The following is a 72,089-nucleotide window of genomic DNA, read 5'->3' on the forward strand; positions in this document are numbered from 1 at the left end:
TTTTGGTGAGGCAGAGTGCTCAGCATAAACCTGGCCATTTGAAATGGCTTTTCTCCAGTAAGACTCCTGGCAGCACCCATTCCTTCTTGTATAAATATTTTGTATAAACATCAATCCATTTCTTTATTTCATGCATAATACAAACTGTTGTCTATTGGATAAAATTGGGGAAGTGCCAAGATACAAGACTAATGTTACATGTTCTCAGGAATGATTTCTATGATGCATGCGTTATCATTAATGATGTTTAACACACAACAGATGCTCATCATGTGTACTGAGCCTTCTGCACACCTCTACCAGACCCCATGCAAAACAGTTCTGCCTCCCTACAGAGATGTGGCACAGAATATAAAGACTAGAGGCACGTGTCAAGAAATGGGCTCTTTGAAATATGAGACTAGACCCTCCCCCTAAGTTTACTATTTTCATCTTCCTTCATCATTAACAAGAAGAGGAGCAATCACTAAATACTTATTACATCCTATTTGTGAGCTTTCTATAATTAAAATCTTGTCTTCTGTTTCATTTTGCCTTACCATCACCTCAAAGCAGGGTAAAATGGGGAGGGAAGCCTATTTTATGGATAAGAAATGAGTCTCAGGAAATTCAATGATTTATTTAGACTGAATAAGTCTGCTCCCTCCAAATTTTGCAAATTTCCACTCTCTACGGTGTTTTAACATTCAAGTGACAATTTGTTCTTCACATGTGCATTGTACGTTCACTCTCTGATTAAAATTCATGCTGCCTTTTTCTTATAATATAATTCATGATCATCCATATTGTGTAATGGAAGGTTCTAGGCAACCAGATCTCCACTTAACTCCTTGGTTTCATCACAGAGACAGAGGATTTCCCTCAGCTTCCACCACCAGGTTTCTGAATGCTCCCTTCCCTGTGTTGGTAGCAACCCTCCCGCTCTATCCTTCAAATTAGCTTATATTTGTCTTTGGGTCTAAGTCATGATCTTCTAATAGTCCCAGTTCAATTAAAATTTAAAGCTGACTTTGGAGTTGGAAAATGGCTCTCTCCTTCTTTAAACTCAAGCATGTTGTTAAAAGGAAAATGAAAACTCCCTGTATCATGCCAGAATAAAAGAGCCATCTTCTGTTGTGGGACAGGACAAAAGTCAAATTAATTAAGGGACTATTCTTTTACTAATCTCAACTCTTTGATTCTATTTGGATTCTTTAAACTTTTCTTAAAGTACAAATTTTATATCAAAATTTACAAGATTAATATATATAGATATATATACATTTTAAACTTTGTTAAGATATGAATGGTCATATAGAGTACTAACTAATTCTAGAAAAAAGGCTTCAATTAGCTGCATATATATGTCTTTGTGTTCGAGTCTCTTATCAGTTTTCTGCAGGAAATCACGGCCAGGCCTAACATCAACTGAAGTCTCCAGAAAGAAGTTGTGGCCCACAACAACAACAATTCCACGTGGACAATAATAATATCATTAACCTGACAAACATCATCTACAGATCAGCTTTGAACTACAAGGTGCTCAGAGCAATTTTGAGATGACTAGTTGAGATGATCCAGTCTCAAAGACTACTTGAAAAAGGACTTGAGATAAACCCTGAACTTTGGCATTATACACAGACTGGATATTGAAGGATATAGTTACCTTTCCTAGAATTTGACAATTAACCTAAAATTTTTCTTTCAGGATAATGATAACTTCGCCCATACCCAGCAGGAAGCAATTTTAAGAATACGACGCCCACATTCCCAAAGAGGTGGTATGGGGCGGGTGGTTTTTTGGTCTTTTTAATGGGTTTTGGTTCTGGGATAATTTTCATTGTTTAGGGGGGTCTGTTACAAGTTGTTGTCAAGGGTTAGGAAAAAGGCTAAACAAAGGAGATTAGATTTAAGGTTCTTGTTTAAAAAAAGAAAGAAAAGAAAAAGACAATTACTAGATTTAAATACTTTACATTGGATTGGATTGTTTTATATTGTATACAAATTTGAAATTGATATTGTTAGAAAATGCTATATGTATATTTCTAATTGTATTTATACCATTCATTTAACAATGTAATGCAATTTTCTGATCCTTGAATGTTATTATTACCAACTATTAGGATATAAAGAAATGAAAGTTAGTAGTTAGACATTACAATAGAACTTGTAGTCATATTAGATATGTTTTAAAAATTGAGGAGATATATTTCAGACAGGTCATCTTCAAACCCTTCAGAGATCTACAGAATATGGCATTTAAAATGTTTTAATAACTTAGAATTTTTTTTTTTTGAGACATGTCGGCTCCTGGCAGTACCAATCTACTTCAGAAAAAATATGGGCATTGAAGAAACTGCATATGGAGTTAACTTTCATTGTGGTAAAAGTTAGCCACTGGACAACAAAGTATCCTCGACAAAATGGACAACAGGACACGAAACAAAGGACTACTGATTGTTGCCAAAACAAGTGTGGTTATGGCTTTATCAAAAGGCATCTTCTGAGGCCAGGACAATATGGCACCATCCCTGAAGTGGCCTTCAAAATCTGGAAAAGGTACAGTGCCCTTTTCTTCGAAGGGTCAATGGCTTCTGTTGTGCAATGGAACAGCAACTGAAAGCTCACGCCTCTCAATAGTAGACTGGCATTTAATAGAGGGATGTGGAGAAGAAGGGGATGCTGAGATGAAGCCATATATACACAGCCAAGAAGAATGGACAGCTGAATTCAAAAACCGTCAACAATTTCCAGAATTTAAAATCATGAATCATGACATGACACTAGTGGAATTCAGGTGTTTCTGGTACATGGACTGCTCTCACCCAATGTGAGGTTGAACTGTTGACCTTGTGTATATCCTACTTCACAAATGAGTCTGCCAGATACACTAAGCCTATAGGCTGAAGATGATGCCCCAACACTGCGGAGAAACCTCAGATGACTGTCCAGGCAGCTGGCTGTTTCTGTCAACTCACAAATTTTTTTGAAGTTGCTTGCATGCACTTCCTGTTTTTATTTTTGTTAGCTAATATTATTTCCTTCTTGGGTCTCTGAGGGAGTTGAAGGTTAGTTAGTTATAGTTGAAGATTAATTAGGATAGAAAGTGAATTAGATACATTTTGGACTTACCAAAATAGGATAGATAAGGGAATTATTTTCTCTGATTTGTCAAATACAAATGGACTAGACATCGTTTAGGTATTTGTTACTTGTATATATTGTATATAGTTATTGTACTTTTGTATATAGTTTTTCTTTTGTTAGTTATAACCTTTTGCCTTTTTTCTTTTTATTAAAATAGAAAAGGGGAAATATGGTGGTATTTTATTTGTACTGAAATGTGATTTTGATTGTATGTTAATAAATAAAGTTGCCCGGGGGTCAGAGCTATTAGAGCCATAGCAAGAGTGTGGTGGTGGTGGTACATGCCTTTAATCCCAGCACTTGGTAGAAGAGCTAGGTAGATCTCTGTGTGTTCAGGGATACAGCCAGCATTGGAGACATATGCCTTTAAGACCTGGAGGTCGGTACTTACAGGCAGTGACGAGGCAGTCATGTGTTTGGGTTTACAACCAATGAGAAGGCAGAACAGAAAGACTATTTAAAGACAGACACACAGGAAGTAGCTCTCTTTCAGGGAAGCTAGGAGCACTGCAGGAGGTAAGATTTTTAGCTCTGAGCTCTGACCTCTTGGCTTTCTCTTTTACATTGGTTCTGTGTTTCTTATTTTTAATAAGACGGTTGGTTACATCTACATAATATAATTCATGATCATCCATATTGTGTAATGGAAGGTTCTAGGCAACCAGATCTCCACTTAACTCCTTGGTTTCATCACAGAGACAGAGGATTTCCCTCAGCTTCCACCACCAGGTTTCTGAATGCTCCCTTCCCTGTGTTGGTAGCAACCTTCCCGCTCTATCCTTCAAATTAGCTTATATTTGTCTTTGGGTCTAAGTCATTTACTGATTAAAGGTTTTCCCAACTTCCCACATTGAATGCAGATCCTCAGCTAAACATTTGTTTGCTCTTCATATAAAGAACATCTGCCTTTGTCTTCTTGGCAGCTCAGCACACAAACTGTTGATCTGGCCAGTTTTCCACCGTTTAAGCCACACTGAGCCATGAAGCCAATCCTCGTTATGTAAAGTTTGAAAGCAGAGACTGTGTTCCTCATTTTGCTTACACCTGGACTAGAGGTGCATAAACCAGCTTTAGCAAGTTGGGTAAACTGACTTCTGGCTTTGAATAAGAACCCATAATTCGATGAAGCACAGATGTGGGAAGGATATATTTGCCAGGTGGTGGCAAGGGCTCCACAAACATCCAGTTAGGGAGACATGAGAGGCAAAGGGACTGTGTGGATGGTGGATCAAGAATGTAGGTATGACAAGAGTGGAAGTCACGGATTTTCGGGTTAGTGTAGAAGATAGTGTCCTAGCTAGTGTACTGGTTCACACTCACAATTCCAGCTCTGAGGAGGCTGAGGCAGGAGGATAAGCTTGAGTTTGAGGCCAGTCTGGTCTATCTACTGAGTTCTAGGCTAGCCTGGTCTATCCCTTGAGTTCTAGGCCAGCCTTGTCTATCTAGTGAGTTCTAGGTCAGCCTGGTCTACCCATTGAGTTCTAGGCCAGCCTTGTCTATCTAGTGAGTTCTAGGCCAGTCTGGTCTATCCATTGATTTCTAGGCCAACTTGAGCTACGCAGACTGACTTAAAAAAAAGAAAGAAAAGAGAAGGCAATGTCATCAGCACCGGACTACCCCTGGAGTTGCAGTTTGTGTGTGACTTTGTGACCACAGCTATGTATCTGATCTTTTTTCTGTAATTTTCTGCGTTTGGTTTTCCACTTTGCCTGCCAAGCCTGTGAATCCCTACAAGCCTTCTTAATAAAATGTGTTTCTAGTTAAACCACCTACATTCAACTTCTGTTGCTTGCCAATTTAGAACCCTGACCAACGCCCTTTATAACACTTCCATAATTTAAAGTAAATATTTGTTTCACTGATGTCTGCTCTCCTGCTAAACTAGAAGGTTGATGAAGAGTAGGCTTCTGTCAATCATATGTGCCAGTATCCCCAGTGCCTGGAGCAGATCGGTCACAAAACAAAATGAATCTGTGAAATAAAAGAACAACTTAAGCCAAACATGATGGTCCAGGCATATAATCTCAGCTACTAGAGAGGTCATGTCAGGAGAATTTCAGTTTTAAATGTGAGCAACAGAGTGAGTTCAAGTACAATCTTGAAAGTTAATGAGATCTTGTCTCAAAACAAAATGTAAAAGAAGGAGAAGGAGGAGGAGAAGAAGAAGTCATTGTTGTAATCACTGGTAATTAGCTCAGTTGTAAAATGCTTCCTAGTGTACATGCAGCCTTATGCTCAATACCCAAACACTACCAATCAACTAATAAATAAATACCCAAAAGAAACCAATAACATGCAAAACACTAGCGCACAAAGAGCAATAATGATCATTGGATGGCTCCTATATAAGACAGAATGTGGAAAGTGTTGGAAAGATGGAAAAGTTTAAACGGAGACATTGTGGTTGTCAAGCCGGAAGCTAAAGAAGAGATCAAATTTGTATATGCAAAAGCCGAAGGAGGAACTACTCAAGGGAGAGAACTAATGGAGAGATTAATACAGATGTTGGGACGTGGAGGAGGGATGAGCTAGTGCAACTGTCTTCTATTCACTGTTTGCATAGGATGTAATAGGCAGGCATCAGAAGCTAGTAAGAGAAAAACGAGGTGTCATGGCCAGTTACGATGAAGCCAGAGTCACAGAACTATCTAAAATTTACCAGAGAATAGAAAAAGTAGATGACGAAACATTGATATCTACAACTTTTAGTATACATAATTCAAAGGAGAGGCAATAGAGCTTTGTTCTAAATAATGGAAATGAATGAATGGGTTCTCTATGAGATACCAAAGGGGAGGGGTTGCAGTAACTTGAAAACTGCCTAGAAATAGGAAGTTCAATAGAACAAAGTGTTTTTGTTGTTTTATTTTTTAAGAGAAATTTGAAACCGAGTAACTGGGAATACAGTAATAGCAAGAGCAACAGAAGAAACCAAAGGAAAGGTGAAGAATTAGAAGGAAGTTTACTACAGAACATGCTGGGCTTCAGGTGCAAGGTCATTCCAAAGACAGAAGCCTACATTTGAGAGAGACATTAGAGTTTGAGGCATAATGAGGAAATGAAGGAACTGATGTCGTTGCACCCCCAGGTCAATCCTTTCATACACCACTTCTGTGTCCCTTTCTCAGCAGTACCCTAGGCTAGGTAATTGGAAAACAGCAAATGGTTTCATATGCAGAGGGCTGTGAGAGGTGGCAGTTCACCTTTTCTTTCTTTTTATTTGTTTTTTGGATTTAAAAAAGGTTTTATTCATTTTACATACCAACCACAGATCCCTCTCTCATCCCTCTTCCCGCTCCCCCACAGCTACCCCTTGACTCAACCCCCATCCCCTCCTCCAAAAGGGTAAGTCCTCCCATGGGGAGTCAGCAAATCCTGGTACATTCAGTTGAGGCCAGACCAAGCCCCGCCCCCCTGCATCAAGGCTGTGTAAGGTGTCCCACCATAGGGAATGAGCTCGGAAAGCCAGCTCATGAACCAGGGATAGATCCTGATCCCAGTGCCAGGGGGCTGTCAAACAAGGCAGTTCACCTTTTCAATGGCTGTCAGGTAAGGAGGTGTTAACCAATTCGGGGAGCATGACCTATGCTCCAAGTCAGGTCTAGCCACCTTCTCTCAAAAAGTCAAATTGATATGAAAAGAAGAGAAAGGAGATTTATCCAATTTGACAGCATTGCAAAAAGAAAGATCCACTGAACCCCTCAAGTCTTTTATTGGGGTCCTGAAGTGAAATTAGAGTTTAAATGGGGGGTCAGGGATAGGTACATCTAAGCAGCCCCGTCAAGGTGTGGTTTGGACAACCATCAGCCCATTCTTGTCTGGACTTCAGTCTTACCCTGGAAAGTGTTGGGGCTGTGTGAAATCCCTCCCTGGAAGACAAACTTCCCCTCTGGCTGATGCCTTTTCCTTCTCCCAGCATGGGATTCCTGGGGAAATTCCCATTTCTCTGGGATCCGTTGTTTCCAGTCTGATACTCAGAGAGGCACAGGGGTCTCTTTAGAATTCCACTCCAGCTTTTCAGCAGCATCTGCCTGACTTTGGCTGAAGGTCACACACCCTTCCCTGGCCTCCTCAGTTTCCCTGACTGCCCTTTACTCACTTCTATTCCAGGCTTCCCCAGTGCCAGTCATGTATGAATTATTTGCACAAAAATATACTTCTGCAGAGCCAGACATGTTGTTGGGTGGTGGTAATAAGTCTTCCATACTGTTTGTTGGTCTTTCTGTTTTACCAATTATTAAGAGAGCGATGAGAACCTTCACTCCAGTTGTGAATTTCTGTACTTCTGTCTACATTCATAAATACTATTTCTACATCATGTTCTTTATAAATTATTATAAGCAAATAAGAATTTGGAAATTTTAAGCCCTGTATAAATTTACCTTTTATTGTTATTCACTGACCCATTTTAATATTGATAGCTTTCATGGCATTAAAAAATATTTAGTCCAATAAAGGCATCACTGGAGTTTTTTAAAATTATCTTCTCATGGTATACTACTTTATACCCTTTTAATATATACATGGAAAAAGAAAATGTGGCACATATACACAATGGAGTACTACTGAGCAGTAAAAAAACCCAACAATGATATCATGAAATTTGCAAACAAGTGGATGGAACTAGAAAATGTGATCCTGAGTGAGGTAACCCAGACTCAGAAGGACAAACATGGTATGTACTCACTCATAAGTAGATACTAGATTTAAAGGGAAGGATAACCAGACTGCAACCCACAGCTCCAGAGAACCTAGCTAACAAGGAGAACCCTAGGAGGGATGCATGGATCGCCCTAGGAAGGAGAAATAGATGAGATCTCCATGAGCAAACTGGGGGTGAGGGGGGCAATGGAGGGTAGGGGATGGAAGATGAGAACATAAGGGAATGGGGTGGTTGAGCTGGAACAGGGACAGAGTGAGAGAGCAAGGAAAGAGATACCATGATAGAGGGAGACATCATGAGAATAGGGAGAAATAGGGTGCTAGGGAAGTTCCCAGGAATCCACAAGGATGACCTCACCTTAGACTACTAGCAATAGTAGCAATAGTGGAAAGGTTCTTGAACTGGCCTTCTCCTGTAATCAGATTGGTGAATACCCTAATTCTCATCATAGAGCCTTCATCCAGTAACTTATGGAAGCAGATGCAGAGATCCACAACCAAGCACCAGGCTGAGCTCCAGGAGTCCAGCCAAAGAGAGGGAAGAGGGATTCTATGAGCAAGGAGCATCAAAATCATGATGAGGAAACATATAGAGACAACCAAATCAAATTAGTGGGAACTCATAAACTGTGGACCAATAGCTGTGGAGCCTCCATGGGACTGGGCTAGGACCTCTGCATAGGTGAGGCAGTTGTTTAGCTTGATCTGCTTAAGGGGCTCCTGGGAGTGGGATCAGGATCCATCTCTGGTGCATGAGTGGGCTTTTGGAGCCTAGTGCCTATGGTGGGACACCTTGCATAGCCTTGGCACAGGGGAGAAGAGCTTGGACTTGCCTCAATTGAATGTACCAGGATGGGAGGCCTTGCCTTGGAGGAGGTGGGAATGAGGGGTGTGTTTGGGGGAAAGATGGGGGAACAGGAGGAGGGAGGAGAGGGGATCTGTGGTTGGTATGTAAAATTAATAGAAAATTTCTTAATAATAAAAAAGAAAAAACTGAAAGACAGAAGAAAAATATTTAGTCCAATAAAGGCATCACCTGAGCTTTTTAACAATATCTTCTCATGGCATACTACTTTATACCCTGTATATATATATAAGATTGGTTTGGTTTTTCAAAACAAGGCTTTTCTTTGTAGACCTGGCTGTCCTGGAACTCACTCTGTAGACCAGACTGGCTTCAAACTCAGAGATCCACCTGCTTCTGCCTGGGTACTGAGATTAAAGATGTGTACCACCACTACCCAGCTTTTTAATATTTTTTTAATCTTTGTGTTTAAAGTAAGATATTTATAGACAGTGAGTTTGTTGGTTTCTTCTTTGTCTTTGCGTGACTTCTTTTGGACTAATCAAACATCTTTTGTGAATTCTGTATGGTTCCTTTGCTTATCAGCTATAATTTCTTTCTTTTCTGTTATTCCTTTAAAGTTCAGTTAAAGATGATATCTTTAACTTTTCATAATCTAACTACATGTACTAGTCAATCAGTCTAAGTGAAACAGAAGGACTTTTGGACCATCCACATAAAAATATGGGACTCAAGCCTTATGTGGTGGCACACACCTTTAATTCCAGCACCCAGAAGGCAGAGGTAGGCAGATCTCTGTGAGCTTGAGATCACACTGGTCTTCATTGTGAGCTCCAGGCCAGACAGGGCTATAGTGAGAATCTGTCTCAAAACCCAATTAATAAAAATAAAAGCAAAAATCTGTATATAGTGATGTGTGTATATTAGCCGTGTTAGAAAAGTGGCAACAGGCTGATCACTGAATCTCATCTGCTGGACAGCCTAGACAAGTCAGTGAATCCCAAAAGAATGGGAAGGAGTACTGTGTGATGCTGTCTTCTGGATGTGATGTAGCACTTGTACTTATGAACTATAGAAGCTGTGGCTAGCTTGCTCAAGATTGGACCTATCAATAGTCCATCAAAATGGAAGAGAAGTTCGTGAGGCCCTATATCTTCCTGAGAAGCTGTTGACAGTCAGTGGCTGCTGTCTTCAGTAGTATAGCACTGGTAAGTTGCCCATGCGCCAGGAAGTAATTTCCTACCCATGATCATGCAAGAAGTCAGTGTTAAATTCAACTCAGTGGTCACAAATAATGAAGTTAAAAATGTAAATGGAAGAGTAGGAGGGGGAACTGTTGGGAAGACCAATGGGTATGAGAATGGAACAAGAGACAGTGTTGGGGGACTAGTATACACATGAATGAAACTATCAAAGAACACACTAAAGTATTTTTTTTTAATGTTGTCCAAGTTAATACAGAAAAAAAAAGTAGAAAGAAACTTTGGAAGACATCTGACATCAGACTTTGGCCTTCACAGGCATTTTTGCACATATACACATACACTTACACATGAATACACACACACATGTATGGTGATATTTTATTTGTACTGAAATGTGATTTTAATTGTATGTTAATAAATAAAGTTGCCCAGGGGTCAGAGCTATTAGAGCCATAGCAAAAGCTGGGCGTTGGTGGTGCACACTTTTAATCCCAGCACTTGGTAGGCAGAGCTAGGTAAATCTTTATGTGGTCAAGGATACATCCAGCATTGGAGACACACGCCTTTAATCTCAATACCAACCATAGAAGACCTGGAGGTCTGTATAAACAGGCAGTGATGAGGCGGTCATGTGGTTGGGTTTACAACCAATGAGAAGGCAGAACAGAAAGTCTATATAAAGACAAACACACAGGAAGTAGGTCTCTCTTGGCTGAAGAGGATCACTGAACCAGGAAGGGTAAGGCTCTTAGCTCTGATCTCTTGGCTTTCTTCTTTGCATTGGTTCTGTGTTTCTTATTTAATAAGATGGTTGGTTACATCTACACACATGCATACACACACACACACACACACACACACACACACACGCCCCACAAACACACACAATTCAAGGTATCCTGTTTTCCCTCATATGTGCATTCTTTCTAGACATTTCCTCTGTGTAGAATTAGACTTTCAGGTGGCCTCAACTTTTTTTATTTGCAAGATTGCATATACCCTTTTTTGTAGTGCATTCCTGCTCTTGATTATTTTCAATTGTTTCCATACATGAAAATAGCTTTGAAAACACTTTTGGTTTTAGTGTATAGACTTGTAGGGGAACAATGTTTAATGATGACATTCTGCTCTTTTCTTTTTCAAATTGCTACCTATGTACAATCTTTTGCTGTTCTTGACTTTGTTGCTTCTGGATGCAAGGAGATTTCTTTCCTGGTTACTTTAAAGATTTTTATCATTGCTTTAAGCAACTGGATTAGCATGTGACTTGGTTTAGATTTCTTCATGTTTCCAATTTCTCCAGTCTGTTGAGTTTGTAAGATCTGTGAGTATAAATTTGTTAAAAATTGGATATCTTTCAGCTATTGTTTCTTAAATATTCTCCTTTCCTCCCATCTTCTTTTGAGATGCTGATTACAAATATTTTAAAATGTTTCAACTATACCTTTCACAGAAATGTTGATCATTTTTTCAGTCACTTATTTACCATGTATATAACATTAGTTTCTGCTTCTACATTTTCAAGTCAAATGATCTCATCTTCTGCAATAGCTAGCCTGTTGTTAATCCTCTATAGAATAGTTTTCATCTGTCCAGTTATAGTCTTCATATATAATTCACTTTGGTTAAATCTTTCTCTTTGATGTGTTCCACTTTTCTTTTTAACATATGACATCCATTTATAATAACTATCCTAATGTTCTCCCAACTGAAAAAAATCATCTATGCTGATTTTTGACCTGTATATGATGGTTAATTATACCCTTATTATATCTCATTATTCCTGTTTCTTCATATGCTTGGCAATTTTGAAATGAATAACATTCATTGTGAACTTTATCTTGTTGTTTGCTGGGTATTTTTGCATTTCTATAAAACTCCTAAGTGTTGTTCTGTACCACATATGAGTAAGTTATCCCTTTCCAGGCATTTTTTAAAGGATTTGTGCCAGGTGTGTTGGCTCATACTTGAAATCCCTGTGCTTGGGAAACTGAGGTAGGGGGATCATGTCATGAGTTCAAGGCTAATCAGAGCTAGAAAACCTTATCTCAAAAAAGAAAAAAAGAAAAGGTAAGAAATGGTTAACAAAAATATTTGTGATGTTGGGCTACATCAAATATTGACCCAACTTAGAATCTGCTCTACTACTGAAGTAAAACTCTGGGTACCCCACCCAGCACTCAATTCATTGGCAATTTGCCCACTACAGAAGATGGAAACATGAACTTTTCTTGGCCCTGTATGAACTTTTGCTCCTTTGAAGTGTTTCTGCCCTGTTTTGAAGAGATATTTCATCTTCATGTGCTTTTATGATTAATCTGTACTCCCCTGGATACTTCAGGGACCCCTTTGGTGAGTCTCCAGTTTTGACTGGTATATAGCTTTTTATTTTTAACATCCCACGAACTCTAGCCCTGTTATTCCCTTAAGTGCCAAGCTTCCATCCCCTAAACTCAAGGAGACTGCAGGTCTTTACTAAGAACAGTTCCCTCCTGCACTCTGAAAATCCTTCAGCCTCAGAAAACCACAGGACTGACATCATTACTCTCCTATCTAATCACAACTGTGCGACACGCAAAGCCTAAAACCCACGGTTTCAAATAATTTTCTCTTTGATTTTAGTTGGTTCCTCGTTTTCAGCTTAGCAAATGTTGGTTCTCCTGTTTAGAGTAGAAATCAGATGTCACTGGCTTCTGTAATCAGAAATCTGGAAACAGAGGGAAAGCTTTCTACAGAAGATATTTATACAGATGACCGAGTGGAAAGTAGAAATTGGAAAGTCAAAAAAGAGAAAGGGAAAGTAAAAGGTTAATTTTCAGAAGGAAATGTAAAGAAAGAAATGAAAAACTTAGGTGGACTTCAAATTTGCCTATGAAAAGAAGCAGGAAGAAAGAAAGTAAAGACAAAGAAGCAGAGAGAGAGAAATCAGTGCAGAGTTCACTAGGTGGGCTGGCTGTGCTTGAACTGGCGTTATGCAAGGTGACTAAACGTTAACAACTTCCTGTAATTAGACAGAGAGAGTGGTGAAGAGAAAGGAAGCATGATCCTTCCACTTCTTCCCCAGATAGAGCTCTTTTCAAACCCTCTTACTCTTGAGATTGAAATATTCCTAGCAGAAGTGAGCAGTTCACAGATTGTCTAATGAGCTTGCCATCAATCCCGCTTTAAACCTCGGACAGTCTGATACACAGGTCACCTTGATACCTGATACTCATCACTTCCTGGTGCCCCCCACTGAACTTTTGAAATTAATATCCTGTTACACAACTCTAGTGAAGAGATAGGAGACAGTGAACAGCACCGTAGTTCAGCAGGTAATGGTAAGAGTAAGCCCAACAAGTTATGGGAACACACAGCAAGGGACAGGTCCTCTGAAACCTTGGGCAGGGGAAAACTGCCAGCAAGTGCTGCCCCTGTCGCCAAAGGGATCTTCTAGGAAAGAGTTTATAGAATGTAGAAGCTGGACAAAAGAAAAGATCTTCTACTGGAAGGAAGAATGTGTGGGAAGGCTAGGGACAGGGCAGTTACTACAAGCGTAAGTGGGTCGGTAGAGCTGGGAGCCGAGAATGTCCATCAGAAGCCTTGTCACAGAAATACTTGCATGCCACGGCATTTGGAATTGAACCAGAGAGAAACGTGGGGTTCTAGTGTGGTTATAAGTAGAGGTTTGACTGTGATCAGTTTTGTGTTTAGAAATCATTTGGATGGCCGAATGCAGTACACAGGTAAGAAGTTAAGATGGACAGGGTGTTCACTGTGAGGAGTAGTGTCCTGTGAGGCAGAAAGAAACAGTGAGAATGAAGAGACGTCGATACATCATCAGGAGTAAAATCCAGATCTGGTAGCCGTTGTCATTCAGGCCCACCCCTTGGGGACCCACCCAACATCTTGATGTCATCTTATGTAAAGCCTCCTTTAAGAGAAAAAAATCCCCTCCCCTTCTTCTTCCTCCTCTTTCCCTCTCTCCCTTCACAAGGCTGCATGCACCTCTCCTTTCCTTCCTCTCCTTTTCTATCTCTTTCTCTCTCTCTCTCTCTCTCTCTCTCTCTCTCTCTCTCTCTCTCTCTCTCTTCCCATCATTCTCTCTATTCCCTCTACCCTCCCCCTTTAATAATAAAACTTTCCACGTGGATGCTGTGCCTGCATGGTGTGAGTAACTTTCCACCATGTCCCCTTGGCTGTCACCTGCATGGCATGTCTCCTTGGCTCAAACCCACCAAGGCCCCTCACACGCCGTTTCACAACAGTAGCTGAATAAAACTTTGGCATGAGAAGGAACCGTGAAGAGAAATATCCAGTCCTGGATATAACTGGATCGACAGCAGTATTTTCAGTGTTCTAGATGTTCCCAAACTCCTTGAACAATAAGAGAAGTCAGAAAGTTCTGAATGGTCTTGATTTGCTTTCATCTATTCAACACTGTTTACTTGTTCTAGGCACAAGGACTAGACCAGGAAAGAAGCCGGAAGCTATGGAATAATAACCAAGAGAAATGGGGTGGGATAGAGGAATCGATAAGGCCCAACGAAGGCTAGCTACCAAAAAGTAGTCACGGTTCCAATGCCCTTTCAGTAACCCTGGGAAGTGTGATGCTAACAGAGAGGGCAGATGGAGAAGTTGGACTGGACACAGGCTGAGAAATATGGAACAATGAAGAGAAAAGAAAAGAAAGAGACAAGGTAGAGAGCAGGGTGTGTAACTAATGCAAGTGCTATCAAATTCCCTCCTAAAGGCGCAGGCTGGCTAGAGAAGCCAGAAATGCCAGAAGTGGGCCAATCAGAGAATAGAGGCAGGAGAAACTGCTGGAAACCAAGGAATTGGTAAGGAAGGAGACCTAGATGAATAGGAGAGTGCATCAGAAAGTGTGGTGCTCCCCAATTCCCGGTGGTAAAATGACTCCATGTGGAATGGCTCTTTATAAAGACAGCAGAGTGCTGAGAAGCAGGACCGGCACAGGCGTTACAGAGTGGACACTGAGTGGGGTGAGAAGGAGCATCCCTACAATTCCAGCTGTTCGAGCGGGTGAGGCGACAGCACATGGTTTGAGGCCAGCCTGGACAAGTGAAGCAAGACTCAGCCACAAAATATTAAAAGAGGGCTAATGGCAAATGATGAAAAGAAAAATAAATAAGTAAATAAACATTAACGGTCAAATAAGCAGGGGGTTCGGAGAGAATCTTCAAGCAAAGTAAGATGTGCTGGGGCGTCACAGAAATGGAAGAGAAGGGTGACACTCCTAAGAAATCAGGGTCAATTTTTATGGAAAAGGAACTGGGAGTGGGGGAGGGGAAGGATGCTAGAGGTATTGGCATCATGATGAGGAAACTCTTCTCAATATAGGTAGATATAGGTAGCAATCATGAGAAGGGAACCCATTCCAGAAAAGCATTCATTTTTTTTTTTTTTGAGCAGATGTGCTATAGCAGAAGAGAGGTGCACATCAGCCTCCCTCATCCTGCTCACCAAACTGGAAACCAAAGTAGATACGGGCAGGGAAAAACAACATGGCAAGGTATGTGCTGGAAAGGATGTAGTCGCAAACTTTCTCTTCATTAAAATAAACACATCTGAGACTTTAAATCACGAATGGGTCTGGAAACTTCAAGGTCATTTCAAGTTCATTCACCACAATACTTCCGATATCTTGTCACTGAGCATCTCCATAACGAAGTCTCTGAGGTGGCCTCACATTTGAACATAATCTAAGTGCTCCCTAGGCAGCAAATAAAAATTTCTTGCCAATCAGGGTCTGGGCACAGGCAAGTTCATTGGTCAAACAGACCAATGCAGAAAACTTGAGGTTTCCTATTCGACAAACAGCACACTCAAAATTCCAGAAAGTGGTGACTAACAGGTGTGGGTGACAGGAGATGCATATAAAAGGTTTCATCCACACCCTCTTTTGTGGCTTTTACCCTGGTGCCACCACCACACCTAGGAGTTTCGATCATTAAAATAATAAAGACATAGAGTAAAGCCTGCTGACAATCCATACAGGAAGCCATGCACCCTTTAAGAGCTAAACTTGGTAGCACAGAACAAGACTCAGTTTGGAGAATGTCAGATATCGGTGTGTGTGTGTGTGTGTGTGTGTGTGTGTGTGTGTGTGTGTGTACACGTACATATGTTTATAATAGACACATCTTACAGCTAGGTATGCATACATTTGATTGTTGTTCTTGATACTTGACAGGGACTTCCTGGGTATCCCTAAATGTCCTATTACTGGTATTGCAGCCTATGCTGGCTTCAAACTCAGGGCAATCCTCTGGCCTCATCCTATGATGGGCTGCTATACCAGGCATGTGCTGCCATGCCCGGGTTAGCTATTGTTTTTTCCCCCACTTGATCTACGTGTGTGCTGATGTATGTAATTTAACTTATCTTCAGATGATCTTTGAGAAATGTCCCTTCCTTTATCCCACTTACAGAACGTTGACACTGAAACCCATGAATACAGTGGGGATGCACGGAGGTAAATTGAGGCAGGGGACTTATACATAGCGTCCTGGGTTTTTTTTGTTTTGTTTTGTTTAATATCTGCGAAGTGTTAAAAGGCAGTGGCTCAAGTCCGTGTCTGATGGTGAAATGAAGTGTCTGTGTGGAAACACATTGTGAGTGACATCGTATGTAGTCAGAGCGATGATATAGATCTCAAAATTGGAAGAGTAGCTGCCCTCCTCTAAGCTGCCTACAGTTTAAAGAGTGCTTCCTGTGCACTGAACTTTTCTGTCCATCATTGGTGGACATCCTCATAGGGATTTTCTGGAACAGAGCAGGAAAAACTCAAAGCAGCCCTCCGGGGACCCACTGCCTTCGATTCCAACCTGATGGCATGTTTAAGATCCCATTAGGGTCCCCTTTAAGACAGGCACCCCACTTTCCAGGTGTGCCTGGCGACTTGGAGTTCGCCTTCTGAGTCACAGCCTCTGTCTTCCCGCCCAACTGGGGAAAGTGGGTGAGGACCGGCTGGGAGACTTGGGGTGGGATGGGCCGGTGGGACTCGTTGAAGCTTGAGCGCAGGGGCAGCAGGTGATCTGAAGGGCGGAGGAGAGCTGCTGCGGGGCTGGCACCGGAGCGCACCGCACCTGTCCGGGTGACCCTTGCGGGTGCCGGGGCGGAGGCGCGCTCACCTGCGCCCACGTGACGGGGCGGGGCTCTGTCGGCAGCTCCCCCGTGGCCACGCCTTCTCCGCGCTCGGCACGCCTGGGGCCCGCGGACCGGATCGGCGGCGGCGGCGGCGGCCAAGCCCGGGAGGCGGAGGCGGGACGCGCGCGGGAGGCGGTGGCGGCTGTGCGCGGAGACGTAGCAGCGGCAGCATGTCGGCCGGCGGAGCGGCAGTCCCGCCGCCCCCGAACCCCGCGGTGTCCTTCCCGGCGCCCCGGGTCACCCTGCCCGCCGGCCCCGATATCCTGCGGACCTACTCGGGAGCCTTCGTCTGCCTGGAGATTGTAAGTGGGGTAGCATAGAGCACGATCTAGCCCCGGGAGCAGGGACAGGCAGCATCCTTGCCCCCAGCCTGGTCTGGCCCCCTCGGCGCCCTCCTTCAGCCTCCTTCCTCTAGAAGTGGCCTTTTCCTGCCGACGGTCTCGGGGTGCTCTCCACGTTGTGCCGGGGCCTCTTGCCTGGCACCTGTTACGCGGACACCTGCTCGCCCGGCCTGGAATGGAAATGTCCCTTAGAGAGCGAGCAGGCAAAGGGCCCAAGATTAAGGACTTGGGCAGGAGATGGGTGGTCGCGCCTGGAGAAGTCTTGGGGACTCGGCTTTGGACAGGGTCTACGCTTGGCTAGAGGAGGAACCAGCGCCCTCGGCCCCCCTCCTGTCGCTAACCTGCCATTTTGTTGGGTGGTGCAAAGGTGGACTGATGCCTGGGTGGCCAGGAAACTGCTAGGATGTGGAAAGCCTGGGCGGGAGGCGCCAGGGAAGGGAGGAGAAGGAGGCTGAAACCTGGGTATGGTTTTCACCGGACTCACCCTTGCCAGTCGTCAATGCCCTTTGGATTGGGGAAGAACCGGGCAGGGAGAAAGGTGAGATGGTAAGTGCAGTTGGCAGTGTGTTATCAAGTGGGTGTGAGGACGGTAGGGGGAAGTGGAAATGCGGGGTGTCGGCTACAGCTCTCGCCTTTGCACCTTGCCCTTTTCCAGTTTACCTGAGAACCCCCAACCTTCCCAGAACACTTTCCTTGGCCCGAGTAAAGTTGGTGTCCCAGGCCTGCCCTGCAAACCGTGTTGAACTAGACACTTGAACTTAACGACGAAAGGAATGCTGTGGAGTTGGGAGCTTTTGAAGCTCCTTGTGGACCAGGGTGGGGGATGTGTAAATATAAATTGGGCAACTGAGGTTGCATCATGCCCGGAGAATGTCAAATAAAATGAAATGTTAGCAAGGCAGGGAGGGCCTTTCCTGCAGGCTGGTTTGTTTGCTCCGTTTAGGGTTTTCATGTCACTCATCCTCTCCTGTGAGTTTGCATAACCTGGATCTGGGTCACTCTGGCTTCCCTTTTGTGCTGTGGAGCTGAAAACCTTGTGAGCATTGGTTTTCTGCCCCATTATGCTTAGGTAGCCAAGCCACCTTAGGTTTAGCTCAGATTTGAATCTGAAAGAGGAGACCCGAGTGAGTCACGGGCTGTGGCAGCTGTGGTCTGAGAGTAACTGTGAGGCTGGAGGACCCCGGTGTGGGTTCGGGTTCGAGCCCAGTTCAGCAGCGTGGGAATAAGACTGAGATGAGTCGCAGGCATCCATATGAGAGGAACAGGGAGAGATGGCATTGGACCAGCCTCCTGGCTGTGGACGGATGGACACAGCCTTTAACACAGGAAGCTTTGGCGAGAAAGAGTTCACAGATTGTGGGCTCCGTTCCTGCCATGTTCAAGTTCCACATGCTCGCTTCCTCTTTCAGGAGTTCTTCCCACGTCTTCGCTTACTTCCTACTTATCCTGAAATTTACAGAAGATCCATATACAGAGACTCACTGCCTAACCTTTGGTTAGAAGTTAGCCCCAACCTCAGCAGCAGTATACATTTAATCTCAACTTTGATATGTTGGTTATATATTTATTCAAATATATTATACAGTATAATTCCAAGACATATACACATGGAATATATATACATACATACATGGAATGTATGCATAGAAGTCTTAGCCACCTGTTACCAAATCAGATGGGACTCAGGACCCACCTGTGGATGGGCCACACTTTATGGAACACCGTAGTTCTGAAGGTGAACTAAGAGTCACCCAAGAGGTGACTTATTGAACACCACCCAGCTCCCTATCTCCTTTTCCTATCTACCACAGTAGTTAGTTCTCAGCTCTTGCTGTACTTAATAACTTGGCAGCTTCGGAAAGTACTGTTGCCAGCCCAGGCTAATTAAACCAGAATCTCTAGGGGCGCACCCAGAGTCAGCTAATTTTTTTTTTTAAGGTTCCCTGGAGATTCTAATACACAGAATAGCTGCAACCCACTGATACAGCCTTCGAGCCAGGCTCTGCCGAACAGAGAAATAAAGAGTTTTGTTTTGTTTTTTTTTCTCACAAATGTGAATGCTTTTGTTTGTTAGGATGGATAAGATGATTAGATCCTGGAAGTGTGGGGAAGTATCCCACACACTTCAAATAAGCAAAGATAGCCTGCTTCCTACTTTCTCAAACTTCTGCTTCTCTGGCAACTTACCTACCCCTGACATATGCTCAGACTCTTATCAAAATAGAGTCTCTTCACGAAGCCATTTGGACTTGCACTTTTATGTGTGTGTGTGTGTGTGTGTGTGTGTGTGTGTGTGTGTGTGTGTGTGTGTACATGCATGTGCAGTTCATGTGGGGGTATGTGTGTCATGCCTGTATGTCCAAGTGCATATGTAGGCCAGAGGACAACCTGTCACTCCTCAGGAACTGTCCACCATTTCTTTTTTTATATTTTGTTTATTTATTGAGGGAAGGGGAGGGCATGCTCACTCCACAGTGCTTGTTCAGAGGTTAGAGGATGACATCCAGGAGTCAGTTCTCTACTTCCAAGTGGGTTTCAGGGGTCAAATTCAGATTCACAGGCCTGAGGTCAGGCCCTGCTCCCCACTGAGCCATCTCACTGTCTTGTCAACTCTGTTTTGGTCATGGAGATCAGGGTGAGAAAGATCTCCTATTGGCCTGTAACTTGCCAAGTAGAATAGGCTGGCTGGCCAGGGATCAGCTTGGCCCTGCCTGTCTAGCCCTGAGATCACACATCACCATACCTAGCTTTTCTTAAGTGAGGCCTGGGGGTTGAAGTCAGGCACCTCTGGAGTGAAGTGCAAAAGCTTTATTGAGTGGGCTACCTCTCTAGCCCCACATTTTAATTTTTATTTTTATGGCCAAACATTCTTCCAAGTTTAAGTCGGCAGTATCTTTTACCTCTTCCCCAAACCTCCTGTTACCTCTCCCCATGGGGAGGATCAAAATGTACCAATGAAACCAGTGACCTCAGGGAAATGAGAACCCACTTTGAGCCCAACCAACAGTTCCTTCTTGGCCCCCATCCTTCTGGAATGCTTTGTGATACTGGATCATAGGATTAAGAAAGTAGCCAGCAAGCAGCCTTGGTGGTCTTCTGCCTAGAATGCCCACTCCAATGATTTGCAGAGAAGAGCTAAGTCATTCATCTGAAGCACCTTCATCCCTAAGTTTCACAATTGCCCTAGGAATTTTGATTTCTAAGTCACAGACTCCCACTTCAGAAATTATTCTCCCTATAAATTAAATGTGAGGATTTCCCTAGGCACAGTCTCAAATACAAAGTGAACTCCAGCCTGGAACCAATTATTTTAGCTTCTGTTGATGTTTCTGGGTGTCTCTAAACTCCTTTTTAATTTTGACCTTCTATTGAAATCCATTTATCTCCAAGATTTCTTCCTTCTGTGTCATGTTGTTCTCTGAAGCTATGCGAACTGTGTTCAGTGAGGATGGTTTCATCTACCAGTAGGAGACTCAGCTAATGAGACTGTGGTCTTGGAATTCAGTTTTCAGTTTTCATACTAACTTTGCTCAAGGAATTTAATCTCAGTCTCTGGTACTACATACACTCATGACTCTCCGTAAACAGTGCCTACCACCAGAACCAAGTTAGGCAGTTCACAACATCTGTTTCATAAGTGGGGACTATTCCAATTTTGCATTCATGATATGGTTTTTTGAGATAGGTATATTCTACCATTGGTTTCCTAACTTGCCAGCCCCTCGGTTTTGGTCCCAGCTATTCTTACCTGATGTATCCTTACCGTATTATCTGTATGAATTTAATACAAGGTTCATATTGCAAAACCAAGCCTATTAGCTCAGGCTGAAAACATTAACACCAAAAATTATCATTTTCAGGGTCCATGACAAAGGACCAATGAGTTGCAAAATTATGAGGACTTCTGTTCAAGTCCCCAGGACTCTTGAGAAGCTGTCCTCCATGGTAGTTTATGTTTGTAGTTGCTCTGGTGTGTGAGCGGATGCAAAGACAGTAGAATACCTGGAACCTCGTGGGCCAGAGAGCCTCACCTAGGCAACAGTGAACTAGAAAACAGAACCTGTCTCCAACAGTAGGAACACTGAGGTCTGACACTCAAGGCTGTCCACACTAGCACAGCGCCATACAATACCCACACTGATTCTCCTGAACAAAACACTAGCATTTTCAAATCCTCTCAGTGTTTCCGGAGGGAATATTTATCGACCACAGACTGTGTACAAAACTGTTTGGATGCCTCATCACCCGAAAGCCTACATAATCTTGTTAACAGGATATACAAAACAAAAAATTACTTCTATTTGGGGAAGAAAAGCTGTCATGAAATTGAAATACCACCAAAGCATTTTCTGTCCAGGCCTAGCTGTAATAATATCAGGGTATCTCTACTCTGGGATTACACAAGATATTTAGGGCCCTGTTCTCAATGAAATTATTTTATAAAATGTGTTAAGAAAGATCAAACACAATACCATTAATTGTGGAAAACAATAATGTTGATTTATTCAGCGACTCTCACAGCTTCCATGTTTAAGAAAACACCTTCAAATTAGTTGTTTAGATTTCTCTTTATGAGAAGAATTCTAGAACACATTTTCCAACTAACTGCAGTGTTCCAGTGCCAGAATCATTTCCCTTTATTTAACATAATAACATATTAAGAAACATACTGTTTATTGGGCCTTCTCTTTATGCCCTGGGAATCTGATAACTAATATGTAGTGTTTGCCCTTAAAAGCAGTTGTGTAGGCCAGGCATGTTGTTGCATGCTTTTCATTTCCACACTCAGAAAGCAGAGGCAGGTGGATCTCTACGAATCTGGAGCTGGTTGGTTTATGCAGTGAGTTCCAGGACAGCCAGGAACTACTTAAGGAGACCTTGTCTTAAAAAAAAAAAAAAAAAAAAAAAAAAGGTGTTGCAGAATATAAGAATATAAAAGTCAAAAAGCACTCACAGTTTTGTGAAATGCTGAGGTCGGCTTCTGAAAATACTATCAGAAAGAGAACATTTGGCTACTAACGAGCTAGGACAGGGAGCTTACATGGGGTAGTAACATTTGAGGTTCGCCTAAAATGGTAAATGAGACAAAATTCCAGGTAGAAAAGAGAACATATGCAAACCTCAGAGATTTAGAAGAAGAAAGAAAGAAATCAGTCCATACCATAAAATCTCTAGCAATTGTTAGCATTTTGGCATGACTGATGAGACGACGGAGGGGGGGGGGCAGGTAAGAGGAAGATACTGCTGGCAAAACTGAGGCTGTGGTTGGCTGACAAATAGGTCAGGCTTTGAGATGGTCAGACTTGTGTCTTAGACATCTTTCCTGAAACTGGTTTGTAAAACACAGAGATTAAAGTTAAAAGGCCAGGAGATCCATGTGTGTGTGTGTCGGGGGTGGGGGGTGTCTTACTATTACTATAGTTTAGATAAGATGTGGTGAGACCTAGAAATAAAAGCAAGGAAAAGAAGGCTACAAAAAATAAAGGAGAAAAAAAATGAGGCTTCGCCAGTCAACTGACTATGAACTTGGATGCTCTCTCAAGTGATACTAGACGAGGTTGAAGTATAAGATGTATCTGAGATGAGCACAAGGGGAGGCTAATGGAAAGAGGGGAGGGGGTGGGGGCAAGTGCAGTCATGCAGGGAACTCTGGAAGGTATTTCCAGTTATTTTCAACCAATGTCTTTGAATATAATATGACTAACATCTAAATGTTCTGGAATATAGCACTTTCTTTCCTTGGCCAGAAAATAGATTTTGATTGCAAAGAGACAGTTTGAAACAGACTGAGAAGGCCTAGCAGCCGATGTGCTTGCCTCTCTAGATGGGTTTTTATCCTGTACACCTGTACAAAAGACTTTTTTTCTCCGCCTGTGCCTATGGGTTAACAATCTCTAATCACAGGAAAAGAGCCTTTACCTTTCTGTAAGGGAATGTAAGCCAGTGCCCCTGCCAGAGTTCACTGTTCAGCATTCATGTTCCTTGACTCACAGCCCTGTAGGAAATATGAAATAAATGTAAAGACTTTGAACCAACTTTCTGAAAGGATTGACCTTGAGCTGTAAAGGGAAAGGTCAAGGGGAGGAGATTTGGTTTATGCTGCTGTATAAAAATGTGCCTGGTAGTAAGAACTGTAGACTTTACGTATCTGCTGGCATGGGACTAAATTAAAAGGACCTACAGTGATGAAGAGCAGGTATCGAGCCAGTGTACTCTGAATGACACACATGCAGAAGTCAGCAAATGCCATGCTATTGGCTTATAGTACAAACGGTGTGTAAGAATATTCTAGAAGAACTGGCAAGTGGAGAGAAGCAGTTTAGGAGCAGAGATGCTCTTTATGACTGCAAACGCTAATATTTTTCCCAGTTACACAGTTTGACCTGAATTCCTCATGAGCTTGTTTTATAGAAGAGGGTTGGTTCCTTTCATAGCAACCCTACCTGGCATTCTTAACTTGTGTATGAGGACGTTCAGAAGGAAGACAGTCAAAAGAAAGGAAGGAGGTAGTGGCCTGCACAGTTCTTGCCAGGACATTGGCATACAGGCATTTTTAATCTACATGATAGGGAGTCACCTACACACATGGAAAGGGCATTTCAGAAACCAAGGGGATTGATAAATACAAATGCAAAGAGGCCAGAACTTCGCTTCTCTTCCACACTATTTGCTTTCTATTTTAGGGTTTGCATTAGCTATTTAGAAAACTGACAAAGAAGTCTGAGTCAGATGAGATGAAGGCATAATTTTGTAGCACTGACAAATGGAAGTCAAATGCAAAGCAGAAAGTCAAAATTATTTTTGCAATTAACAGACTGGGTTCATAGACAAAGTCTACATATGCCTTTTCTACTGTTGCTTCCCAGAATTCATTCTTTCCTAATTCAAACAAAACAAATCTTGCTTGTTTGAACCTTGAGATTAGTGTGGTCTATAGCCTGTAGCCTGTACCTGGCTTAATCAAGAAGCAATCTGGATGTAGATCAGTATAGTTAGCGAGCAAGATGGCAGATGCTCAGAGGCTAGCCTGGTCAAAAGTACTGTTTCAGTGCTAATAGGGTGTCTGGGCAAATGGGGAAAAAGAAGAGTGAAAATTGATGCTGGTGAGGTATGTTTGCAAGAGATGACTGCTTTTACATTACCTTCTCCTCCAGCATCCAAAGATCTTATAGTAGGTGGTGCTCATTGCTACAGTCACCAGAAAATTGGGGAGGACGTGCTTCTACTTGGTAGTCTCCTTACCTGTTTTTGACATCCACCACATACCAGGAAATAGGCTGGACTTCAGACAGCCATGCATCCCTGGGATGTGAAGTTACACTTCTAGCACTTTCTTTCCAGCCATTCATTGCTCACTGATTGGTTTCTGTTCCTTTGTAGCAGAACACAACTGAACACCTTATATAGAAAGTACCCCCCTGGGTTCCCAGTGTTCAGAAACATTTAAGGAAATGTCACCATTTCTGACTTCACAGCCCAGTGAGTGATAGGCATGCGAATCTATGATTTCAATCTAGGTGTTGTAAATGGTCAAAAGGATACATGCATCAGTAACCACAGGAACACCGAGGATGGATTCCAGCCAGAGAATTCTGAAAGATGTGCTACCATAGGTCAGCTATACAGCACTTTGTTGTATGCTAGTCAGATGTATGGACAAGTGCACCTAGTTCTTTGTGTGTAGAGGATGAGATGATGGGTTAGAATGCAGAGAAAAGGGATTGGGAAAGAAGCATTTCCAGAAAAAAAAGGAAGTTTGAGGTGGGTAGGACCCAGAATCTCTAGTATGGCTACCCCCAGGCACAGCTACATTGTAAATGAACTGCATTTTATGGTCTGTCTTGTCAAGGTGTCTACCAGCCAAAGACTGTATCTCTCTCTCTCTCTCTCTCTCTCTCTCTCTCTCTCTCTCTCTCTCTCTCTCTCTCTCTCTCTTTTGTTTGTTTTTTGGAGACAGGGTTTCTCTGTGTAGCTTTGCACCTTTTCCTGGAACTCACTTGGTAGCCCAGGCTGGCCTCGAACTCACAGAGATCCACCTGGCTCTGCCTCCCAAGTGCTGGGATTAAAGGCATGGGCCACCACTGCCCGGCAAGATTGTATCTCTTAACATAAGTATGTTTCCAATTTAAAAAAAAAAAACCTTTTAGAATATAAATTGTATGTAACATGGAGTTAATTATAGATTCTTTCTTATGTAGGTGTTAAATTCTGGGTATGTTAAACTTCTTTTATAACTATAATTTGAACAGGTACCCAGTAAATAAGCACCCCCAAAACAGAAGCATTTAACAAGTAGGTGAGGGGTTCAGAAGTTCTGGATGAAACTTCACTATGTTACCATTTGGCCAGTTCTCCATGACTTGAGGCAGTCATTTGGAAAGCTGATAGAAATCTAAATCTAGAATGAACACTACACACTTTAAAGAGGTAGAAAAGCAGCTGGAAGTTTCTCCGATCTTGCCCAGCCCTGACTTCCCACAACCATTTATAAAATAATCATTCAGAGGCTTATATTAATTACCAACTGTATGGCCTATGCAGGCTTTTTGCTACCTAGCTCCTTTATCTTAAATTAACCCATTTCTATTAATCTATGTATCGCCACATGTTCCGTGGCGTTACCTGCGTTCGTTACATGTTGTTCCTTGGATGTGGTTTGGCATCTCCTCTTACTCTCCTTTCTTCTCTCACTATCTCTCCTGGATTTTCCCACCTGGCTCCATCCTGCCCTGCCATAGGCCAATGCAGCTTAATTTATCAGCCAATCAGAGCAACACATGTTCACAGCATACAGAAAGACATCCCGCAGCACTTCCCTTTTTCTGTCTAATAAAAAAGGAAGGTTTTAAGTTTAACATAGTAAAATTACATATAATAGAACAGTTGTCAAGCAAGAATTTGTTATATCTAGTCTATATTTGGCAAAATTAGGAAATATTCTATCATCTATCCTATTTTTGTGAGTCTAAAGTTTTATATCTAATTTATCTTTTATCATGACTAAGGAAATTTATAATTATAACTATCTAGTCTTCAACTCCATCAAAGACCCCAGAAGGATATAATATTACCTGAGTAAACAGGAAGTGCATTGCAAGCAACTCCCATAATTCTAGAAATGATAGAGACAGCTGGCTGCCTGGACAGTCACCCAAAGTTTTTCTGCAACGTTGCTTGGGTGGGACTGGAGAAACTTCCAGCTACAGAAAAAAGCATATGCTCTGGAACCCAGTGCCAAGTCCAAATCCCACGTCTAACATTTGTTAACTGTGTGACTTTGGCAAAGTTACTGAGAGTTCTGCCCCTCAACTAACTTCCCTGTAAAAGGGGGCTCATAATATCTCTCAGGCTCTGTGAGCATCAAGTTGATAAAAATAAAATTCTTAGAAAAGACTTGGCCATAAAAACACAATAAATCTTAGCTAATATTTCTGTTATTGTATTGCCTTTGACTTTATATTCAAACTCTGTAAGTCACGCTTGGAGACTGTTATTTCTCCACCCCCAAGCTTGTTGGTTCAGTCTTCCTGCAGAAGAGAGATGGCATGGCCAGTTGTATTGATAACAGGACAACACAGAAAATTCTAAATAATTAAGTAGTTTTCTCTGAGGGGTATTAGGTCCGATAATTTGTCTCTTAAGATTGATGTCCTCCTCTGATAAAGTGGAGAGGGGCTTGGTCCTGCCTCAACTGACTGTACCAGCTTAGCTTACTGCCCATGGGAGAACTTACCCTGTTGGAGGAGGGGAGGAGGGAAGGAGGAGTGGGGGACAGAGGCGGGAGTGGGGAAAGAGCAAGAGGAGGGATGAGAGGGGGATCTGTGGTTGGTATGTACAATGAATAAAAAAAAATTAAAAGAAAAATGATTGGTGTCCTCTTCTCTATTCTCCTTCCCAACATTAGTGAAAGTCAGTTGTCATAGAAATTAGCCCCTTTACTTAAGACAATAGTATGTATGCAAAAAAATGGAGCTATCAAGTTGGTTGGAAAGTTATTAGTTAAAATGTCAGAGAATGTGCTAAAAAAAATAAACAGCTCATCAGGAAATCAGTGTCTTCTGAAAAGAAAAGAGATATCTGTTAAAATGACTTCTTTGGGAACATAGGAGAACCATCCAAATAGGAGACGGGTTGAGATGTCTGTAATCCACACAGCCAGAATCACAAATGTTGTGTCCTTGCCAGGACCATGTTTTCTTGTGGGGCTGTGTGTTTTTACCAGCTGACGGTTTCTAGGGAAAACATGCTTCAACTTCAACTGTGAGGCTTCAGGGTGCTGTGAGCTGTAGTTGAATATCCACCCCCTTGGTTTTCTTACGGGAGGAGGGCTCTAGTTGAGCCGTGCCCTTCTAGTTTACATAGGCCAAATGTAATAGACAAACATTTTCAACCACCAAAATATCTGTTGTTTTAGAAATGAGTAGCGTATTAATTTCTTTTCCCATGGCAGTGATAATAAAATACCTCACTAATGCAACTTAAAGGAGGGAGAATTTACTTTGGCACACAGGTTGAGAGGGTACAGCTCATCATGTCAAGGAAAGCATAGTGGAATTCACAGCCGTGGACAAGTATAACTGAGGCTCCTCAGATCTCTTCTAACAGGATAGTAGAAAGAGAGCTCAAGTCAGAAAGGGGACTAGGCTATGACCCTCAAAGCATGACCTGTAGTGACCCACTTCTTCCAGCTTGGCTCCACCTCTTAAAGATTCCACAGCCACCCAAGACAGCCTGCAGAACATGCACATTCAGAGCATCACAAGTAACGAATTAATAACTTCACCTCAGAAACGTAATTGAGCACCTGTGCCAGGTACCTATAAAGTTGGGCCAAGAAGATGAGGACAGCCAGCTACAAGGAAGCTGATGAATGCTTCTAGAAGGTTTTCTGCTTTATGTTACCTGGGTATGGAGAAGCCTTTTGTTAGAGTTTGAGGCTTGAAATCTGTGAGCCCTGATGTAGTTCCTTACAGGAATTTTAAGTGAAAGCACATTTTACACATAATTATCACGCTTTTCAGAACACCAGGGAGCTCCAGTGGACAGAGGTAGACATGAGGTCAGAATGTGGACTCAGATCCAAGATGAGAACGTGGGTGCACCGTGGCATTTTTAATACCTTTCTTTGCAGTATGCACACTTGTTGTTGCCAGGATGCTTTATCAGTTCGTCTCCCTCAGATTTTAACCATTTCAGTGGTCCGCTGTTCATTCCTAAAAGCATGAATGACTCTCACCACTAAACAGGGGCACTAGTGATTATCACTTATTTGAGAAACGTTCCAAGTTTACCGAAGCCCAGAATTGGAATCCAGTATTCCCAGCGCAGGCAGTCTCACCTGAAGCCCTTTTATTATGTTGAAGCCAGGTTAAGACACCTAGAAGGAAAGGTAACTTTCATCGAAAGGAAATGGTGAAGAAGGGAAGAGATACTTGAGTCAAAGCGAGAGTGAACTCTACAGCAGCAAGCTATTCTTTTTGTATATGTGAGAATGGAGGGGGGGGTGTCGAACCCAGGGCTTTGTAGGTGCCAGTGATACTCTTGAAGTGGGGAAAATGGCTATCTAACATGAGTTTAATTGTACCATCCGCTCATTCACTTAAATGGGAGCTGAATTGCACTCATCCACTGTCATTCAAAGCTAGCCCATCAGGAGAACAAACACATGATGCCTAGGGTTGGTGTGTGGGTGGAGTTAATTGAGAAAGAAAGAACCAGCACTTATTCCCTCCTTTCCCTCCCGTTGCCATGCTGCCCACACACCACAGATGAGGCCAATCAGATCACTTCTTCTCTAAGTACCGAGTTGCCTTTTCCAAGCTCCAGGTGCGGGAAAGGCTATAATTTTGAGTTTGATAGAGCGGTTAACCCGTACTCTTTCTTGTTCATTTTAGCTGCCCTGCCTAAGCCTGACTTCAAATCTGCCTTGCTGCCCACCTTTGGGGATCCCTCCTGTTACATTGCTGTTCCTCTCTCCCACCCCACGGAACTCACTGTGCTCAGCTCTTTTTATAGTACTTGCCACAATCTGTTCCCGAATCAGATTTAATGGTGTGTATTTCTTCCTTAGTGAGAGCTCTGAAAGCTGGGACCTCACCTGTTTGCTTTTCTTCTTGAATGTTCTTGCTCGGTGTCTAGCAGTAGGTTCAGGGCCCATCTTTCTGAATTCAAGTTTATTAAATCCATTTTTATACCAAAGGATTATTTAGAGATGTGAACTTACCACAATGCCTGAGTAATATGACTGTGCTTGTCTGTTCAATTTGCCTGATCTAATGAATGATGGCCAAGTGTTCTTTATTTTTCATTACCCTTGCACAGAGTTGCTCAGTAAATGATGCTTGAATTAATTGATTAGTAATGATTTACAATTCATAAGCAGTATTTAAGGTAATATAAGTTATTTGCAGGTAGAGAATAAGAAAAGGCTACTAGAAAGAAGACCCAAGCAAGCAAGAAAAGGTTGATGTATTAGAGACATTCTTATTGCCTTCAAATATGCATTAAATGATATAAGAGAGGAGATAATTTGAGGAACAAATTTATTCTAACTCTCATGATCACTGATAAAGCAGCAGTTTTAAATTAACATGCATTAATATTCATTACTTAAATTTATTGTATAAAACATTGGGGGTTGTTAATTTTTTATTTGAAACCAATAGGAATTGAGATATAATGCCACAACTATTAAGTTTATTAAGTGGATATTGAACTATCATTACACAAGCAGTAATGTATTATGCTTATAGAATGTTTTTTCTAAGTACATCAAAATATATGGCTGAGCCCTTTGTCTTAAAACTTGAATGTTTTTTTTAAATCTTTTGTGATTTGTTCAATTTGGATATTACCTAAGTATATATGAAACCACATGCCGATGCCTGTTGGCCTTTCAGGTTTGGAGCTCAATCAGGTCTCATATAAGCACTACTCTGTTTGTTCACTAAACAAATACTGAGAACATCCTGTGTTGGGCGGGGGAGGTGGGAGGGGGTGCTCCTACCTGCCCGAGGCATCTTTGAGGCAAGGATGTGAACAAAGTTTTTGTGTTGCCAAATCTAGCTTAGTCTCTAACTGATAGGAAAGAATTACCGTGGAATTAACAAATGACTTGGCTGCAGAAATATAAGTAGTATACCGCCAAGAAGGTGGGTTAGTGAAGACAGAGAGCAAAGCCAAGGTATTCAGTTCCCCTGTATGTCCAATACGTAACAAATCCCTCCTGGAGAGGGTGTCGGGAGAGGGTAGCTGAGAGTGGGTAGAACTTGGCAGAGATTTTTTTTTTAAGTTCAAGATTAGATATGAGTTAATGACTCAAGCATACTCCAGTGACGTCCTGGGCCAGCAATGCCAGCCACTCAGACGTGAAAGAGCTTTGTTTTTGAGCTGTGGATTTTTTTTTTCCATAATACAAAAAATGTGAAGGACTTGGTGGCATAAGGAGAGGATAAAACGGACTGGTCAGGTCACAAAAGGCGACTACTGTGTCTTGTGAAGGCCATGCCACTTTCCTTGCTTTCATGGTAAGACGGAGAAAACTGATTAGCTTTGCCCCTGTTTCTCCTCCTGTGCTTGCTTTCTCATGCCATCCTAATTCCCTGTGCCAGAAATCAGGGGATTGCCCTTACTCCCCTTACCTGTCATGTCCTATGTGATCAAGTACAGTCATCATCTACTTATGAATTTCTATCTAACCCGTTACCGCCTCTCTGTTTCCCTTACCGTCATGATGCTATGCTGTAGCCTTGAATCCTGCATCCTTGCCTCTCCAGTCCATTCTCACATTCTAGCCAGAAAAACTTCTAAGTGTGGATCTTGAAGTTGCTACTTTCTGTTCAAGTTGAGCATGGCCACCATTGCGGTTGCATGAACTGAATCTCCTTGACTGTCCTCAAGACCCTCCAACCTGTTACCACTCAGCTCAGGTGCTTACTTACATCCTGCTGATCTGTGTTCTTTGCCTGTGCTAGGTGCTATCCTGTCTCCTACCTGATCACTACAGAGTCATCTCCTGCTTAGATTTTTTTTTTCTAAATCATCCCAGCCCAGTCCTGAGGCCTATGACTTCTGGGATAAGTTTCCTGACTGTTCAGATCTGTATCTGGAGCATTTACTTTGTGGGAATATAGAACCCAGTTTGTCCCCCAGCTCTGGCATTGGTTCAGCAGTATTTTCATTGCTTGCTTAGCTGTCCATCTCCTATAATAGACTGGGTTTCGTGATGACAGAGGCCAGTGCAGCTTGATTCTATTCATAGCACCTAGCACAGTGCGTGGATAGTTATCGACTATGACATGAATCTAAGGTACAAATTTGATTTCCAGAGCATGGTACATCGTAAATACTGGTGCCTCGATATTGCTTACTCTCTTGAACCACGGTTGCAGCTATGATTGTATGGGTAGGAACTGATAACTAAAGTACAAGTAGACTGTGGTGAAGACAGAACAATGTGCACTGTACGTGGGAAATTAGAGTGTTACAGCTGTTCTTCTCTCAGAAACTCACTAGCAGCAGAAAGAGAGGAAATGAAGACCAAGCAGTGTGTATGATGTTGACTGGAATAAAAACCCATCAACAGGGTGGTAGTTAAAGAGGCAGCAGGATTACTGGAGGGTATATGTTAATGGCTGGAGGATACTGCAAGTATGAGTAAATGTCTGGAGAACATGGCAGATATGTGTGTATGGGTGAAGAATACTGCAGGTGTGTGAAGATGGCTAGAGGATGCTGCAGGTGTATGAGGATGGCTGGAGGATGCTGCAGGTGTATGAGGATGGCTGGAGGATGCTGCAGGTGTATGAGGATGGCTGGAGGATGCTGCAGGTGTATAAGGATGGCTGGAGGATACTGCAGGTGTATAAGGATGGCTGGAGGATACTGCAGGTGTGTGAAGATGGCTGGAGGATGCTGCAGGTGTGTGAAGATGGCTGGAGGATGCTGCAGGTGTGTGAGGATGGCTGGAGGATCCTGCAGGTGTATGAGGATGGCTGGAGGATCCTGCAGGTGTGTGAGGATGGCTGGAGGATGCTGCAGGTGTGTGAGGATGGCTAGAGGATGCTGCAGGTGTATGAGGATGGCTGGAGGATGCTGCAGGTGTGTGAGGATGGCTGGAGGATACTTCAGGTGTATGAGGATGGCTGGAGGATGCTGCAGGTGTGTGAGGATGGCTGGAGGATACTGCAGGTGTATAAGGATGGCTGGAGGATACTGCAGGTGTGTGAAGATGGCTGGAGGATGCTGCAGGTGTGTGAAGATGGCTGGAGGATACTGCAGGTGTATGAGGATGGCTGGAGGATGCTGCAGGTGTATGAGGATGGCTGGAGGATACTGCAGGTGTGTGAGGATGACTGGAGGATACTGCAGGTGTATGAGGATGGCTGGAGGATACTGCAGGTGTGTGAGGATGACTGGAGGATACTGCAGGTGTATGAGGATGGCTGGAGGATACTGCAGGTGTATGAGGATGACTGGAGGATGCTGCAGGTGTATGAGGATGGCTGGAGGATGCTGCAGGTGTATGAGGATGGCTGGAGGATGCTGCAGGTGTGTGAGGATGGCTTGAGGATGCTGCAGGTGTATGAGGATGACTGGAGGATGCTGCAGGTGTATGAGGATGGCTGGAGGATGCTGCAGGTGTATGAGGATGGCTGGAGGATGCTGCAGGTGTATGAGGATGGCTGGAGGATGCTGCAGGTGTATGAGGATGGCTGGAGGATGCTGCAGGTATGTGAGAATGGCTGAGAAATCCTGCAGCTGGATGTATGTGGCTGGAGAATGCTGCATGTGTGTGAAGATAGCTGAGGAACCCTGCAGGTGTGTGCAGATGCCTGGAAACCCTGTATTGTGTGCAGATGGCTTTGGAACCCTGCAGGTGTGTACATATGGCTGAGGAACCCTGCAGGTGTGTGCAGATGACTAGATAAGACTTGGATGAGGAAGACAATCCAACATGAAAATCCAGGCACAGAGTTGACCCTAGCTCTCGGTAGAGCTGGTCTTGAGCGGGAAGAACACATCTTGTGTAGTGATATGGAAACAATGATAAATGGGGTAGCAGGGATGAGTACAGGGGCCTAGGGCGAGAAGTGGGAGAGCAAGTTGATGCAAATGTGTTTAACTCAGTGACACGAAAGTGCTCTAAAGCAAAGCTACTACCCTGTGTTGTTATTGTTTTTCTTTCAGGTGCTTGGGGGACTTGTCTGGATTTTGGTGGCTTCCTCCAATGTTCCTCTACCTCTGCTCCAAGGATGGGTCATGTTTGTGTCTGTGACAGCTTTCTTCTTCTCCCTTCTCTTCCTGGGCTTGTTCCTCTCTGGTATGGTGACTCAGATTGATGCCAACTGGAACTTCCTGGTAAGAGATTTTTATTGTAAGTCTATTGCAAGAAAATGTAAGAAACTTGCAAATATCACATTGTGTTCAGAAATGCCCAAGTCTCTGTTCTTTTTGTTGCTACAAAAAAAGAGAAAATAGGGCAGCGTGAGGAGCTCACTGTGGTGCCCAGGTGTGGTTTTGGAGGACGAAGGGACCTCAGTTTCCACATTGGTAGATCTGAAAAATCACACTGTTACTTTTGTGATTTAGATAATTTTTATTCAAAAAGGATTTCATATCATGCAACAAATGAGTTGCATTATAATTTAACAATAGAACAGATGCCTTTGGAACTGACTCACTTGTGCCTAAAAATTTCCATTCATTTCTACTTCTGATGTTTAAATGGGTTTAGTCATACATTAGTAATAGGGGCATTGATTACATGCCATACCCTCAAACCTGGAGTACTATCATCTATAGATTCTCAAGTTATATATGTTTGAATATATGTAAGTAGATATATTTAATTAAATATGCAGATTTAATTTCCATATTACCTACATGCATTGTACTGTACAGTTTAAGTCATTTGCAGGTTACATAGAACACATAAAACAATGTAAATGCTGTGCTCATAGTTTGTTTTTTTTTTTAAAAAAAAAAAGACTTATTCATTTATTTTATGTGTGAATGTCTTTCCTGCATTGTGTGTCTGTGTACTACTGTGTGCATTCCTGGTGTTCCTAGAGGTCAGAAGATGGTTGAGAACCATGATGTATGTGCTGGGAATTGAACCCAGGTCCTCTGCCAGAGCAACAAATGCTCTTAACCACTGAGCCATCTCTCCAGCCTCTGCACATAGTTTTTATACTGTATTGTTTAGAAAATGAAGACAAGAGAAGAACATATGTACATGTTTAGTACAGACACATTTTCTCCTGAATATTTTCAATGCATGGTTGATTGAATTCACACACAGGGACTGACAGACACAGAGGGCAGACTTGGGAATGACAGACACAGGAGAGTGGACTAGGAAATGTACAGACGTAGATGAGGGAGGACTGTCTAAGTTTTTCAGAAAACAAGTATAGCTCCATATTGTTTTCCTAATGTTTTGAAAAAGAATATTTTATAATCAGTTCTTCTCCAAAATGAATTAAAACAGTGAGTCTTGAAGGTAAATTGACAACACAGTATTAAACTCGATGTTTACAATAAGGTACCATTCACTGCGATTGACTGACCATATTTTCCCATGTGTTGTATGGAGAATCACTTCAAAGCCAGTGGTTGTCCTACATTATCTGGGACAAATTAGAAAAGACCAGTGGGGATGATTCCAATCCATGGTGGACTGGGCTTTATCGACATTCATAGGGAACCCCCTTCAGGTTCTGAATTATACTTGGGTGTTTTGAAACTTAAGTAAGACCGTCATTTGATCTTTATATATTCCTTTTGAGTAAATAGCAACTTTAGGATAAATGTTAAATGGAAATGTTTTATTCACAAAGCATAAGGAGAGCTATTATTACAAATGTTTACAGCGGCAATAATAAGTGCCTGACCAGATGCCGTTAAAGAATAATGGGGACAATGAGTTTCATCATGCCTAGCTTTGTGTCTGGGTTATAATCACCAAGCAACCATCTTTTTAATTCCTTCAAGACACTGAAGCTTGTAATTCAGAACTTTGATGTTCTGCTTCTAGGAAGTTGCAGAGATAGTGTCTTCCTGCATTTTCCCTAATTTCAATATTTGTTACTCTATCTTGTGATAAAGATTCAAGGTCCCCAACTAGAATATTCATCTCCTTTTCCTGAATGCCTGGCTTTCTCATTAGAAAGTCTGCCAAGGAATTGGTTGATCTCCAAAGTTACCAAGGGAAAGCAGGTCTTTAAATATCAGACTCAAAGATGTTATGAGGTGAGTTTGTCCCACTCTGCCCACACTGGTACTTCATGATTCTTAATAGTCACAGCCCATGTTGCTGGCTCTTCCGAAGAGCTGTATCACACACCACCAAACCCTTCTGCTAGGACTCCTGATCTCCCAATTGATTGCCTAACAACTGAAGTGTTCAATCCTGCAGCATCCAGTATTCTTTCTAATTGATTGGTATATGTAACTTTTAAATGCTTAAATACTTTTTGGATGTCATTCCTGGTCTTGTGAGACAGATTCTATACTGTATCCCACCCTCCCCCAACCCCTGCTTGTATTAAATCATGTTTTTGGTACTAAAATGGCCTTATTGGTTTTCCCAACTTTGCATCCCCCCCCCCGACTTGTAGCATTATGTGTGATGATCAAACAATAAGCCATAAGTGTTCTCGTTCTTTTCATTGTACCACTATATCAAAGTGACTGTTGGAAGGCAGAGCCTGGGGGTACAAATCCATAACTCAGGACTCTGTAGCATGGGGCAGGAAGGAGTCAAGTCCAAGGCCACTTTGGGCTAACAAGGTAAGACTCTGTCTCAAAAAAAAAAAAAAAAAAAAAAAAAGGAGACCTTTAATGATTTGTCCCTTAGATCATCTGGGAAGATCATCCTGTGTTGTTTGTCCATTTGTCAGTTAAGGAAAAGAAATACGCACAGGCTAAGTATGTACTTAGAAACAAAAGTATCCCAAATTTGTAGATTTTTTAAAATTTGAAATATTTGCACAAACTTTAATACTCAAAATATTTCAACATTTGGAACATTTCAGATGTCATAGTTTCAAGTTAATATTGTCTACCATGGAATAGCTGTACACAGCATGTGATATTGTGGTTGCCATGGCACGGGCTCATTATATGGTGGGCAGACCTCCCAAGAGCCAGCTCCTTCCTGCCATCTTAGAGTTTAGAAAATGCTCTTTAGGCTTAGAATAAATTTCCTTTCCTTGTTTTGTAAGGCTTTCTTCACTGGATCCATGTTCTGATCATATATCTAGCTTGACGTGGGTTGTAAGGCTCACTGGGCACACCCAGGCCAGGATAGTTTTTGAGTCACGCACATCATGAAGTTATCCTCAGATTGGTACAAGTTCTAGTTGTTGCACTCTGGAATTGTTAGACATTAATTTCTAAAAGAAAAAAAAAGACTAATTTTTCCCCTGTGAATAATTTAATGCTATCCCTGTGCTCCGATTGAGAGAAATAGGAGTACATTTTAGAAATAATATACTCTCTACAAGTATTTGTTGTAGAATACTAATGTTGACAGTTTTTTTTTCATTTTTTCCATATTCATTGTATGTGCATGTAGTATGCATGTGTGGACACGTGTGGGTACACATGCATATATGTGCCTATGCCTGTGAACCCAAGATTGATGTCAGGAATCATCCTCAATAACTCTTCCATGTTATTCTTTGAGTCAGGGTCTCATTCAAACCAGGGCTCACTGATTGAAGGGCAGGTCTTGGTGCCAGCTTGCTCTAAGAATCCCTAGACATCTACCTTCTCGATCTGGGATTATGGGTGGGGCCACCACACCCACCTGGCATTTAAGTAGGATCTTGGGAATCCAAACAATGGTTCTCTTGCTTACCCAGCAAGCTCTTTAAACTCCTAAGACATTTCCCCAGCACTTTTTCTATTTTTTATTAATTGTGATCAAATTCACATTCATAGTGCAAGATATGTTTGGAATTTTTTCACAGGCTTCCTACTTGGGGTATAATTGATATAATGAAAATGTTGAATGCAATACTGTTTCTCCATTATAATCTGAAGAAAGGCGAGAACCTTTTTGAATTTGTGTGGTGCTGGAGATTGCCCCTCAGGCCTTCTGCATGCTAAGCAAGCTTTCCATCCCTAAGCTATATCTCCAGCCCTTTTTCACTTTTCATCCTGAGGTGGGGCCTTGCTTGCTCAGGCTAGCATTGAACTCACTTTTACCTCTGCCTCCCAAGTCGTTAGGATCATAGGGCTGTACCACCTGCCCCGATAGGGAGTCGATTTTGATTTTGAAATAGCTGTAGGGGTGTGGCTTTCTCCTTTCCCTGTATGTGAGAATAACACCACTTTGGTATAACTTTAAGGAAAAAATTCTATATTTGTGCCCCTTGCTTTTTACAGTAAATATGCTAAGGAAGGATACTGCTTAGAAGAAATAGATTTTTAAATCTCATACAATTAAATAAGTCTGCCTTTACTTCCCACGAGTCTAGTGGGCATACATTTAATCAGATTCCTACTATGAGCATTACTTAATAATTTAAATGTCCTGAGCTATATTCTGTGCCACTTTGACCTGGATTGTTTTTCCTCCTTTGAGACAGTCTCGCTACGTATATATAGAGCAGACTGTAGCCCAAATTGGTGATCCTCCTTGCTCAACCTCTGGGTGCTGGTTAGAGTGTGCACTACCAGTACTAAAGCTCAAGCTTTAGAGGCTGTCTTCCCTTCTCTGTGCTGCCATATAACCAGGGTTATAACCACATATATATATAAAACCATATATATATAACCAAGTATATAACCAGGGCTTCCCATCAATGGTACAACAGTTTTCTTTTCTTTCCTCTCTTCCTTTCTTCCTTTCTTTCTTTCTTCCTTTCTCCCTTTTTCCTTCCTCCCTTCCTCCCTCCCTCCCTTCCTTCTTTCCTTTCTTCCTTCTTTCCTTTCTTCCTCCCTTTCTTCCTTTTGTTCTCCTTCCTCCCTCCCTCCATCCATCCATCCCCTGACTCTCTCTCGCTTTCCTTCCTTCCTTCCTTTCATCCTCCTTCCTCCCTTCCTCCCTTTCTTCCTTCCTTCCTATTCAGTGAATATTCAGTCATGAGCAAAAGAGTGGAGCACTGGTTCAAGATTAGAATTTTGAAAATGGTCATGTGGGCTGAAAAAAAATTCCAAGCAGTGTTTGAGGTTGGAGTTGTCTGATAAAAATGAGGAGAGGCAGAACTCTGGGGTATGTCAGTGCTGGCAGGATGTGTTAGGAGAAAGAGCATGTGAGAGGACTCAGGACAGGACTGGACCTACCTTGATGAAGCACTGTCAAGGATGGTGGTTTAAAAGGTAGTCACCAACCAAGGCAGCAGAATTACATGGACTCCTGTCAGAAAGAGTCTCAGCCGACCCTCCCCAGACTGCTGACTCCAAAGCTGGGGCATGGAGCTTGTTTGTCTCAGATGGTTCTGCTGCATTCCAGTAACTGAGAACCTCCAGTGCAGGGCAAGTGTTCCAAACCATGAGTGAGTCTGCAGAAGACATTTCGTGTGGCTCCCATGTATAACTGGAATTGGAATAACACAACCAGGGTGGCCAGTGTCAACATGTAGCTCTCTAGTGGTCAGGATGCACAGGCCTGAGAGAGGCTTTCAAAACGTTTCTGCAGTAGACAGGGCAGCAAAATAATCATCGTGTAGTTAATAACTTAGCTAAAACTACATAATGGTCAAGAAGTGGAAACATTTAAAAAACAAGTAATCTCAAATAACAGGCTCTAAGGAGGATCTAGAAAAGGAGATTGTGTTGTTGTTGGTTGGTTGGTTGGTTTTGTTTTTTTGCTGATTTTTTGGTTTTGTTTGTTTTGTTTTGTTTTTTGTGTTTTTCATTGTGGTTGTGTGTGTGTGTGTGTGTGTGTGTGTGTGTGTTTTATGAGGAGGAAAGAAGACAGACCTGTGTTAGATAATGCAGAAGGAAGTAAACTAAATAAGCCAAGTCTCATATGTGTTGTGGCATTGGCCAAGTCCATGAGAAGCTCCACAGCGCAGCCTGCCTATTGAGATCCTGTATTGGGCACAGTGACTAGGCTCAGTCCAAATGTACTACGACTCCCTGAGATCCACCCAAGAAGAATGTTTCTCTGGCTCAGACACATAAACATGTCCCAAGTCTATTGAAACCCAAAAAACAAAGTCCTCTAAGAACCAAAGTCCAGTCACAGGAACTGAGGGCATGGGGACATGCAAAAGACAAGCATTCATTTCCAGTGGTTGCAAGTCCTATCACTCAACTTTATCCTTGCCTGTCTGTGTGAAACGTGCCAGTGGGTATGTATAGCTATGTATGCATGTTTATGTCTTTGCACATGTCTGTAGGGCCTTGGGTGTTTGGGAGACAGAATCTCTCACTGGGATCTGGAACTCATCTCGACTAGCTGTCCATCAAACTCCAGGGATCTACTGTCTGTCTCCAGCTCCCCAGTGCTGAGATTAAAATAGCATGCCACCATTCCAGGCTTTTTAACATGAGAGTCAGGATTAGAATTCAGGTTCTCGGGTTTGTATGGCAAGGACTTTATTGACTGAGCTGTCTCCCCAGCCCCCTAGTTTGGCCTTTTAAGATAGAACGAAACATTTCTGAGACTATTTAGTAAATTAAATGAGTGACTAATAATCAATCTCAATAGACTTTCTCAATTTTTACAGCTATTAATAATTAATAACCAAATCAGGTACATTTAATTCATGAATGCACTGGCATTCCAGTTTGGATATTGATCTTTGTCAGTGAGCATTTATTGAGTAACCACATGACCCCATGTATTTGAGCATTGGTTATGGCTTAGAGATGTGGTCAGTAAGTCTGTGGCTCAATCAGCAATGACAGGTGTTTCACAGAAAGCATTTTTACATTGTACCTTATGTGTCTCACCCTGGTTAAATTTGATGGAGAAGAACAGTGTTGGCATAAGAAGAGCAATTCTATGAACAACACTGTTGAATGGACATTTACAGAGGCAGTACAACACTCCCTTTTGTAATTTTGTTAGTAATACTATTTGAGAGGGGAAAAGTAGACTTTGAAGAGATCTCTCAAACACTATTGGTGGGAATATAAATTAGTACCATTACTGTGGAATATGGTATGAAATCTCCTCTAAAACTTAACAATAGAAATACCATACAAGCCATGAATCTTACTTATATGTATACCCAAAGGTAATAAGATCAGTGTGTCAGAGAGCTTTCTGAGCCCACATGTCCTTTGCAAAATTATTTATTACTAGCCATCATATGGAACCAGCTCAGGTCTTCATTGGTCTGTTATGGGTAGAATGTAGTTTGGCTTTTTAGAAATGCTGTTTGGCTTTTTAGAAATGAAGAAAATCCTTTATTTATGGTCAGAAGTATTTAGAGTCAGATAGTTGAACATGGAGGTTTTGTTATATGAATGAGCTGGACACCACAATATAATGACATACACAATATAATTTCACTAATAGGTGTAGGTGAAAAAGATGAACTCGCAGAAGTGGAGAGCAAAGTGGTGGTTATAAGGGTTGTTGGAGAGAGAGGGTTGGAAAGGCATTTGCCAAAGAGTGTATCCCAGCAAGAAAGTGTACCTCCAAAGGCTCTGTAGTATAGACTCTAGTTAAAGGCAATGTGTACTGGAAAATTGATGAGTAGCTTTTGATTGTTCTCACCATTAAAAAGGTAAGTATGTGAAATACCTTTGTTAAGTAGTTCAACTTAGCTATTTCATAATGTATGCATATTTAAAAACATATACACAATAAATAGATAATTTCTAATTGTCAGTTAAGATTATTCATAATTTTAGCTTTTTTAATGAAACAAAGTTGACTTTGGAAGCAGAGAAGCATGGTTCTGATCCTCCTCCTGAAAGTTAACCTTTGTGTGAAAAGAAAGACAAAATTTTGTTTGTAAAGCAGATAATAAATGATAACAGATAACTGTAAGGTTGAGAAGTTATGCAGACTAAGTCACTGCGATGTGGCAGCTGTAAATATAAAATAACATGTGGATGATATATTAATTCAAGTGAAGCTGGATTATCAAAGGTTATGCTTCACATTACTCCCAATAATGCACAAAATAACCTAAACAATTACTGTTTTTCAGAACTATATATTCTTTGTTTTTAATGAAATGTAAGGTTGTATGCCATTGAATTCTATCACTAAGTCTATGTTGCAGAATATAGGATAATATATATAGTTGTAATAGAAAATACTCAAAATAAAATATGTATTAATTATATGAAATTCTTAAAAGGGTATAACTTAAATATAATTTTACGTGAACTTTAAAGATGGCATTTACCTTAGTTTTAAACTTAAAGACCTTTTATCTTATTTTAATTAATATTGATATCTCTGTATATTAATCTAAAGTGATACAGTATTTTATTGTAAAACCCAATATATAAGAAAGTTTGCTATTGTACCAAATAAAATAGATCAGCCAATACTTTTTTAAATTTATTTATTTTATGTGCATTGGTGTTTTTTGCCATGGGTGTCGGGTCCCCTGAAACCGGCATTACAGAAAGCTGTGAGCTGCCATGCGGGTGCTGGGAATTGAACCCTGGTCCTCTGGAAGAACAGTCAGTGCTCTTAACCTCTGAGCCACCTCTCCAGCCCCAGCTGATATTTTTTGTTCTTTGAGAGTTTGCAGCTTCTCATACAGCATGTTTTGGTCATAGTCACCCAAGCACCCACTCTGTAGCTCCTTTTATTTTTGGTTTTTTGAGACAGGGTTTCTCTATGTAGCTTTGGAGGGCTCCTTTTTTAAAACAAGCTTCAAGATCAGTTTGTGCTCCACAAATGCTTTTGAACATGTGGTCTTCCTTTGGCGCATGCTCAACTTATCCCTCCCTCTCCCAGCAGCTAACAGTTGGCGTCCCTTCACACTTAGGGGTGGGTTCATTTAGATTCTAATGGCCTTGTTTTGCTAAAGCAATCAAAATCAATATAGTTAAGACAATTGGATTATATGTTCTGAGCTTTCCTACCTGAAACTTCATTTGAAATAAAGAACAGGAAAACATCTTACAATTCTTACCTACAAATGCCTTTTTTTTTTTTTTTGCCTCTTTCAGGATTTTGTCTACCACTTTGTAGTGTTCGTCTTCTACTTTGGAGCCTTCTTACTAGAAGCCGCAGCCACCTCCCTGCATGACCTGCAATGCAACACCACCATGATTGTGGAGCCACTCCTGGACGATAACCAGTACAACATCAACGTGGCCGCCACAGTAAGTGCTCCCTGAGGAAAGCACTGTCCTTCCATGGCCAAGCATCCGGGAGAATCCTCCTCGGGCAGCAGTACTCTTTTAATAGTAGCCTTTAGAATTAAACACGTAAGCCAGGCAGTGTTGATACACGCCTTCCATCCCAGCACTCAGGAGGCAGAGGCAGGTGGAGCTCTGTGAGTTCGAGGCCAGTTTGGTCTACAGAGCTAGTTACAGGACAACCAGAGCTACACAGAGAAACCCTGCCTCGAAAAACAAACAAACAAAAAAAATTAAACATGTAATAGCTATTTATCTGTCCAGTGATCCTATGAGCGAAGTACTGTCATGCCCTGCATTGTTTGGTGTGACTCAACTGCAACCCAAAGATGTTGACATTATCTGAGATGAGATAATGAAGCCACAGTACTTGACTTGGTAAGAATTCACTGTAGTCTTCTCTCTGAATTTTCAGACCCGGTGAGGGAGGTCTGTTTCTAGCCTTGCTCTTTTCTCCTTTGTACCCATTTTTAATTGGGTTTATTGGTTGCACATTTACCTTGGGCCTGCCATGTAGAAGGGAGTTTTTTTTTTTGGGGGGGGGGCACTGACATGAATAAGTTCAGTTCTTATTTTGGGGGGCAGTGCCAGTGAATGGGAAGGCAAATTCCACTAGCCATTATAACAGATGGGATACAGGAGAAAGCCTTCCATGGGGACTTTAAACCATTTTTCCTCTTTCATTCATACACTGTAGTGAACTCGACATTTTGTATTGAATAATGAAAAAAAATACTGGTTATTTTTTTCTTTTCATGGAAAATTTTTAGAACTATCATGAAATTGCTTTCTGAAATGAAATGTCTTGATTGATATTTAAATAGTTCCTATAGTGCATTAGTGAACCTAGTGTCTTTTCCTCTTTAGCCCTTGCCCCCTAAAGGGCCCAACTTTTAGAGTTCTCTGGAGGGTTCTTTTCTGGACATGCCTCTTCTGGAGACCTGTCTCTTTCTCCCTCTGCCAGAGTGAAGCCACCTCCATGTGTGGACCAATGCTTCCAGTCTTTTGTGACATTCCATTTTATCCACCCACTCTGGTCCAGTCAGGACTCTAGCTCCTGAGTTTTCAGCAGCTAACCTTGATCTGTTGTTCATACGTGACACTGGGTTAAAACTCGGGCTTTTCTTTGTCACTCAGTATAGTTGAGAATGAGGGACTCTTCTTCTCACTGATAATTGCTTCTCCCAAAGCAATTATTCTCACTCAGAGGACATTGTCTACATTAGAAATACATTAGAGAAACCAGCAGCATGGGAAGGGTTAATTAACTGTGACAAATTTCTGTGGCGGGATCTGCCCCCCTTTCTCAGGCGGCAGTTTTCTGGTTAAGAGTCTCTACCCGAGATAGTGATATTTTATCATTCTGAAATGGGTTGTCTTGTAATCTCCTTTCCATCACAAGCCTCTAAGTGTCACGTGAGAACAAGGTGGACTATTTGCTTATCCACACTAAGTGCAGTGCTGTATGCACAGTTGGGGTTAACGAAGCCCTCGGTGACAGCGAGGAAGCAGCTCAGAGCTGGGCTTGGGCTTCTGTGTGAGGACTGGCTCCCACATGAGAAAGAGCCAGACTTCTGATTCATTCCTGTGGGTTTTGTATACTGAGTTGGACAACTCACAGAAATGATTGAATGTGTCTCCGGGGTTTGCTGGTGACTGTCTTCTTAGCTGTGAAACTGTTGGATGATTAGATAACTCAGACTAAATTTCTTAATACTGTCAGTGCCTGGAGTTTCAACAATACTTATCAAGTGAACCTGATATGTGAGCAAATGATGTAAGGCTGACGGTAGATTTGAAAATTAAGAGCTATAGGGTACAAAAGGAAGCTCAGTTCTGTGATGGGGATAAAACAAAATCATCAACACATAGATCAGTGTGAAATATTCTTTTGTATTGGAGCATCTTCAAGTCAGTTGGTGAGTGTTCATTCAGTGGTCTCTTTGGGATGCATTTTCTAAAAGTCCATGTTGTGAATCTGATAGCAATTTTTTTCTTTCCTTTTCTTAGGTTTTTGCCTTTATGACGACAGCTTGTTATGGTTGCAGTTTGGGTCTGGCTTTGCGAAGATGGCGACCATAACACTCCTTGGAAACTGACAGTTGTGTGCTAGTTTCATTTGTCTGCTTTGTATGTCTGATCACTTGGGTACCATTTGTCCCAATATAACATTCCAAGCATCATTTGCTTTGTACAGAAAGAACCTAAGTGAAAGCTGTGGTTCATTATGTTGGTAAGGTTTTAATTTTATTCTGACATTAGAGAAGTATCCTTTCATTTTCATCTTTCTTTTCTTTTTTAAAGACATTTCCCCTGCATATTCTTAAAATATACAGACACTGTTCACAAAACAATAGTATTGTTTCTTAAGTCACCCGAACCTTAATAATAGTAAATAACTAAAACAATATATCCCAAGCAAGCTTCTCATTGAATTCTATCTTTAATGTAAAACAGAGAATGATACATATTTTTTTTACAAAGGGTCAGATAGTACATATGTAGGGCATATGGTTTCTGTGGCAATTGTTCTATCCTGTAGTAACAAAAAAGCAGCTATAAATGACATGTAAATAAACAAGTATGTATGTATGTATCCTAATAAAGCTTTATTTACAAAAAGGGAGCAAGACTGGATTTGGTCCACAGACCACAGTTCTATCAACTACTGCCGTATATTGAACTAATCATGAAAGTTTATCAACCTCATTAGACAAGCCACATAATATATTTTGCTTTGTTATGCAATAATCACATTGCCTTTTGTTAACAGTCAAATTCTTACCCTTGGAAGGGCATATAGCTTCTCAAGCAAACCCCAACAGAGCCTTGGGTGTAGAGAAAAATAAGGTATGAAATAAACTCCAAACTAATGATTTCCTAAGAGCTCAGCAAGATCTCACATGAGAGTGCTTAAGACAAGATCCCCAGAGGCAATTAATCACTACTGGAACTGGTATCTTGCGCTGATGTCTTACTTTGGTTTATTTATGCCATAGAATGTGGATGTTTGCCCTGTGCATGAATATATAAATATTTATGTATGTAAAGCTTTTCCAAATAGCTCTCTGAAGAGTTGAATTTTTACTTCTGATTGTTTTTGCGTTATTTTCTGAGTTAAATTTGAGTAGAATGTTAACTATAACATAAAGCTATAGATTCTTACATGCTTTGATAATAGCCCAGATATCTATGTTGTATTTCCACTGATGTCAGACAAACAAAGTCAGTTTAACACAAAAGCTAGCTCTGGCTTAATAGTACAGAAAACAATCCTAATCTACCTGTTGACATCATGGGCTTGACATCGTACCACAAGTGGCTTGAATAGAGAATGAATTAGAGCCAGACCACAGTTCCCACCATACTCTCATACAAACTACTTGCCTGTTGCTTTAATGGGGCTGCCTCTGGATAAGGAGGCTTGAGGATTGTTTCTAGATGACCCATCACCTAAGAGTGCCATACAGTTGGAGTATTGGTTTCCATGGAACATAGAATAAAACGTGAATGAACAGCATAACCAATGCTCAATAACATCACCAGTGGCCAAGTGCTGTTTATCTAATACTCCCCTAGAAGAAGAGGATATTGGGGACTCGCTTTGTGATACAGCTAAAGAAGAGACATGTTTCTGTATGCAGCATGAAGGAATCAGTCTCACAACCTTACAAGTCTTACCTCTTCTATAATGCCCTGCTTCCTTCATTTTTTCCAGCTCCAGAGCAGACACCAAAAACCTGTATTATGAATTATATATTACAAAGTCATAAATGTGCCATAAAGATACATTGTACATTGTACCTGGAATCACTAAAACGTAGTACACTAGAATTTAGTTGAGATTTTTTTCCCCCAAGGTGTAACAGGCCATGCTTGGTGTGGTATTAACTTAAATGAATTCATTCGGATGTATCAGTACTTTTGTAAATGGATTGCTTCTAGATTAGTAAAACCCAATCCCAAAGCTCACTAACTGTGAACACTTAGATCTATAGATGGATTGCATTTTAGATTTGTGAGCTGAGTGACAAGCACTTGAACAAAGACAATGGCGTTGAAGAATCTCTTTACATATCTTAGCTGTAAAAAACGAGAAAGTGTTTGTTGGTCTTTAACATCTGATAAATTTATTTTATAAGTGTTATGACTCTAATAAAGTATTCATTTGATAATCTTTTGGGTCACTTTTTCTCTTTTGACATTCTGTTAACTGTTCAGTAGAAACTAGATTGAAGTTCCAGACCCATGAATGAGCTGTGTTTCAGGTAGTTCTGTGTAAAAGGGAGTCTTTCAGAAAATTTCAGTAAATCTTTTGCTGGGGTGAACATGAGGAGATAAAACTTGGGGAAGTAACATTAGAGGGAAATTAAAATGAGAAGTGCACCCCACTTTATTTAGAAAGCATCTGGCCTGTGTGTCTATGTCAGGTGGTGTTTTGAAGCATTTAAAAAAAATATTATCTTGCCAGGCGGTGGTGGCGCACACCTTTAATCCCAGCACTCAGGAGGCAGAGCCAGGCGGATGAGTTCAAGGCCAGCTTGGGCTACCAAGTGAGTTCCAGGAAAGGCGCAAAGCTACACAGAGAAACCCTGTCTCGAAAAATATGTATATTATCTCACCTAATCTTCATCATAAAAACTACAGGAAGACCTGGATGCTGTTATTTTAAATATTAGGGAACTGAAACATTTAGGAAGACAACCAGGATCCTCCACTTATCATGAGAAAGCTGGGCTTAGAGCCTTGAAGTTTGTTTCAAAAAGTCCAAGCTCTTAATTTCTCTGTATGCCTCCATTCTTCCATGTTTTGACTTCCTTTCCCCCTAAAAAAGTATTTAGCAAAATATTTAACCACAAAATCATATCCCCTCTTAGACTATTTTTGTCTTAAATAAGAAACATGGTTTTCACTAAACTAATTTAGGCCAACCTGGGGGATGGGGATGTAGCTCAGTTGGTAGAGTCTTTGCCCTGCATGCATAGCTCTGGTTTTGATGCCCAGAATCATAGACTATGGTAGCATGTGTCTGTAATCCCACCACTCAAGAAGTAGAGGCAGAAGTATCAGGAATTTAAGGAGTTCAAGGCTAGCCTGGAATATGTAAATACGTTGTCTCAAAAAATAAAAAGGAATTTAGGCCAAGGCTACATGGAGAAGGTGATATTAGGCAGCTATAGTCTGTACAGATGCGGAATTTCTTGTCTGCCTTATTCTCTAATTTGTTCATCTTGATGTGAAAGGGACTAAGTTAAAGGTAGCAGGGCACACTTCTGTGAGCTTCATTACCTCATGTTGAGTCAGCTATTTTCCAAAATGTCCTGGTTGCATAGTGATCCCTAAAAATTTTAACAGACTTTTCTAGTGTGTAATGTTCAACATGCAAAGTCAGAAAAGTGGACTGATGTCCTATGCCTGTTTGCTTGAGGCTGAGGGCAAGAAAATCAAGTGAAGTGCCTTGATTTTCCAAAAGAGATGATAGTTACTCCAGTTTTTTTTTTTTTTTTTTTTTAGAGTGTCAAAATTATTTAAATCCCTCATACTTATTTGTATGGAGCAAATACAATCTCAATAAATAAACATGACTCTATACTCTTTCCGAATGCAATATATTTTACTTTTTGTTGTGTATCTTTACCTTAAGAGCTATACTTTTTGAAATTTTCTCATATCGCATGGGCATAGTTTTCTAGTTGTATTCAATTTGAGAGACATTCAAGAAGAGAAAAATATTTCTGTCAATGACGGTATGACAAAGGCGAGCTAAGTCACTTATTCATCCTCCCATACCCCCCACTAGTGACTCAAGTCCCTGAACAGGTTGTCTGGGAGGAGGAGCCAGGATGAAGTTAGAACAAGATGCTTTTGGAGGTAATGACTACGAGGAATAAGCATACATCAGAAAACTTCCTGCTCCATGTGCAGGGATAGCTCTTGTGAAGGCAGAGGGGAAGTGGAATTAGGAAGGAAGAGCCTCAGCCTAAGCTCTCCTGAGAAAGTGTTACTAAAAGCTAGCCATGAGCTCCAGCATCAAGATTGCCCATAGGAAAGTCCCAGATACTTAACCCTATCCCATCGTCATGACCTATCATTCATGATGGATTACTCAAAGGTTATGCAACCTCAGCTCATTGGTTCAAAACATTACAAAGATCTGTAGCAAGATTTCTTGGACCGCTAGCCCCCAAATCATGACATGGAGATTTATTATTAGTTATGAATGCTTAGTTTAGGCTTGTCCTTCTAGCTCTTATAACTTATGTTAACCTGTTTCTCTTCATCTATGTTTGGCCTCAGGGCTTTTTACCTTTCTTTCATTCTGTATGTCCTACTTTCCTACTTCCTCAATGTCTAGCTGGCTGGTGGCTGCCTGGCTAGCTGGCCACTGTGTTAAAGCAGCTGTCTTCGTTACCAATGTGTATTGACTACCCACAAAACAGTGCAATGCATTCTTATGCACTGATTAAGGGTCCAGAATGCTTCACTGTCAGCCAGTACTGAAAAATCATTGTTCTCTTCCCTGAAAATAGTGAACCCAAAATTTCAAAAACAGAATGTTGTAGAATATTTGATCACTCTGTGAATCCTGAGATTGCATTATTTAAATAAAATCAACAATAGGTCAAGAGGCAGATCAAGCAACCAGTTGACTAAAAGTAACCATAGAGAGTGAAGGGAAGTCAAGGTCAGAGAGAGAGACAGATAGAGAAACACAGGAAGTAGAAGGGAAGGACAACAGTTGGAGGAGTTTTATTTCAGAAGAGAGTCCTCTTTCTGGGACAGTGGTGGAGGAAGAAGCAGCTGGCTGCTTTCTCTGCCTCTCTGAGCTAGCAGGTTTTCATCCCAAGTCTTTATTGGTAAAATAAAAAGATACTTCGTCAAAAACAATATTTGCCTCCCTAAGTGGAAGTGGCGGAGGCAGTGTGGCCAATGCAAAGTCATTGGTAGTGTGTGTCAATGGATCAACCTCTATTTCCATCTCTTTCCCCCCCCCCCAACCTTATGGCTTCTTCACTTTGAAAACATTACCTTATAGAAATCTCAACTCAGTGGATATACTAAATCCAGAAACATCACTTGAACTTTATAGTCTGTACTGTGTCACCCGCTTTCAGTGGACCACACTAATGCTCAGGCAGCTGCTTCTGGAAGTTATATTACATGGTGTGATGGTGACAAAATTCATGAGGATATCACCCTGGTTCGATACTGAGTTGAGTCTGATTCAAGCCATACATATTAGAAGCCCACTGTTTTATAAATATATATATTCTCACTTTGGTACATTTTTCTTCCACAAATGGTGCATAAGATAAAATTCAAGAAAAAGAAAGAGAAATAAGTCCTTATGACCTTGCAAATTGCTTAGATTCTCCTATATCCTATGTAACATTGAAAGGACACTGAAAGCAACATAAAAAGAAATGGATTTTAAAATTAAAACAGACAAACAAACAAAACTATGGTTGTATATCAAAGAGCACTATAACAATGTGAAAAGATAACTTACAGAATGGGAAAAAATCATCTCTTAAAGGTATGGTATAAAGGCATTTTTATAACTCAAACAGACAACCCAATTTAAAACAGTCAAAGGATTTATATGAAACTACTCCAAAGCAGAGCCAAGAATGCCAGCTAACAAGTCACATGACTAGATGTCAGAATCTATAGCCATCAGTAATCAAACCAAAGCCACAATGAGATATCATTTGACAATAGTGGGATCGAGGACCACATTTTTTAAGGAAAGTGATTATATTGGAACTTCCTATATTACAGGTGAACTTATAAAATGCTAGTTACTGTAGAGTTAGGATTTGGGACATTCTTCAAAACATTTGGAAGGTAAACAGAATTATAGTTCATGATAATCACTGAACCCCATCATTCAAATGCCCCATCCCATGTCTCAGGGCTCCACTAGGGCACTGAGTTTAGGGTTACATATTTTCTTTAGTAACACATACCATTTTAAGCATCAATAAATTTGTAGCATCTTGGATTTGTTTCCTAACTGTGTTACTTTTGTACTCTAAAAGCCAGGATCCTCTTTACAAAACAGGCTGACACATTTGGTTTTCACGGTTGATCCTCAGTTTCCCATTATCCTTCTCTAGGACATCAATTAAACTGGTCGCCAGCTTTTGTTTGTCACTCAGTGTATCCTTCCCTCTGTACCTTCCAAGGTCTGGATCATGACACTCATAGGAGTTCTCCCTCTCATGTCACTAGTATCTCTTACAATGGTTATATTTATCCAATAAGATATTTGAGCTTCTTAATTTTTTTTTTTTTTTTGGTTTTTTCCGAGACAGGGTTTCTCTATGTCACTTTGCGCCTTTCCTGGAACTCACTTGGTAGCCCAGGCTAGCCTCGAACTCACAGAGATCCGCCTGCCTCTGCCTCCCAAGTGCTGGGATTAAAGGCGTGCGCCATCACCGCCTGGCTCGAGCTTCTTAAATTTTATCTTGTCTCATTAATAATACAAAAAAATTAAGTGTGCTTACTGTTAACAGACAGACCCAACCCTTGGGGTACTGGCCAATACATAGACAACACCTTGGCCAACTTAGTGCCCTGAGAGCATCATCCTACATAGCCCATTTGTGCATGCACTAAGCCAACTTTAAGAGATGGGCTCCACTCCTCTGTCTCTTTCTCTCCCTCTTTCCAACCCTATGAGGTCGAGTCTGAACCTCCTTTCTCCCTTCTTTCCCATCTCTTTCTCTCTTCTTCTCTTCCTCTTCTCTTTCTCTTCTTAGCCTCTGCCCACTTTCTCTCTCTTTTCTTTTCCCTTCCCTCACTTAATAAACTCTCCACATGATCCCCATCTGCACGGTGTGAGTGACTTTCCACCATGCCCCTTGGCTCCACCCGCCAAGACTGTCACTCCATTTTTTAAATAAAACATTGGTGTCATGACTGGGGTTTGAACCGAGGTTACTGCAGCCACAATGCAGAGCCACAATGCACAATGCTCTATAAGATCACAGCAAGCCAATACTAAGATTTAAAAAAATACATTTAGTCCTAATGATCTCTCTGTTCATTTTATCTCCTTCTAAAGTAAGGAAGCAACAAGCCTCAAATATTTTGGATTGGTATGAACTTTTTGTATGATAATAGAAATGCAAAGCTATATTTGATTCAACTCTGGTTTATAATATACTCTATATGATAATAGAAATTTAAAATTTTAATGATCTATTCAGATTAACAAAAGCTAGCTTAGAGATTTACACCCATGTCTTTGCCAAGTGTTCAACACCAAGCTTCTAGAGAATTTAAATAAATGATGGCATAGATTTGATTAAATCAGGTATTTCATAAACAAGATACATATTCTATAATGGAGTTTCTGGTCCCCTAAGAGGGTCCTTTTCTCAGAACTGGGCCACACCCCAACTCACAAGCCCCTTTTCTTCGTCTAATGAAAGCTTCTAACATATTGAAGACTGTTAGGGAACACAAGTTGATAGTCATTCATACCTAATAGACAGACAGTCCTCAAATGCTCTGAGATCTGTAGAATATGGCATTTGAAATGTTTAATTGAAAAGCTTTTTGTGATAGAGAGACACACCAGCTCCTGGCAGCACCCTTATTTCCTCCAAAGAAGATGGATGGGCACAGAAAAACCTCTATTCATAACTTGCTCCAGAATGGCAATGCCAATCACTGAGCAAAACTGACTTTTGCCTCGACTGCTGCCAGAGCCTTCTTCGGACTGTGAACAACAGGACTCTGGGGAATCCATTGCCTCACTTTTGCCCAGACAAGGTAGGCTGGTCCTCCCCACAAGTTCCTACCCCACAAGTGTTAGATCTTCTGAGGCCTGACAGCCAAAGACTAATGTTGTTGCCCTGAGACCTCTGCCCTCAATGACCATGGAGGACCCTGCGGTGGCTGTCTAGATAGCCAACAAGTATGTTTCTGTCACTTTCAATCACTAATGCAGGTAAAAATTTATCCTTCTCAGATCTCTGATGCTGTTTGATGACCCTTCTGCTCATTTACTTATCCTTCTCAGATCTGATGATGCTTGATGGCCAGGGACCTTTAGATTTACCAATTAACAGCTCTCCCCCGACTCTCCACATTAGAGAAGGCATGGAAGAATCCCAGCCTTTTGCTATGACACCATGATATAAATCTGTTCCAGTTGTTTTACAGACACTTGTAGGTTCCTGCACAGGTCCAGCCCTCCTGCCAGACTCTAAGTGCAGGGTGTCCTCCAGATATACCAGCCCCTGTACCGGCTCTGAGGATGTTAACTGGGCAGATACTGGCAGGTTAGCTTCACCCACATGCCAACTCATAAAAACTCCATTATCCCCAACTTGTTGACACTTTTACAGGATGGATAGATGTGTTCCTCACCTCCAGAGTAACCGCAGATGTGATGGCTCAGCCGCTCCTGAAGAACACATCATCCCTCAACTTGGCATGCTGTTTCCCCAAGCTCCCACGTCTTCACCACTGGTATCACCTCTCCAGGTTCAAGTAGGCACCTACCCAGTAACTGGAACCTTGTATTCCAAGATGTCCCAAAGAAGGCATATCTGCTCTCGTGTCTCACTCATTCACCCTTGCCTCTTCTGTACAACCAGGGCACTTCTCTGTTCCGTTCTTTCTGGCAGTTTTCACCTTTCCCATGATTAACACTATTTGTAGGGCCAATGATAAAAAAATCTATTTTTTCTCCTAGCAGTCTTCCTTCTCAGCTCCCTCAAGGAACAGGTGCCTGAGGTCTCCATAATAACAACTAACTGAATGCTCCTTCACTCACACTTCCCGCTGTGTGTGACCCCACCTCCTAACTTCCCCCTCCCACTTCATCCCAAGTCAGCAGGAAGAAGTCTTCAGAATTTGGCACCCCTCATTCCCACCCTACTTGCCATCCATAACTCACCCTTTTTATAATGATCAAAAGGGAAGACTGTTAACATTCAGACCTTGGGGACCTGGCCAATGCACAGGCAACACCTTGGCTGGCTCAGGGTTCTGACAATGTCATTCTACATAGCCCATTTGTGCATGTGCTAAGCCTGTAGGAGGTGGGCTCTGCTCATCTTTCACTATATATATCCCCACGAGGTTGAGTCTGCACCTCGTCTCTCCCCCATCTCTTTCTTCTCTTCCTCTTCTCATTATCTTCTCCTTCTTTTTCTCTTCTCAGACCCCATCTGCTTTCACACTCTTCCCTTCTCCTCCCCCCCCCAATTAAAAAAACTCTACACGTGAGCATTGTCTGCAGGGTGTGAGTGACCTTCCACTATGCCCCAAGGCTCTACCTACAAAGGCTGCTGCCATGCCATTTTTAAAATACAACACTTACCATTAACCAAAGAAATATCATTTTATCTAGAGCCATTCTCAAACTTCCTAAAGCTGCTACCCTTTAACACAGTTCCTCATGTTGTGGTGACCCCCAGCCATAAAATTATTTTGTTGCTACTTCATAACTGTTATTTTGCTACTATTAGGAATCATAATATAAATATCTGATATGTAACCCACAATGGGGCCACAACCCACCCACATGTTGAGAATCTTCTTCTTCTTCTTCTTCTTCTTCTTCTTCTTCTTCTTCTTCTTCTTCTTCTCCTCCTCCTCCTCCTCCTCCTCCTCCTCCTCCTCCTCCTCCTTCACTTTCTCCTTCTCCTTCTCCTCCTTCTCTTCCTCCTCCTCTTCTTCTTCATCTTTTGTCTAAAGGGATTTGAGTGGATTTGCCTTCCCAATACAGAAAAGGAAATCAGATAGCTAAGCTATAACAGAGTACAGGAATATTGTCAGGGATTCCCACAAATTAGCATGGATGGCTCTCCTCAAGCTAGCCTGTGATCATCGCTCATTCCTGTTTACTTATACTGTATGTTCATTTGATGTCTTAGTAGTTGTCTTAGTCAGGATTTCTGTTGCTGTAAAGAGACACCATGACCATAGCAGCTCATATAATGGAAAACATTTAACTGGAGCTGACTTACAGTTCAGAGGTTTAGTCCATGTTATCATGTCAACATAGCAGCATACAGGCAGACATGGTCCTGGAGAGGCAGCTAAGAGTTCTATATCTGAATCCACAGGGAATAGGAAGAGAGAGTGACATTGGGCCTGGTTTGAGCATTTGAAACATCAAAGCTTACCCCCAGTGACACATTTCCTCCAATAAAGCCACACCTACTCCAACCAAACTACATCCCCTAATAGCGCCACTCCCTATGAGCCTATGAGGCCATTTTCATTCAAACTACCATAAGAGTAAACGCTGAAGCCTCAAATATCTAGAAGTCCTCTTCCTGCTTCTGGCTCTTCTACTTTTGAATCTATTGTTTATTTCAAGTAAATAGGAAATTAAATTGCTAAAGAAGTTCAACTCAGATTATTGGGGGATGCAAATTAGTTGCTGAATTGAATATACATGCTCTTTTAATTGCAGAATTCAGACATTTATTTGAAACTATATTTTTCTCATTTGTTTTTAATGAAAAGCTCAGAAGACCTAGTTCCTCCATTCATACACTAATTCAACAAATATTTACCGAACGCTTATATATGCTCTATGTGTGCTAGATGTGAAGAAGATGATGTGCCTATTCTTACTGGGCTTTCATTTAAGGGCAAGGAGACACCAAATACATGCAAAACACAGTTGTCCTTCTGTAGATTGAGACCCTGAATATCTTCAGGTCGACTGACCACAAATAGAAAATATTAAGGAAATCAATTAAGTCTGAATTAAACATGTGCAAACTTATCCTTGCTATTATTCTTTATGCCATATGGCACAGCAACTATTCACATAGCATTTAATGCATAAGTAATGTTGAGATGATTTATGGCATATGGGAAGATGTGTATAGGTTATATGCAAATACCACTATTTTATATTCAAGACTTAAGCATCTGAAGATTTGTTTCCACAGAATGTCCAGGGGGCATTTCCCATTGATACTGAGAGATGGCTATTGTGTATGAAGTGGTAAATGTTCATGAGTGCTAAGGATAAAAATCAAAATAATTAAAGAGTATAGGAGTTTTCACTAACCTCTGAGGGAAGAGAATGCAGAATAAAGAATAAGAATCCTGGAGCTGAAGGAGAAGGTCATAACCTGGTCTGGAGTAAAGGCCATTTAGGCACACAGGACATCTTATGAAGGACTGTACAGAAGCTACCTGGTGTGACCAAGCTTCAGCAAAAAAGGGTATTGTATCCAGGGAGTCAGGGGTGTAAGGACTGAGTGAACTAAGGTTAAAAACTAGTGTGGGAGTTCAGCTCCTAGAAAGAAATTCTCATTGAATTCAAGGACTCTTTCTGTATTGGCAAGGAAGCCATTGAGGAATGATGTGGTCTGACTTACTAATAAAATAATATTGGACAGGGAATATACTCAGTGACTCAGGTAGAGTGACTGCCTAGTATGTGTAAGGCCCTGGCTTCAATCCCCAATGTGTGTGTGTATGTGTGTGTGTGTGTGTGAGAGAGAGGGGGGGGGGGTTGACTGCTATAGAAAGTAAATGGCAAGAAGCACATGCTCATAGAGACTATGGAAATCACCCAGGAGCTGGATGTGATGCGTTCCTCCACTGTGGCATTAGTGGAAGTGGGGCAAAGGTAAAAGTAGAGCCAATAAAATAAATCAATGGATGGGTTGCACGGTGTGAGCAAAAGAAGAGAACCGAGATTAAGATCAAGGGTGAAGAAAGGACTTACTGCTCTGTGAGAGGGGATGGTTTGGAAGATGAACAGGATTGGGTTGTGAGCATTATAGCCATGTTCTAAAGCTATAGCAACAGACTACTACAAAGTTGTGGTTAAAACAGCACAAACACAGTTGTGTGTGGTGGAAATCGAAAACCATGGCTCAGAGGAGCCAGGCTCCCTCTGACACCCACAGCATCTTTCCTTGCATCTCCATAGCTTCTAGTGGTGACCAGCAGTCCTTGGCATTCTTGGATGGCAGCTTACTTTCTACTCTCTCCCTAAGTGAAAATTCTAAAAGGGAAAGAATTCTGCTTTGTTAAGCGACTTAACAATCTTCAGAGCTTTAGCATTCTTTAGATAATGCCCAAAGAGTGGCTTGACCAGGAAGGTGCTGTATCAACTTGGAACTGGAAGCTCTGGATGATTTCCAGTGAAAATGAGGAAGTCTTAATCACCGAGAACAACTAATGGCAACCATTGTAGGTCAGGCACTGTCCAAGAGGTGGATATGAGGGTAGAGAAAACATCCATGAAGCAGCTTTCTATGAAAAGAGAGACATAAAAGTAACCATGCAATAGCACAGAACTAGTTAATCCTGGAGAGATGCTGTGAAGCTACTGGTAAAGGTAACTAATCTAGTCTGAAAAGGAAGAGGATCAGAATGCTTCTTGGTAGAAGTGATAAATGGGAGATCTGAAAAATCAGTCAGGCAAAGGAGAGCAGTTATAATGCAATAGATACCCACTTGTAAAGCCTCGGCAGAAGAGAAGGCACTCAGAGAGGCAGCAGTTCTGCTCCACTGATGCGTAGAGGAGAAGGTGCTTTTTTGCCTATAGGACTGAGGCTGCCATGATTAGCAGAGGCCAACCATCCAGGTCAGGCTAAGGAACTGTGCTTTGTGTAAGAGCCTCCATCTCACTCCCATAATCCCCTGAGTGATGGTGTTCTGTGAACTGACATTCAAACATGACAACTTTCTGGCTTACAGCAGATCCTTTTCTGAAACGAAAGGCCTGAAGTCCCTCTTACTTTTCAATTTTTGCTCATCTCACATGTGACATAATCAAGTGCACAGTCTTCTGTAGTCACAACTGCTGGATTGATGAAAGATGAAAGGAAGCAAATGTAGAATGGCTTTCTGAAGTGAGGGAAGCTGCTGCGGTATTAATTATTGCTGGACTACTTTGAATTCATGTTTTTCCTTCAGTTTGAATAATGAAGCTTTCTTCCCATATCCATCATAGGGGTTTTTATTATGCCTTCCTCAAAATTTTCCATTAACCTATAAAATTCAAATCAGTTCTGACATTTCGAGCTGTCTGTTAGAGACTTGATCTAAAGGCATTTAAATAAAGAATTTACTTCAGAGAGTAGAATAGTGCTTACCAGAGGCAGGGAAGGCAGAGGGAAGATTGGGAGAAGTAGTCAGTGGGTATAAAGCTGGGCACAACTAAAGTTGCAATGTTCTCATGCACAGTGTAAGTCTACAATTAACAATAATAAATAATATATTTCAAAATAGGTAAAGATAGGTTGTTTTATACGTGGGGTAATTTCCCTGCTGCAATTATCAGGCTGTGTGTGTGTGTGTATGTGTGTGTGTGTGTGTGTGTGTGTGTGTGTGTGCTGTGTGCTGTGGATATCGCTCTGTATGCTGTGAATGTGTTGCTCTGATTGGTTAATAAATAAAGTGCTGATTGGCCGGTAGCCAGGCAGGAAGTATAGGTGGGACAAAGGGAGAGGAGAATACTGGGAACAAGAAGGCTGAGTTAGGAGTCGCCAGCCAGACACAGAGGAAACAAGATGTGAAGATACCAGTAAGCCATGAGCCACGTGGCAAGGTGTAGATTTATAGAAATGAATTAATTTAAGTGTAAGATCTAGCTAGCAAGAATCCTGAACCATTAGGCCAAATAGTTTTAATTAATATAAGCATCTGTATATTTATTTGGGTCTGGGTGGCTGTAGGCCTGGGTGGGACTGGAGAAAACTCGAGCTACATACACACACACACACACACACACACACACACACACACACACACACATATATATATATATATACATATACATATACATATATATTTACATATATATATTACATGAAAAATAATAAAACCTAAAAAAGAATTTAACCTGTTTTACAAAACAAATCTACATTCATATGTTGTGTGGATACTGGGAAGAATTAGGCAGATCAGAATATATTTTTAAATCACTGTACTTCTACTGTCTGTTATACAGGTTGACTGTAAAAGGCAATTCTGTATTTCCTTTACTGAATAGAACTTTGAACAAGTGAGAGATCCCCCTCTTTTGGCTGCAGAATAACATTAGCAGTTAGCATTTATTGAGCATACATTTTTGTGAAAGTCACTAATTGAAGAATTTTGCATACATCAAATGTAATCTTCATAATTACAAGGGTATTCTGTCATGGTCATCGTTTGACCAATGTGGAAACAAGTCTCACAGAAGCTAGGAGAGTCATGTAAAGTAATTATGGGACAGGTTCTTGATTAGTGACTGATGTAGGAGAGCCCAGTCTGCTTTGGGTGGTGCCAGCCCTGGGCAAATGGTCTTGAGTTACACAAGAAAGCAGACTGAACAAACCATGAGAAGCAATCCAGTAAGCAGCATTCCTTCATGTTTTCTGCTTCAGTTCCTGCCTCCAGGTTCCTGCCCTGTCTTCCTTCATTGATAGATGGTGATATGGAAGTATAAGATGAAATAAATCCTTTTCTCCCCAAGTTGCTTTTGGTCTTGCATGACATCTTATCACATAAATAGAAACCCTAGTTAAGACAGTAATGCAACTAGGAATATAGCCATGTCAATCTCATGAAGCGTGCCAGAGCCAGCAAGCAGTGGTACCCATAGCCTTTGAAAGGTAGCAGTTCTGAACCAGTGACAAGTAGATAAGCAGACAGATTTTTCTAATCTTCACAAACCATGAATCTGATTAAGGAATGGCAGAGTGTCTCACAATGAAAAAGAGGACCTTTCTCTGGATGTCTGTCTACCTCTGTTCTCATAGCCCAGCCTGATAAGCTCTTCATCCTTCCTTGAATTACTCTAATGGTCCGTGAGCTACCAAGGGAATAAATGAATTCTTTAAAATGTGACATTGCATCCTAAACTTCCACTGGGTTTTGTTTTTTACAATTTATGAAGCCTGGCCAACTCTACATAAACTTAAATGAGTTCTGGTCACTCATAGTAACTTTCTGTGGTTAGTTGACCAAGCCTACTGATGAAATGTCCCCAAATAAGACAGGCCAAAACGAGAATATTTTCTCATGGAACCCATTAGGCAGGGTTTATGTTTGCATGGCAAAGCCACAGTGAGAATTCTTCTTAGGCCTCACTGTTTGTCTCTTTCGGTGACCTGATAATTTCCATTTCTATTCAGATCGGTCAAAGAACAAACAGCTAAATGGATAGATGCTTCCTGTTCCTTAAGCTATGCTTCCCTACAGCCAGAAGAGGGCGCCCAGGACACGTTTTAGAGATTTCGTAGGCAGCTGCTCAAGGGTGGGAAACTTCAGTAATATTTTCCATTCTGAGTCTCTTTCCTCGGGGTAACATGAAAATCCAAACTTTAAGGCAGTGTGTAACATGCTGCCCTGAGTGAGAGCCAAGAACCTCAGCCCCGCTTAGGGCACTAACCAGAGCTTAAGGCTGAAAAGTGACGGATATCAGGACTACAATTAGAATGCCCGTTTTCACAGCACAGTGAAGGGGAGTGGTAAGGGTGGAGGCAGAGGTTTGGAGGCTGAAGATACCAGTGTTTCCTATGCTCTTGGACATACCACACGTCCCCGTGAAGAGTTAGCAACGCCTTCCAGTATCATTCACTGTGACCCCAGATACCATTTGGAAAGCACACACTGGGGCCCCCTTCGCAAAGCAAGTAAGTGGTCTCCTTCTGCCCTTCCTCACTTTGCTGAAAACCTTCAGTGCTCAAATTACTAACAACACACTCTGAAAGGCATTCCACAAGAGGAGTACACGCAGAAGAAAAGGCGCTGCGCTCCAGAGTAAACATCCTCTGTCTTTGTCACCAAAATCTGTTCTTCTCTGGGTAGTTCTGTCTGTCCGTGCCGGAAAAGGAACATGGACTCGGGTGTCAGCTAGAACACATTCCACTTTGGCTCAGGGATGTGATTTGGGACAGATCTCCTAATTTTTAGTTCAGTTTTCTCTGTAGTCTTAGATAATGAGTCTTGCCCTGATCTGAATGGGCTGCAAGAACCACAGCTGTTGGACTCTGTGATTGAGCCAACCAGCCTGGCGTTAACCAGTGACTCCCTCCAAAGATATCTGGGCCTTGCCTTGTTCGGCTGATGCTAACATTGCCCAGAGAGTCCTGGTTTCTAAGGTGGAAAAGTCAAATTTTCCTCTCATTCTCTCCTAAAACCGCTGTACACGTCGAAATCCCTCTTTCATAGAAGTTCTTTCTTCTTCTTGAGGAGCTCCATCTTCCATGTGCAACATGGGTGTTTGCCACATTTTGCTTTGCTTTTCTTCTGCTTTGGTGTGTGTGTGTGCGTGTGCGTGTGCGTGTGCGTATGCGTGTGTGCGCGCGCGTGCATGCGTGGGGGGGGTGTGGGTGTGTTATGTACATGTGTACGCTTCTGTATACACACGAGTGTTCAAGGAGGCCAGGGGTTAATATCAGATCTCCCTTTGTCGTTCTCCACCTTGTTTGTTTGTTGGGGTGGGGTTGACACAGGGTTTCTCTGTGTAGCCTTGGCTGTCCTGAAACTCACTTTGTAGACCAGGCTGGCCTTGAACTCAGAGATCCACCTGCCTCTGGCCCCCAAGTGAACCACCATCACCCAGCCTCAACTTTGTTTTTTGAAACTGAGTCTCTCATCAAACCTGCAGCTCATTGCTTGGCTTGACTAGCTGGCCAGCCAGCCCCTTGAGATTTTATCTCCCCCATCCCACTGGAATTAGAGACATGTCCCATGTCCCTTGGCCTTTTTCATAGGTACTGGCCATCCAAATTCAGGTCTTCATGTTACTGAATGAGGTCTGTGCCCAAGCACCCCTGCCCAAACCTGCATGTCAGAGCAGTTGTGATCGCCCATAGATAAGCTCTTACAATCGGACCCACTAACATTCCCTTTTGGAAGCAGGAGAGGGTTCACAAAGCTGCTCACCAGGCACACGAGGCTCTGGCCCTCCCAAAGGATGTGAAAATAGTTAACTTAAGCAGTCGACTCTTCCTGGTGGTACAGCCACCAGGCGAGTAACCCTTCACCCGTAGTCCCAGTTAAACTCACTGGGTCACGAAGCTAGATTTGGGTAGGCCCATCTCTTTGGTCTGTCAATGCCTTCCATATCTAGGGTGAATAAAGAGTCCTCAATAAAAGCAACACAGCCCTTCCACATGGCCCCCTCCATGTTTAGAAGGCTAACTCCAAGAAGAAGAAGAAGAAGAAGAAGAAGAAGAAGAAGAAGAAGAAGAAGAAGAAGAAGAAGAAGAAGAAGAAGAAGAAGAAGGTAAATTTTTAAAAAATTAATATCAGCAACAGTTGGAGCTGAGTGGTGTCTTAGAAAGGGACCTAATGTGGTTCTTAAATAATATTTGGGGCCAGCAAGAAGGCTCAGAGAGGATAGGCGCTTGCCACCAAGCCTGACAAACTGAGTTCAATCCCCAAGACCCAACTCCTCCAAGTTGTTCTTCGAACAATACAAAAGTCCTGTGGCACACATATGCACACATACACACACACACACACACACACACACATGCACACACACACACACACACACACACACACACACACACACCTGCACACAAAACAAATAAAATCTAATTTAAAATTTTTTTAAAGAGACAAGATTTTCAGTAAATAAATGCAAATATGCTAAAAGGTTGTCTTCAGGAATATTGCATTTCATATATGTAAAATATATGCAGAAGTGAAACTTTCAGTTTACATATAAACTTTATTGCAAACATATGCTATTTGCAACAGTCATTAAAGGAGGCAGATATTATTTACAATGTACTGAGATGCTAACTAGACCTCAGAGCCAGGTTTTTAGAATTTCCTAGTTCATTTCTTTATACAACCTAACATCATTTTTACAGCCCCGTTACAAGCTATTAAGGCTGGGTGCATTTATAAAAGATAGGCAAATGTGAGACCCTTGTCCTCGGCAAGTGTGCCAGAATGTGGTGTGATACCTTTGGCCATTCTTAGTTTTAGAAACACGACAGATCTAAACTAATTCTGCCTGCCTCACCAAGAGGTCACCAAAGGTTTTGACAATTCTTGTGAGGTAGGCTGCAGTAGTCCCATGAGGAGAGCCTAGCAGCTCCGAAAGCTAATAGCCCCTCGGAGAAAATGCTTCATAGTTGACTCTCACAGTAAAACTTAGCAAAACTCAAGACTCTAAGGGCCTGTCACCATATGAATGATAAGAACTGGAGGCATTCATTGCCAATAACTGAGCTCTGGCTATTCATCAAGCATCCCAGGGCTCAGCATTTGTATTCCCGTGGCTATTCATCGAACATCCCAGTACTCAGCATTTGTATACCTGTTATTAAACTCTCTCTTCTCAACAAATCCTTGGGAATGAACGATGACACGGGCATATTGTGTGGATGCTGACAATATAAAATGCAAAGAAAAGTGTCAGAAATGTGTGATTTGTGTTCCTAACAGTACAACACAATAATACTAAGGGCAGGCTGGGTGTCATGTCTATGTGACAAGGGCTTTTCAAATATTGCTTCATTCAGTCGTTAAACAACCCTCAGAAATAGTGGTTGTCCACATTATATGAGGAGAGATGAGAAAGAAAAAACTCCTGGAGCATCTAATACATGATCCCAAAGGCTTTCACGGCAAGATAGTAAGAAAATAATGTCACAACAGAGTTGGGAAACATTGTGTAGCAGGCACTGGGTGATAAGCTATAGGTCTCTTCTTTAATTCTGTGAGCTTTTGAGATGTGTGATAATCTCAGTGGGACTCTTCCAGGTGCCATGTATCAAGTGCAGGAAGTAGAAAAACAGAGCAGCAGCAAGGCTTGCCACCGTCCAGACTAAAGGAGGCCATGGTATGGGAGTGAAAGAAGGCAGAGGTGGAAAGGAGTCCTGTGAAGGTCGGGGAGGTGCTAGCTGCGGGGCATGGGGAGGGGGGACTGGAAGTTAAGACTGAAAGGCTCAGAAGGTAATTGGAAGGATACTGAGGCTGAATAGCAGGTACCAAAATCACAGGACATAGGAACAACACCCAGTCGGGTGACTATAGTTCCAAAAATTTGTTATGTATCTTAAGAATAACTAGAAGAGAAGGCTCAAGTATCTAAACACAAAAGAAAGATAAGGAGATGGAGAACCTTATTCTTTGCCTTGGCTTATCAATGCTCACTATTCATGTGCTCAAATATCACACCATACTCATTTAATGAGAACAATTACTACACGTTGATCACCTTTGAAGCTGTGGTAGGGAATGGAGACACCTACTCTCCTGGTCACAGCACACTGTATGCATGCATTGCATCTGCACATCTTACCCAACAAATGTATTAATTCAATCATCTTATAAAATCATTAGAAGACTCAAAGAATTAAGGCTTCACAATGCTAATACAGGAAAATAAGTCACACTGATGCAGAAATATTTTTGAAACTCAACATATGAGGAAGATTAAACTGTACTTTTTCTCATTGATGTGAATCCCTGTATATATATAAACTCTTCATTTCTAAAACCCCGCTGATAGGTAAATATTACAGATGTTTCATAATTCTAGACACAAACTAGGTTTGCCCTGCTGGGGGCCATGTAATCAGATGAGGCTACATGACATCTGAGATTAAGAATTGTCACTGCAGCATAACCCACCTATCCTGAACAGTAACTAGTCATTTGAATTATGAAAAATCAAAACATCATTTTCTAGAATTAATGGTCCAGTCAAAACACATTGAATGGGTCTGGAGAGATGGCTCAGAGGTTAAGAGCACAGGCTACTCTTCCAGACCTGCTGAGTTCAATTCTTAGCAACCACATGGTGACTCACAACCATCTATAATGAGATCTGGTGCCCTCTTCTGGCATGCAGGCAACATGCAGGCAGAACACTGTATAAATAATAAATTAATTAATCTTTAAAAACATTTCTGAAAGGAAAAAAATTTAAAAAAAACATATTGAATGTTTTAAAAAAGGCTTAATATGTGAGTGGTCTGTGTACTTGTGTTCAGGCACATGTAGGGGTTATTTGTTCTATTATTCAACCCAAGTTTAATGAGAAAAATGACAGGTCTCAGCAATGAGGAAATGAACTTCCTGGCCTTTGCACACCAATCTAGAATCTAGTAAAACAAAATGGATATTATAAACTGTGAAATAGTAGGATCATAAACACAGTTGTGTGGGTATGTGGAGGCGGTACTGCTCCTGCATATTGAGCTAGAACTTACTGAGGGGTTTTGGTTTGTTCTTAATTAACCAGGCATGATCAGAAAAGCTTCCTGGAGGAGCAGCTGTCTAAGCAGAATTTGAATCATACATGGGAATTAATTATTTGAGAGGATGAGTATTTTAGAAAATGAGAATAACAGCTGTAAAAAGAACAGGAAAAGTGAGGCTTGAGTTTGGAGAACCATAAATGGCTCCTGTGACTCGCCTACATAGTGGGAAGGAGAAGGAGAAATTAGGAGCATGGTAGCCTGAAGCATAGCATCACCTCAGTCCTGAGGAGCAGGACATCACACACCGCAGCTGAGCACTGGCTTGACCACATCTTGAGAGCGACATGAACAGCAATGGCAAGAAAGGATACTAGAGAGGGTATTGAGTCCAGGGAAGGGAGTTAGGAGGCTGCTGAGTGGTGTGGGTAGACAAACGAGTAACAAATTAAGATAATGGTAAAGTAAATGATAAAGAAGAGAAGTGTATAGGGAAGATAAAACTAAGTATAGTTGTAGACCTGAATGCAGGAATCTCTCTTGAGTACTTGGATGGATGTTTATTAGTAAGTAACTGTGTGCTCGTGTGCTTACGTGGCTGTCTGTCCTTCTGTCCGTCTGTTTTTCTGTCTGTGTCTGTATCTGTGCGTTTCTGTATCTGGGGTGGTGGATAAGAGGGTGGAAGGGCAGGAAGAGGGAGGACATAATAAATTAGATTTAAACTCATTAGTACAGCTGAAGATCTGAATCATAGCTGTACAAGTCATAAATGCAAGCTGGGGACATGAGAAGACACCTAGAAAGAGGCCATAGTTTGGATTTTGAGTGTCTCCAAAAGACCCATACATTGAAGATTTAGTCCGCAGCCTGTGGTGCTATTTGGAGCTGGTAAAATATGGGGTGGAGTGGAAGGAACTGTAGTTATTGGGGACATGCCTTTAAAGGGAGTTTGGGCACCTTAACCCCCACTTGCTTCCCAGCCACCAGAGATTTCCTCTAATGAGTGCTGTCACCGAACGGTAACACAAGACCAACAGGAACAGGTCAAACGACCCCAACCATTGACCAAAACATCTCTCAAATTGTGAACCAAAGTAAGTTCTTTTTAAGTTGATAATCTCGGGCATTTTGTTATAGTAATAGAAAGCCAGTAAACTCAGTAGGCAATCCGTTAACTCACCAATGAAAATAGGCAGAACAAGAGAAAACGAACACCAATACAGAGAAGATAGATGAACAATAGACTAACAAAAAAAAGGAAGGAAGGAAGGAAGGAAGGAAGAAAGGAAGGAAGGAAGGAAGAAAGAAAGAAAGAAAGAAAGAAAGAAAGAAAGAAAGAAAGAAAGAAAGAAAGAAAGAAAGACCATGCAAAGAGAGTCAACATTGGCTTGAGTAAAATTAGTAAAAAGCCAGGGAGAATGCTGAGCACACCAAATGCTGGAGAACCATTCACAGACTGATGGGAGCCATTCAGTGGGAGGCTAAGACGTGAGATGGGAACACAGGCAGTGTGCCAGAAGGGACAGAACCTGCTTATTTTCAGCACCATCAAGTCACACAGAGGAAAAAGTTGGGATGCCGAAATCAATCTACCTTGACATAATAGAGAAAAGCAGTTATTTGTTCAAAGACTTCCAGATTTGATCTCTCTCCTTTCTCACCTTACCTGATGTGATGTCAGTTAACTGGGGTATGTTAGGCCCATAGAGCTCGCTACTTGAAACCTTTATCTCTCAACGAGATAAGCAATTACACATTTTACTGGAGAAATAATTACAAGTATATGTACATATGCATATTATGCATAGCATTCTCACATGTGATACATGCCTGCTTTTTAGCATCCAAACAAAACTTCAATTCCAAAAATACATATTATTTCAAGGTTTCTACATTAGAATATGGGCATGTCAAATTAGTGTGTTTTCTTTTTTGTAGTCATGATTTATTTGTATTCATGAATGTGTCTGTCTGAGAGTATGCTGCATGTGTGGAGATATTCAGGGAGGTCAGAAGATGATGTCTGAGAAAGCCAGAAGAGGATATTGGGTCCCCTGAAACTGGAGGCACAATCAGCTGCGGGCCTCCTGATGTGGGTACTGGGAATCCAAGTCAGATTCTCTGGAAAAGCAGTGAGTGCTGCTAAGCACAATGCCATCTCTCAAGCCCCCAAATTATTATATTCCTAACACCTCAGAAAGTACACTGTATATGTTTTTCTTTCTGGATTAAGCACCACTGATGGAAGCCATATATAATATTTATTTTGAGTGTGAGAAGCCTTCTGGCAGAACTCAAGTTGCTGGACCAAACAACAGTCTATTTGTCCCTCTCTATGGCAACTCTCGCCACTGCTCCAGTGCGCTCATTCCACCAAGCCCCAAGGAGCCTGGAGGGTGCTCCTTGGCTCATGAAGATGTCCTGTCCTGAAGTTGACCTCATTCCCCTGAGCATCCTGCTTGCTTCCTTCACTTTATGGCCCAGGGGCTGCTGGCTCCCTTTTCTGTCCTGCACCTGGGCCTGCTTCCGTTTTCTTTTCCATGAAATCCTAGGCCAGGAGAATCTTCCTAGTCCCCTTTGGCAAGCTGGGGATCATTACCATCTCAGAGCCAGCCGAGGGGGGGAAAACTTGGAGGGAACATTGAGTTCAAGCCCTTCCTTTTAGAAATAAGGATACCGAGGCATAGAGAAGTAAAAAGGACTTGGCTGTATCGACTTGGAAATTTATGACAAAGTGGGGACTTCAATCCAAATAGCTGTCCCACTTTCTCCATCAAGATTCAAACATCAGACAGCCGGGCGTGGTGGCGCATGCCTTTAATCCCAGCACTTGGGAGGCAGAGGCAGGCGGATCTCTGTGAGTTCGAGGCCAGCCTGGTCTACCAAGTGAGTTCCAGGAAAGGCGCAAAGCTACACAAAGAAACCCTGTCTCGAAAAAACCAAAAAAAAAAAAAAAAAAAAAAAAAAAAAAAAAAAGATTCAAACATCAGATGAATGGGTACAATATGGACATTTATATAACTATTTAATTATTTATGACTATTTAAGGATGGTTGTTTTCATTATGCTTTGTTGGATAACTTATTACCCAACAAATATTTGGGTAATATATCTCTTCTTCTAGAAACAATGCCTTGAGTTTCCTATCTACTGTCCCTTCTTTATCTCCTTTCTGATGAGTGAAGTAAGGCTCACTCAATCCACCATTTCCCTATGCAGAACATGGCTGAGGATATAAGCTTTCAGTATAGTGCTTGGTTTAGGAATGTCCGCTGGCCAGGTCTGAGATCTGGAGATTCTCAAATTACAGACAGATTATCATGGGGTATGTCCTTGTAGTACCTCACTGGAACCTGGCAGCATCTGGCCTGAAGTTACTTGAATCATTTTGCCATCACAGGAGGGCACTCAGCAATGCTGTTAGCATCTCTAAATTTGAGGCTCTTGTTTGAGCCTCGATGTCTCTTATTCTTGCATTTCATCCTACCTATGAGCTTTGGAGTCACATAAACCAATAAAGATTTTTTTTTTATAAGTTCAGTTCTTGCAACCCAAAGCGCTTTAACCAATGAAATGACCCTTTACAAAGTCTATTCAGCCCATGTCAGTGTGATTAAAATCGTGACTTGACTGTCTTTCTTTAGAGGTCAGATACTTCAGGAATCTCTAAAGTATAACAGCCTAGCATTGAGACACAGAGAGGAGAGGAAACACAGAGGACAAACCGTGTCACTGGGATGTGCTCTAGTTTACAAAAGTGATATCCATTTGGTTGTGGGATCAAGGCTGGTTTTCTTATGTCGTGGATCTGTGAAGTCTATTTGGTTCATTTAAGACTTACACAAGTATCACAAACCATTATGCTGCCAACTGAACTCTGGGAATAGGCTTTTTCATTTATTTGTGTTTATGAAATCATAATTTCCTGCTCTTAAGACAAAAAAAAAAGTTAAAAGGGGCTTTTAAAGTTAAATAGGGTTTTTGTTTAAATAAATAAGTCCCAAGAGATTTCTTTACTTCTACCCACTGTAAAAGAATAACATGGTAATGAGTTAAATGCAGATGAGTCAGAAGCACCAGACTCTTTGCCTTCAACTCCACATGAGTTTATAAACCAAATGGAGAGCTTTGATTTGTGAGAGAAAAAAAAAAAAAAAAAAAGACCCTGAGGGAAAACTGGCTAGTGACATGTCCATCTTCACACATCCAGCACTTAGATGGGTAATTACCTGACTTGCATATGGAAAGAACCTTCTCAGAGTCTCCAGAGTGTCAGGGGAACTATCCAGGAGTGTCTGAGTTAGGTAAATCCTCTTGTGCGCCACTGCCAAAATGAGGCAAACCACAGGCTAGCATGTAGTTTCAGCTTTAGGAGGAAAGGACAAAGGACTTCTAAAGATATCAATAGTAACTGATGGAGACCATCATCTATTGAAAACCAAGTTCACTTCTTTTATTGCATTTCTGAATTATCCACCTGCTCACTTCTATTTTTGTTTCTATTTTTTAGTTATTGATTAATTTTTTTCTTTGGCAATTTCATACATCCATACAATGTCTTCCAAAAATTTTCTCCCTCCTATCCTTGCTTATCTCTCTCTCATTTCTACCAGTCACTCTTCCAGACACATGACTTGATTTTCTTCTATGACCCATTTCTTGTGACCAGTGCCATCTCTGAGACCGAATCAGGACTATCCATTGGTGTCTGGAGAGGTCATGAGTGGGTACACAATGGAATGTAATGACTCCCTTTCTCCCTAGATATATTAGTAGCAAATAGTTCTTCAGTGAGAGGTAGAACCCTCATGAGCTGCTTCCTTATTCTTGCCCAACTCTTGAGCTGTCCAGTCTTGGCCAGCCCCAGAGCAAGCATCTGGAGCTGCTCTCAGTTCATGATTGTAGTGTGTTTGTCTTACCCACAAAGGTGGCATTTCGTGGCCCTTCTCTCCATCTTCAGGCTTTTACATTCTCTCCATCAGCCCTTCAGCAGTATTTCCAGAGCCTTAAAGCACATGGTATGAATGTCTTTTTTAAGGCTGAGAACTCATTCATTCATCCATGTTGAGGCTGAGAATTCATCTATTCAAGTCATTCATACTTGGGGATACTGGCATCAGTAAGTATCTTATGTAGCCACAAGTCTCTGCATTCATCATTATTCACTGGAAAGAGATGTTTCTCTGATTAAGCCCGAAAGCATAAACTTAAATACTTATCTACTGCTTCTCTGACTCTTCTCTTTCTTACTCTGATTTACCTATACCATGTCCCTTTCCATGGCTTGAACTTGTCAAATTCTTTATACCTCAGGGCCTTTGTACAAGTTTTCTCTGTTCTTAGAAAGCTCTTTGATGACTCTGGAAATTGGCCAAAAGGATATTTTTTAAAAGATGTTTCTTGATACTCTGATATCCTGTAGTTTCTCCTAATAGGTTTTCTGTACCCTAATATTAGGTTTATCCACTGACACATAAACCAGATCAAGCTGCATTAAAAGGTAAAAGACGAGGCATTTTTGAGCAAAGCACTCCCAGGTGACTGTCCAGCCCCCAGAGACTGCGGGGGATGGGGGGGAGAAATCACATGGCCATTCTAAAGGATGGGGCTTAAATATCCTGTAGGTGTCAGACAATGACTCATCCTTCACAAGCTGGGTTTGTGCCCAATTCTGGAGCTTCCTACCATCACCAATAATTCGGAACTGGGTTTTTTTGGTGGTTCTCTGAGAGGGTGGAGTTTGGAGAGAACAAACTGGGGCTGATTTGGCAATTCCAGCCGAACATATCCGTTATTATTGTTCTTTCTCATAGCACAGCACTCTGATAAATTCCTTTACACCTCTTATAATGATCATATACATCTTATTTATTTACTTTTGTCTATCTTTTCCTTTTGTTAAAGAACCTAAACTGTTTTGTTGTTGTTGTTCACTGAGATATATCCAGGACCTTGACCAGTGCCTGCTGAACAAATACTTAGTACTTGAAAAAGCAGGAGAATACCGTGAAATGTATAGAAGGGTGAAGGAATGAAAATACTCCAGGCTATTGCCAGAGATTCCATTGTTCTCTGTATATGTTTTCATATTGCTTTTAACAGCCTATACTATGATTGCCTATATTAACTTTTTGTAACTCTATTTATGTATTTATTGTGAGGGGGTGTGTGCATACCATAGGGTCCATGTGGAGGTCAGGGGAAAGCTGTGTAAAGTTGCTCCTCTTCTTGCCCCATGATTGTGTGTTTCTCTAACATATGATCATGAACCCCTAACACACAGTGATGTGTAGTTGTATAACATCTGTCATGCCACTGTAATTCTAACATACAGCAAAAATTTAAAGAGATTTAGTCAACACACTGATAAGTAGCCAACAGTGAAATGATGAATAAATAAAATTATATTTTCCAAGCACATATATGCATCACTAGTATAATTCCATTTCCACATTCTTCAAGGTGACAAGTTCCAAACCTACCTACATGGTTTAGTCACTAAATTGGAATATCAGATATTGGAACAAAATAATCTGTATTTTGACCAAGGTCGCTAGTTGCTTTTTATACAAAGCTGATTTGGTTATCCTGAATTTTTTTTAAAAAAAAAAATCACTTCTGCAGTGATTTCTTTAACTCCTATATACTTTGCTCTCGTCTAAAGGAATGTTGTCTTTGTTGTCTTTATTTAAAAGTAAAGAGGGATTTTCTTTAGAGTTATTAGGTTGAAATAGCTACAGTCTGGCAAAAACAAGACAAGAACAGAATCCTTGGTGCACTGAGCTCTTAGAAGGATTCCATATGCCAACAGATCTGAAAATAACAAAGGTAGTCTACCCACATGTGCAACCCAGACATGCTTATCCGAGTCTTCGGTCTGGATAGCTTCCATAAACCCGCTCCTTGAGTCCTCCTTGTTAAGATAAGGATTCCACAGCTCGGAGAAAACAAGAGTCTTCCTTAGGGACTACATTATGATTTTTTTTTAAATTTTCCACATTTTCTATCTTTAGCATTTGAAAAATATTGACTGTACTCACAAGTTTTAGATTTATGACGGGTGACTAGGAATTTTTTCAGCGTCGTCTGATCCAACTGCTGCCTTTGAAGTAGCGCCTCCGCTATAATGTACTTCACCCAAAAGAGAGAGAAGAAAAATTGGGCTGTCTCCTTGAGAACAGGAACAAACGAGCTGCAAACATGTTTTGTAAGCCACTTGCAGGGTAGAGGAACTGGCTGCAGGCTGAGTGACCGGCAGACCCATAAGCTACTTACAGCCCTCACTCAACTGCACCTAGGAGGCAACAGAGAGCCAAGACTTCTATCTATGACTTCCCAGTCATCCAACTCTGCA

At 41.5% G+C, this 72,089-nt stretch overlaps 1 protein-coding gene across 1 annotated transcript; it reads left to right on the forward strand.

Moving 5' to 3' along the window:
• Positions 1–17,029: 17,029 nt before the first annotated feature.
• On the forward strand, positions 17,030–46,756 carry Mal2 (mal, T cell differentiation protein 2). The gene is made up of 4 exons (XM_028871924.2): positions 17,030–17,249; positions 33,477–33,647; positions 42,390–42,545; positions 44,592–46,756. The coding sequence occupies exons 1-4, from the start codon at positions 17,118–17,120 to the stop codon at positions 44,661–44,663; spliced, it is 531 nt and encodes a 176-aa protein (XP_028727757.1). The 5' UTR covers positions 17,030–17,117; the 3' UTR covers positions 44,664–46,756.
• Positions 46,757–72,089: the final 25,333 nt, after the last annotated feature.

This window comes from Peromyscus leucopus, chromosome 20 (genome assembly GCF_004664715.2).
Source record: "Peromyscus leucopus breed LL Stock chromosome 20, UCI_PerLeu_2.1, whole genome shotgun sequence".
NCBI classification, from domain to species: Eukaryota; Metazoa; Chordata; class Mammalia; order Rodentia; family Cricetidae; genus Peromyscus; species Peromyscus leucopus.

Excerpts from the sequence above, each read along its gene's own strand:
- Mal2 (XM_028871924.2), top strand. The coding sequence starts at position 17,118 with ATGTCGGCCGGCGGAGCGGCAGTCCCGCCGCCCCCGAACCCCGCGGTG. Across the intron at positions 33,648-42,389 it reads ATGCCAACTGGAACTTCCTG|GATTTTGTCTACCACTTTGT; the intron begins GTAAGAGATTTT and ends TGCCTCTTTCAG. Across the intron at positions 42,546-44,591 it reads ACATCAACGTGGCCGCCACA|GTTTTTGCCTTTATGACGAC; the intron begins GTAAGTGCTCCC and ends TCCTTTTCTTAG.